The sequence below is a fragment of the Pseudophryne corroboree genome, unplaced genomic scaffold (genome assembly GCF_028390025.1).
Source record: "Pseudophryne corroboree isolate aPseCor3 unplaced genomic scaffold, aPseCor3.hap2 scaffold_1397, whole genome shotgun sequence".
In the NCBI taxonomy this organism is placed as follows: domain Eukaryota; kingdom Metazoa; phylum Chordata; class Amphibia; order Anura; family Myobatrachidae; genus Pseudophryne; species Pseudophryne corroboree.
This window is the reverse complement of record NW_026968023.1, coordinates 63,480-135,568: the sequence shown is the minus strand read 5'-3', so window position 1 is coordinate 135,568 and position 72,089 is coordinate 63,480. Positions and strand designations below refer to the sequence as shown.

The 72,089-nt window shown below is 41.3% G+C and overlaps 7 non-coding genes and 1 pseudogene across 7 annotated transcripts; 1 reads left to right on the top strand and 7 right to left on the bottom strand.

Annotated features, from left to right (window-relative positions):
* The first annotated feature begins 13,456 nt into the window (after positions 1-13,456).
* On the top strand, positions 13,457-13,619 carry LOC134995554 (U1 spliceosomal RNA). Its single transcript, XR_010198307.1, has one exon. It is a non-coding gene; the product is annotated as a U1 spliceosomal RNA (small nuclear RNA).
* A 3,252-nt stretch (positions 13,620-16,871) lies between these two features.
* On the bottom strand, positions 16,872-17,050 carry LOC134995558 (U1 spliceosomal RNA; annotated as a pseudogene).
* Positions 17,051-37,264: 20,214 nt separating this feature from the next.
* On the bottom strand, positions 37,265-37,427 carry LOC134995553 (U1 spliceosomal RNA). The gene has a single exon (XR_010198306.1). It is a non-coding gene; the product is annotated as a U1 spliceosomal RNA (small nuclear RNA).
* Positions 37,428-37,579: 152 nt separating this feature from the next.
* On the bottom strand, positions 37,580-37,743 carry LOC134995560 (U1 spliceosomal RNA). Its single transcript, XR_010198312.1, has one exon. It is a non-coding gene; the product is annotated as a U1 spliceosomal RNA (small nuclear RNA).
* A 10,883-nt stretch (positions 37,744-48,626) lies between these two features.
* Positions 48,627-48,790, bottom strand: LOC134995542 (U1 spliceosomal RNA). The gene has a single exon (XR_010198295.1). It is a non-coding gene; the product is annotated as a U1 spliceosomal RNA (small nuclear RNA).
* Positions 48,791-48,940: 150 nt separating this feature from the next.
* On the bottom strand, positions 48,941-49,104 carry LOC134995536 (U1 spliceosomal RNA). The gene has a single exon (XR_010198290.1). It is a non-coding gene; the product is annotated as a U1 spliceosomal RNA (small nuclear RNA).
* Positions 49,105-55,911: 6,807 nt separating this feature from the next.
* Positions 55,912-56,074, bottom strand: LOC134995552 (U1 spliceosomal RNA). The gene has a single exon (XR_010198305.1). It is a non-coding gene; the product is annotated as a U1 spliceosomal RNA (small nuclear RNA).
* Positions 56,075-56,226: 152 nt separating this feature from the next.
* LOC134995546 (U1 spliceosomal RNA) lies at positions 56,227-56,390 on the bottom strand. Its single transcript, XR_010198299.1, has one exon. It is a non-coding gene; the product is annotated as a U1 spliceosomal RNA (small nuclear RNA).
* Between the last annotated feature and the right edge of the window lie 15,699 nt (positions 56,391-72,089).

Genomic DNA, 72,089 nt, shown 5'->3' with positions numbered 1-72,089 from the left:
AGAGTACTGCAATGGAAGCATGCTGGGCCCATAACCCAGAGGTAGGCAGATTGAAACTATCCTTTGCTATATGCATTTTTTTTTTGTTCATTAAAGTAATCCAAAACTGGGATTGATATTTTAGCTTTTATTTTTACTTAAAGTACAATAACTTTTACCATTTTAATTTGTTTTAATAGTATATTGACAGTATTGTTTTCTTTCAAAAATCCACTTAATTTTCTTTACCCTATTATTAAAATGGTAATTGACAAAAACAAACTACATTGTCACCAGAAGAGCAATACAAAATGTACAAGTGATATATTAAAATCATCTTTCCAGCTTGAATTTCAATGATGCATTGGGGCAACGATTTTGTGAGAAACATCTTCACCCTTAAATAAAGATTTTCTTAATTCCTTACCTGTTTGCTAATTAGATATCACCTTGTTTTCACATTAAACAGACTTCCACATGAGAAAGCAGCAAGGATGCAGTGGCGTTAATGTTTCCTGGTGTCAACCTGTATTATTTCAGTAGATATTGAAATGAGGATGCATCTTGCTGCCTTTCCAATGAAGCAAGTTTAATTTAGTAATAGGTGAAAAACCATCCCTACAAAGGTGTTAATCAGAGACTTGGCTTTGTGGACACTTTTCAGAGAACAAATTTGTTAGCATAAAAATAAAGCCAGAAAATGAAGAGCTGTTTAATCACTCAATTGGATTTTTTTGATAGCATATTTCTTTTTCTCTGCAACCCACTGCTAAATTGTGCTTCCTAGCTGTTTTTATAAAATCACTGAATCAAATCTAACTCTGATTACATCAGAGAAGGCCAGGTACCCTACACCATAACAGGGGTTTTCGAAATTTTGACTTGTCTACTTAAAGATCAACAAAATCTGATAACAAGGTCAATAATGTCCCTGGGTGGGATTGAACCACCAACCTTTTGGTTAATAGCTGTACACACTAACTGATTGCGCCACAGCGACACTTTGCAAAAGTACATACTGACAAAGGCTAATAAGCATTCATCTAGAACGTTTCCTATAAAAACTTTAAATAGTCAATAATCTGGAGAGTTTTTGTAAGATGTTTCTTCCATCAACCAATGAAGAAACACATTGGTACTTTCCCATGATGAGTGAGTGCTTCAGGATCTCTTGCATTTACATGTGCAGCAGAGTACTGTTATGAAAGCATGCTGGGTCCATAACCCAGAGGTAGGCAGATTGAAACTATCCTCTGCTATATGCATTTTTTTTTTGTTAATTAAAGTAATCCAAAACTGGGATTGATATTTTTGCTCTTTTATTTTTACTTAAAGTACAATAACTTTTACCATTTTAATTTGTTTTAATAGTATATTGACAGTATTGTTTTCTTTCAAAAATCCAATTAATTTTCTTTACCCGATTATTAAAATGGTAATTGACAAAAACAAACTACATTGTCACCAGAAGAGCAATACAAAATGTACAAGTGATATATTAAAATCATCTTTCCAGCTTGAATTTCAATGATGCATTGGGGCAACGATTTTGTGAGAAACATCTTCACCCTTAAATAAAGATTTTCTTAATTCCTTACCTGTGTGCTAATTAGATATCACTTTGTTTTCACATTAAACAGACTTCCACATGAGAAAACAGCAAAGATGCAGTGGCGTTAATGTTTCCTGGTGTCAACCTGTATTATTTCCGTAGATATTGAAATGAGGATGCATCTTGCTGCCTTTCCAATGAAGCAAGTTTAATTTAGTAATAGGTGAAAAACCATCCCTACAAAGATGTTAATCAGATACTTGGCTTTGTGGACACTTTTCAGAGAACAAATTTGTTATCATAAAAATAAAGCCAGAAAATGAAGAGCTGTTTAATCACTCAATTGGATTTTTCTGCCAGCATTTTTCTTTTTCTCTGCAACCCACTGCTAAATTGTGCTTCCTAGCTGTTTTTTTTATAAAATCACTTAATCAAATCTAACTCTGATTACATCAGAGAAGGCCAGGTACCCTACACCATAAGAGGGGTTTTGCAATTTTGACTTGTCTACTTAAATATTACCAAAATCTGATCACAATGTCAATTACGTCCCTGGGTGGGATTGAACCACCAACCTTCTGATTAATAGCTGAACACACTAACCGATTGCGCCACAGAGACACTTTGCAAAAAGTACATACTGACAAAGACTAATAAGCATTCATCTAGAACGTTTCCTAGAAAAACTTTAAAAAGTCAATAATCTGGAGAGTTTTTGTAAGATGTTTCTTCCAGCAACCAATGAAGAAACACATTGGTACTTTCGCATGATGAGTGAGTGCTTCAGGATCTCTTGCACTTACATGTGCAGCAGAGTACTGCACTGGAAGCATGCTGGGCCCATAACCCAGAGGTAGGCAGATTGAAACTATCCTTTGCTATATGCATTTTTTTTTTTGTTCATTAAAGTAATCCAAAACTGGGATTGATATTTTAGCTTTTATTTTTACTTAAAGTACAATAACTTTTACCATTTTAATTTGTTTTAATAGTATATTGACAGTATTGTTTTCTTTCAAAAATCCAATTAATTTTCTTTACCCGATTTTTAAAATGGTAATTGACAAAAACAAACTACATTGTCACCAGAAGAGCAATACAAAATGTACAAGTGATATATTAAAATCATCTTTCCAGCTTGAATTTCAATGATGCATTGGGGCAACGATTTTGTGAGAAACATCTTCACCCTTAAATAAAGATTTTCTTAATTCCTTACCTGTGTGCTAATTAGATATCACCTTGTTTTCACATTAAACAGACTTCCACATGAGAAAACAGCAAAGATGCAGTGGCGTTAATGTTTCCTGGTGTCAACCTGTATTATTTCCGTAGATATTGAAATGAGGATGCATCTTGCTGCCTTTCCAATGAAGCAAGTTTAATTTAGTAATAGGTGAAAAACCATCCCTACAAAGATGTTAATCAGATACTTGGCTTTGTGGACACTTTTCAGAGAACAAATTTGTTATCATAAAAATAAAGCCAGAAAATGAAGAGCTGTTTAATCACTCAATTGGATTTTTCTGCCAGCATTTTTCTTTTTCTCTGCAACCCACTGCTAAATTGTGCTTCCTAGCTGTTTTTTTTATAAAATCACTTAATCAAATCTAACTCTGATTACATCAGAGAAGGCCAGGTACCCTACACCATAAGAGAGGGTTTGCAATTTTGACTTGTCTACTTAAATATCACCAAAATCTGATCACAAGGTCAATTACGTCCCTGGGTGGGATTGAACCACCAACCTTTTGATTAATAGCTGAACACACTAACAGATTGCGCCACAGAGACACTTTGCAAAAAGTCCATACTGACAAAGACTAATAAGCATTCATCTAGAACGTTTCCTAGAAAAACTTTAAAAAGTCAATAATCTGGAGAGTTTTTGTAAGATGTTTCTTCCAGCAACCAATGAAGAAACACATTGGTACTTTCGCATGATGAGTGAGTGCTTCAGGATCTCTTGCACTTAAATGTGCAGCAGAGTACTGCAATGGAAGCATGCTGGGCCCATAACCCAGAGGTAGGCAGATTGAAACTATCCTTTGCTATATGCATTTTTTTTTGTTCATTAAAGTAATCCAAAACTGGGATTGATATTTTAGCTTTTATTTTTACTTAAAGTACAATAACTTTTACCATTTTAATTTGTTTTAATAGTATATTGACAGTATTGTTTTCTTTCAAAAATCCACTTAATTTTCTTTACCCTATTATTAAAATGGTAATTGACAAAAACAAACTACATTGTCACCAGAAGAGCAATACAAAATGTACAAGTGATACATTAAAATCATCTTTCCAGCTTGAATTTCAATGATGCATTGGGGCAACGATTATGTGAGAAACATCTTCACCCTTAAATAAAGATTTTCTTAATTCCTTACCTGTGTGCTAATTAGATATCACCTTGTTTTCACATTAAACAGACTTCCACATGAGAAAGCAGCAAGGATGCAGTGGCGTTAATGTTTCCTGGTGTCAACCTGTATTATTTCAGTAGATATTGAAATGAGGATGCATCTTGCTGCCTTTCCAATGAAGCAAGTTTAATTTAGTAATAGGTGAAAAACCATCCCTACAAATATGTTAATCAGATACTTGGCTTTGTGGACACTTTTCAGAGAACAAATTAGTTAGCATAAAAATAAAGCCAGAAAATGAAGAGCTGTTTAATCACTCAATTGGATTTTTCTGCCAGCATATTTCTTTTTCTCTGCAACCCACTGCTAAATTGTGCTTCCTAGCTGTTTTTATAAAATCACTGAATCAAATCTAACTCTGATTACATCAGAGAAGGCCAGGTACCCTACACCAGGCCTGGCCAACCTGTGGCTCTCCAGCTGTTGTAAAACTACACTTCCCATCATGCCTTGCCACAGTTTTGCTATTAGGGAATGCTAAAACTGTGGCAGGGCATGCTGGGATGTGTAGTTTCACTACATCTGGAGAGCCACAGGTTGGCCAGGCCTGCCCTACACCATAACAGGGGGTTTGAAATTTTGACTTGTCTGCTTAAAGATCACCAAAATCTGATAACAAGGTCAATTAAGTCCCTGGGTGGGATTGAACCACCAACCTTTTGGTTAATAGCCTTACACACTAACTGATTGCGCCACAGCGACACTTTGCAAAAGTACTTACTGACAAAGGCTAATAAGCATTCATCTAGAACGATTCCTAGAAACATTTTAAAAAGTCAATAATGTGGAGAGTTTTTGTAAGATGTTTCTTCCATCAACCAATGAAGAAACACATTGGTACTTTCCCATGATGAGTGAGTGCTTCAGGATCTCTTGCACTTACATGTGCAGCAGAGTACTGTAATGGAAGCATGCTGGGTCCATAACCCAGAGGTAGGCAGATTGAAACTATCCTCTGCTATATGCATTTTTTTTTGTTCATTAAAGTAATCCAAAACTGGGATTGATATTTTAGCTTTTATTTTTACTTAAAGTACAATAACTTTTACCATTTTAATTTGTTTTAATAGTATATTGACAGTATTGTTTTCTTTCAAAAATCCAATTAATTTTCTTTACCCGATTATTAAAATGGTAACTGACAAAAACAAACTACATTGTCACCAGAAGAGCAATACAAAATGTACAAGTGATATATTAAAATCATCTTTCCAGCTTGAATTTCAATGATGCATTGGGGCAACGATTTTGTGAGAAACATCTTCACCCTTAAATAAAGATTTTCTTAATTCCTTACCTGTTTGCTAATTAGATATCACCTTGTTTTCACATTAAACAGACTTCCACATGAGAAAGCAGCAAGGATGCAGTGGCGTTAATGTTTCCTGGTGTCAACCTGTATTATTTCAGTAGATATTGAAATGAGGATGCATCTTGCTGCCTTTCCAATGAAGCAAGTTTAATTTAGTAATAGGTGAAAAACCATCCCTACAAAGGTGTTAATCAGAGACTTGGCTTTGTGGACACTTTTCAGAGAACAAATTTGTTAGCATAAAAATAAAGCCAGAAAATGAAGAGCTGTTTAATCACTCAATTGGATTTTTTTGATAGCATATTTCTTTTTCTCTGCAACCCACTGCTAAATTGTGCTTCCTAGCTGTTTTTATAAAATCACTGAATCAAATCTAACTCTGATTACATCAGAGAAGGCCAGGTACCCTACACCATAACAGGGGTTTTCGAAATTTTGACTTGTCTACTTAAAGATCAACAAAATCTGATAACAAGGTCAATAATGTCCCTGGGTGGGATTGAACCACCAACCTTTTGGTTAATAGCTGTACACACTAACTGATTGCGCCACAGCGACACTTTGCAAAAGTACATACTGACAAAGGCTAATAAGCATTCATCTAGAACGTTTCCTATAAAAACTTTAAATAGTCAATAATCTGGAGAGTTTTTGTAAGATGTTTCTTCCATCAACCAATGAAGAAACACATTGGTACTTTCCCATGATGAGTGAGTGCTTCAGGATCTCTTGCATTTACATGTGCAGCAGAGTACTGTTATGAAAGCATGCTGGGTCCATAACCCAGAGGTAGGCAGATTGAAACTATCCTCTGCTATATGCATTTTTTTTTTGTTAATTAAAGTAATCCAAAACTGGGATTGATATTTTTGCTCTTTTATTTTTACTTAAAGTACAATAACTTTTACCATTTTAATTTGTTTTAATAGTATATTGACAGTATTGTTTTCTTTCAAAAATCCAATTAATTTTCTTTACCCGATTATTAAAATGGTAATTGACAAAAACAAACTACATTGTCACCAGAAGAGCAATACAAAATGTACAAGTGATATATTAAAATCATCTTTCCAGCTTGAATTTCAATGATGCATTGGGGCAACGATTTTGTGAGAAACATCTTCACCCTTAAATAAAGATTTTCTTAATTCCTTACCTGTGTGCTAATTAGATATCACTTTGTTTTCACATTAAACAGACTTCCACATGAGAAAACAGCAAAGATGCAGTGGCGTTAATGTTTCCTGGTGTCAACCTGTATTATTTCCGTAGATATTGAAATGAGGATGCATCTTGCTGCCTTTCCAATGAAGCAAGTTTAATTTAGTAATAGGTGAAAAACCATCCCTACAAAGATGTTAATCAGATACTTGGCTTTGTGGACACTTTTCAGAGAACAAATTTGTTATCATAAAAATAAAGCCAGAAAATGAAGAGCTGTTTAATCACTCAATTGGATTTTTCTGCCAGCATTTTTCTTTTTCTCTGCAACCCACTGCTAAATTGTGCTTCCTAGCTGTTTTTTTTATAAAATCACTTAATCAAATCTAACTCTGATTACATCAGAGAAGGCCAGGTACCCTACACCATAAGAGGGGTTTTGCAATTTTGACTTGTCTACTTAAATATTACCAAAATCTGATCACAATGTCAATTACGTCCCTGGGTGGGATTGAACCACCAACCTTCTGATTAATAGCTGAACACACTAACCGATTGCGCCACAGAGACACTTTGCAAAAAGTACATACTGACAAAGACTAATAAGCATTCATCTAGAACGTTTCCTAGAAAAACTTTAAAAAGTCAATAATCTGGAGAGTTTTTGTAAGATGTTTCTTCCAGCAACCAATGAAGAAACACATTGGTACTTTCGCATGATGAGTGAGTGCTTCAGGATCTCTTGCACTTACATGTGCAGCAGAGTACTGCACTGGAAGCATGCTGGGCCCATAACCCAGAGGTAGGCAGATTGAAACTATCCTTTGCTATATGCATTTTTTTTTTGTTCATTAAAGTAATCCAAAACTGGGATTGATATTTTAGCTTTTATTTTTACTTAAAGTACAATAACTTTTACCATTTTAATTTGTTTTAATAGTATATTGACAGTATTGTTTTCTTTCAAAAATCCAATTAATTTTCTTTACCCGATTTTTAAAATGGTAATTGACAAAAACAAACTACATTGTCACCAGAAGAGCAATACAAAATGTACAAGTGATATATTAAAATCATCTTTCCAGCTTGAATTTCAATGATGCATTGGGGCAACGATTTTGTGAGAAACATCTTCACCCTTAAATAAAGATTTTCTTAATTCCTTACCTGTGTGCTAATTAGATATCACCTTGTTTTCACATTAAACAGACTTCCACATGAGAAAACAGCAAAGATGCAGTGGCGTTAATGTTTCCTGGTGTCAACCTGTATTATTTCCGTAGATATTGAAATGAGGATGCATCTTGCTGCCTTTCCAATGAAGCAAGTTTAATTTAGTAATAGGTGAAAAACCATCCCTACAAAGATGTTAATCAGATACTTGGCTTTGTGGACACTTTTCAGAGAACAAATTTGTTATCATAAAAATAAAGCCAGAAAATGAAGAGCTGTTTAATCACTCAATTGGATTTTTCTGCCAGCATTTTTCTTTTTCTCTGCAACCCACTGCTAAATTGTGCTTCCTAGCTGTTTTTTTTATAAAATCACTTAATCAAATCTAACTCTGATTACATCAGAGAAGGCCAGGTACCCTACACCATAAGAGAGGGTTTGCAATTTTGACTTGTCTACTTAAATATCACCAAAATCTGATCACAAGGTCAATTACGTCCCTGGGTGGGATTGAACCACCAACCTTTTGATTAATAGCTGAACACACTAACAGATTGCGCCACAGAGACACTTTGCAAAAAGTCCATACTGACAAAGACTAATAAGCATTCATCTAGAACGTTTCCTAGAAAAACTTTAAAAAGTCAATAATCTGGAGAGTTTTTGTAAGATGTTTCTTCCAGCAACCAATGAAGAAACACATTGGTACTTTCGCATGATGAGTGAGTGCTTCAGGATCTCTTGCACTTAAATGTGCAGCAGAGTACTGCAATGGAAGCATGCTGGGCCCATAACCCAGAGGTAGGCAGATTGAAACTATCCTTTGCTATATGCATTTTTTTTTGTTCATTAAAGTAATCCAAAACTGGGATTGATATTTTAGCTTTTATTTTTACTTAAAGTACAATAACTTTTACCATTTTAATTTGTTTTAATAGTATATTGACAGTATTGTTTTCTTTCAAAAATCCACTTAATTTTCTTTACCCTATTATTAAAATGGTAATTGACAAAAACAAACTACATTGTCACCAGAAGAGCAATACAAAATGTACAAGTGATACATTAAAATCATCTTTCCAGCTTGAATTTCAATGATGCATTGGGGCAACGATTATGTGAGAAACATCTTCACCCTTAAATAAAGATTTTCTTAATTCCTTACCTGTGTGCTAATTAGATATCACCTTGTTTTCACATTAAACAGACTTCCACATGAGAAAGCAGCAAGGATGCAGTGGCGTTAATGTTTCCTGGTGTCAACCTGTATTATTTCAGTAGATATTGAAATGAGGATGCATCTTGCTGCCTTTCCAATGAAGCAAGTTTAATTTAGTAATAGATGAAAAACCATCCCTACAAATATGTTAATCAGATACTTGGCTTTGTGGACACTTTTCAGAGAACAAATTAGTTAGCATAAAAATAAAGCCAGAAAATGAAGAGCTGTTTAATCACTCAATTGGATTTTTCTGCCAGCATATTTCTTTTTCTCTGCAACCCACTGCTAAATTGTGCTTCCTAGCTGTTTTTATAAAATCACTGAATCAAATCTAACTACATCAGAGAAGGCCAGGTAGCCTACACCATAACAGGGGGTTTGAAATTTTGACTTGTCTACTTAAAGATCACCAAAATCTGATAACAAGGTCAATTAAGTCCCTGGGTGGGATTGAACCACCAACCTTTTGGTTAATAGCCTTACACACTAACTGATTGCGCCACAGCGACACTTTGCAAAAGTACATACTGACAAAGGCTAATAAGCATTCATCTAGAACGATTCCTAGAAACATTTTAAAAAGTCAATAATGTGGAGAGTTTTTGTAAGATGTTTCTTCCATCAACCAATGAAGAAACACATTGGTACTTTCCCATGATGAGTGAGTGCTTCAGGATCTTCTGCACTTACATGTGCAGCAGAGTACTGTAATGGAAGCATGCTGGGTCCATAACCCAGAGGTAGGCAGATTGAAACTATCCTCTGCTATATGCATTTTTTTTTTGTTAATTAACGTAATCCAAAACTGGGATTGATATTTTTGCTCTTTTATTTTTACTTAAAGTACAATAACTTTTACCATTTTAATTTGTTTTAATAGTATATTGACAGTATTGTTTTCTTTCAAAAATCCACTTAATTTTCTTTACCCGATTATTAAAATGGTAATTGACAAAAACAAACTACATTGTCACCAGAAGAGCAATACAAAATGTACAAGTGATATATTAAAATCATCTTTCCAGCTTGAATTTCAATGATGCATTGGGGCAACGATTTTGTGAGAAACATCTTCACCCTTAAATAAAGATTTTCTTAATTCCTTACCTGTGTGCTAATTAGATATCACCTTGTTTTCACATTAAACAGACTTCCACATGAGAAAACAGTAAAGATGCAGTGGCGTTAATGTTTCCTGGTGTCAACCTGTATTATTTCCGTAGATATTGAAATGAGGATGCATCTTGCTGCCTTTCCAATGAAGCAAGTTTAATTTAGTAATAGGTGAAAAACCATCCCTACAAAGATGTTAATCAGATATTTGGCTTTGTGGACACTTTTCAGAGAACAAATTTGTTATCATAAAAATAAAGCCAGAATATGAAGAGCTGTTTAATCACTCAATTGGATTTTTCTGCCAGCATTATTCTTTTTCTCTGCAACCCACTGCTAAATTGTGCTTCCTAGCTGTTTTTTAATAAAATCACTTAATCAAATCTAACCCTGATTACATCAGAGAAGGCCAGGTACCCTACACCATAACAGGGGGTTTGCAATTTTGACTTGTCTACTTAAATATCACCAAAATCTGATCACAAGGTCAATTATGTCCCTGGGAGGGATTGAACCACCAACCTTTTGATTAATAGCTGAACACACTAACCGATTGCGCCACAGAGACACTTTGCAAACTTTCATACTGACAAAGGCTAATAAGCATTCATCTAGAACGATTCCTAGAAAAACTTTAAAAAGTCAATAATCTGGAGAGTTTTTGTAAGATGTTTCTTCCATCAACCAACGAAGAAACACATTGGTACTTTCCCATGATGAGTGAGTGCTTCAGGATCTCTTGCACTTACATGTGCAGCAGAGTACTGCATTGGAAACATGCTGGGCCCATAACCCAGAGGTAGGCAGATTGAAACTATCCTCTGCTATATGCATTTTTTATTGTTAATTAAAGTAATCCAAAACTGGGATTGATATTTTTGCTCTTTTATTTTTACTTTAAAGTACAATAACTTTTACCATTTTAATTTGTTTTAATAGTATATTGACAGTATTGTTTTCTTTCAAAAATCCACTTAATTTTCTTTACCCTATTTTTATAATGGTAATTGACAAAAACAAACTACATTGTCACCAGAAGAGCAATACAAAATGTACAAGTGATATATTAAAATCATCTTTCCAGCTTGAATTTCAATGATGCATTGGGGCAACGATTTTGTGAGAAACATCTTCACCCTTAAATAAAGATTTTCTTAATTCCTTACCTGTGTGCTAATTAGATATCACCTTGTTTTCACATTAAACAGACTTCCACATGCGAAAGCAGCAAGGATGCAGTGGCGTTAATGTTTCCTGGTGTCAACCTGTATTATTTCAGTAGACATTGAAATGAGGATGCATCTTGCTGCCTTTCCAATGAAGCAAGTTTAATTTAGTAATAGGTGAAAAACCATCCCTACAAAGGTGTTAATCAGAGACTTGGCTTTGTGGACACTTTTCAGAGAACAAATTTGTTAGCATAAAAATAAAGCCAGAAAATGAAGAGCTGTTTAATCACTCAATTGGATTTTTTTGCCAGCATATTTCTTTTTCTCTGCAACTCACTGCTAAATTGTGCTTCCTAGCTGTTTTTATAAAATCACTGAATCAAATCTAACTCTGATTACATCAGAGAAGGCCAGGTACCCTACACCATAAAAGGGGGTTTGAAATTTTGACTTGTCTACTTAAAGATCACCAAAATCTGATAACAAGGTCAATTACGTCCCTGGGTGGGATTGAACCACCAACCTTTTAGTTAATAACCATACACACAGACTGATTGCGCCACAGCGACACTTTGCAAAAGTACATACTGACAAATGCTAATAAGCATTCATCTAGAACGTTTCCTAGAAACATTTTAAAAAGTCAATAATGTGGAGAGTTTTTGTAAGATGTTTCTTCCATCAACCAATAAAGAAACACATTGGAACTTTCCCATGATAAGTGAGTGCTTCAGGACCTCTTGCACTTACATGTGCAGCAGAGTACTGTAATGGAAGCATGCTGGGTCCATAACCCAGAGGTAGGCAGATTGAAACTATCCTCTGCTATATGCATTTTTTTTTGTTAATTAAAGTAATCCAAAACTGGGATTGATATTTTTGCTCTTTTATTTTTACTTAAAGTACAATAACTTTTACCATTTTAATTTGTTTTAATAGTATATTGACAGTATTGTTTTCTTTCAAAAATCCAATTAATTTTCTTTACCCGATTATTAAAATGGTAATTGACAAAAACAAACTACATTGTCACCAGAAGAGCAATACAAAATGTACAAGTGATATATTAAAATCATCTTTCCAGCTTGAATTTCAATGATGCATTGGGGCAACGATTTTGTGAGAAACATCTTCACCCTTTAATAAAGATTTTCTTAATTCCTTACCTGTGTGCTAATTAGATATCACCTTGTTTTCACATTAAACAGACTTCCACATGAGAAAGCAGCAAGGATGCAGTGGCGTTAATGTTTCCTGGTGTCAACCTGTATTATTTCAGTAGATATTGAAATGAGGATGCATCTTGCTGCCTTTCCAATGAAGCAAGTTTAATTTAGTAATAGGTGAAAAACCATCCAAGAGCTGTTTAATCACTCAATTGGATTTTTTTTGCCAGCATATTTCTTTTTCTTTGCAACCCACTGCTAAATTGTGCTTCCTAGCTGTTTTTATAAAATCACTGAATCAAATCTAACTCTGATTACATCAGAGAAGTCTAAATACCTAACACCATAACAGGGGGTTTGAAATTTTGACTTGTCTACTTAAAGATCACCAAAATCTGATAACAAAGTCAATTACATCCCTGGGTGGGATTGAACCACCAACCTTTTGGTTAATAGCCATACACACTAACTGATTGCGCCACAGCGACACTTTGCAAAATTACATACTGACAAAGGCTAATAAACAATCATCTAGAACGTTTCCTAGAAAAACTTTAAAAAGTCAATAATCTGGAGTGTTTTTGTAAGATGTTTCTGCCATCAACCAATGAAGAAACACATTGGTACTTTCCCATGATGAGTGAGTGCTTCAGGATCTCTTGCACTTACATGTGCAGCAGAGTACTGCAATGGAAGCATGCTGGGCCCATAACCCAGAGGTAGAAAGATTGAAACTATCCTCTGCTATATGCATTTTTTTTGTTAATTAAAGTAATCCAAAACTGGGATTGATATTTTTGCTCTTTTATTTTTACTTAAAGTACAATAACTTTTACCATTTTAATTTGTTTTAATAGTATATTGACAGTATTGTTTTCTTTCAAAAATTCACTTAATTTTCTTTTCTGTGTGCTAATTAGATATCACCTTGTTTTCACATTAAATAGACTTCCACATGAGAAAGCAGCAAGGATGCAGTGGCGTTAATGTTTCCTGGTGGTAGTGGGGTACTGTGTTTGTGCTTTCCTCTGGTCAGCTCTGGTAAAAGTCAGATTTCTTTGTCTCAGATCTTCCTCTAGCCTTGTTCTTCTTTCGAGAGTTCCCTTGTGCTGCCTCAGTTGGATCTCCTTCACTTGACAGGGGGGTACCCGAGCAGCGACCCTCCCCAGCACTAGCCCAACTCCTACTTACCTGCCAGGTGAGATACTATGATCAGGAAGGTGCTTCTCCCAGGGAAAGGCTCACCCATTGCAATCTGGGTGTGCTGCTCCTGCGATTTCCCCAAATGTGGGAAACTTGACTGCATAATTTGTGTTTCCCCTGGTCGGCTCTCGTATAATTCAGATCTCTTTGTCTCAGGTCTCTCTCCAGCCTAGTTTGCTGTCTGTTTCCACTTCTCTTTTCTTAAACTGCTCCCTTCTATGCCCTTGTGCACCTTAATTAAATCTAACTCTGATTACGTCAGAGAAGGCCAGGTACCCTACACCATAAGAGGGGGTTTGAAATTTTGACTTGTCTACTTAAAGATCACCAAAATCTGATCACAAGGTCAATTACATCACTGGGTGGGAACCTTTTGGTTAATAGCCCATGTAAGTGCAAGAGATCCTGAAGCACTCACTCATCATGGGAATGTACCAATGTGTTTCTTACAAAAATTCTCCAGATTATTGACTTTTTAAAGTTTTTCTAGGAAACGTTCTAGATGAATGCTTATTAGCCTTTGTCAGTATGTACTTTTGCGAAGTGTCGCTGTGGCGCAATCAGTTAGTGTGTATGGCTATTAACCTAAAGGTTGGTGATTCAATCCCACCCAGGGACGTAATAGACCTTGTTATCAGATTTTGGTGATCTTTAAGTAGACAAGTCAAAATTTCAAACCCCCTCTTATGGTGTAGGGTACCCGGCCTTCTCTGATGTAATCAGAATTAGATTTGATTAAGTGATTTTATAAAAAACAGCTAGGAAGCACAATTTAGCAGTGGGTTGCAGAGAAAAAAAATTATGCTGGCAGAAAAGTCCAATTGAGTGATTAAACAGCTCTTCATTTTCTGATTTTATGTTTATGCTAACAAATTTGCTCTCTGAAAAGTGTCCACAAAGCCAAGTCTCTGATTAACACCTTTGTAGGAATGGTTTTTCACCTATTACTGAATTAAACTTGCTTCATTGGAAAGGCAGCAAGATGCATCCTCATTTCAATGTCTACTGAAATAATACAGGTTGACACCAGGAAACATAAACGTCACTGCATCCTTGCTGCTTCCTCATGGGGAAGTCTGTTTAATGTGAAAACAAGGTGATATCTAATCAGCACACAGGTAAGGAATTAAGAAAATCTTTCTTTATGGGTGAAGATGTTTCTCACAAAATTGTTGCACCAAGGCATCATTGAAATTCAAGCTGGAAAGATGATTTTAATATATCACTTGTACATTTTGTACTGCTCTTCTGGTGACAATGTAGATTGTTTTTGTCAATTACCATTTTAATAATCGGGTAAAGAAAATTAATTGGATTTTTGAAAGAAAACAATACTGTCAATATACTATTAAAACAAATTAAAATGGTAAAAGTTATTGTACTTTAAGTAAAAATAAAAGAGCAAAAATATCAATCCCAGTTTTGGATTACTTTAATTAATAAAAACAATGCATATAGCAGAGGATAGTTTCAATCTGCCTACCTCTGGGTTATGGACCCAGCATGCTTCCATTACAGTACTCTGCTGCACATGTAAGTGCAAGAGATCCTGAAGCACTCACATATCATAGGAAAGTACCAATGTGTTTCTTCATTGGTTGATGGAAGAAACATCTTACAAAAACTCTCCACATTATTGACTTTTTAAAATGTTTCTAGGAAACGTTCTAGATGAATGCTTATTAGCCTTTGTCAGTATGTACTTTTGAAAAGTGTCGCTGTGGCGCAATCAGTTAGTGTATAAGGCTATTAACCAAAAGGTTGGTGGTTCAATCCCACCCAGGGACGTAATTGACCTTGTTATCAGATTTCGGTGATCTTTAAGTAGACAAGTCAAAATTTCAAACCCCCTCTTATGGTGTAGGGTACCTGGCCTTCTCTGATGTAATCAGAGTTAGATTTGATTAAGTGATTTTATAAAAAAAACAGCTAGGAAGCACAATTTAGCAGTGGGTTGCAGAGAAAAAGAAAAATGCTGGCAGAAAAATCCAATTGAGTGATTAAACAGCTCTTCATTTTCTGGCTTTATTTTTATGCTAACAAATTTGTTCTCTGAAAAGTGTCCACAAAGCCAAGTCTCTGATTAACACCTTTGTAGGGATGGTTTTTAACCTATTACTAAATTAAACTTGCTTCATTGGAAAGGCAGCAAGATGCATCCTCATTTCAATGTCTACTGAAATAATACAGGTTGACACCAGGAAACATTAACGCCACTGCATCCTTGCTGCTTTCTCATGTGAAAGTCTGTTTAATGTGAAAACAAGGTGATATCTAATTAGCACACAGGTAGGGAATTAAGAAAATCTTTATTTAAGGGTGAAGATGTTTCTCACAAAATCGTTACCTCAATGCATCATTGAAATTCAAGCTGAAAAGATGATTTTAATATATCACTTGTACATTTTGTATTGCTCTTCTGGTGACAATGTAGTTTGTTTTTGTCAATTACCATTTTAATAATAGGGTAAAGAAAATTAAGTGGATTTTTGAAAGAAAACAATACTGTCAATATATTATTAAAACAAATTAAAACAGTAAAAGTTATTGTACTTTAAGTAAAAATAAAAGAGCCAAAATATCAATCCCAGTTTTGGATTACTTTAATTAACAAAAAAAATGCATATAGCAGAGGACAGTTGCAATCTGCCTACCTCTGGGTTATAGGCCCAGCATGCTTCCATTGTAGTCCTTTGCTACACATGTAAGTGCAAGAGATCCTGAAGCACTCACTCATCATGGGAAAGTACCAATGTGTTTCTTCATTGGTTGATGGAAGGAACATCTTACAAAAACTCTCCAGATTATTGACTTTTTAAAGTTTTTCTAGGAAACGTTCTAGATGAATGCTTATTAACCTTTGTCAGTATGTTCTTTTGCAAAGTGTCTCTGAGGCGCAAACAGTTAGCGTGTTCAGTTGTTAACCAAAAGGTTGGTGGTTCAATCCCACCTAGGGACGTAATTGACCTCGTTATCAGATTTTGGTGATCTTTAAGTAGACAAGTAAAAATTTCAAACCACCTCTTATGGTGTAGGGTACCTGGCCTTCTCTGATGTAATCAGAGTTAGATTTGATTAAGTGATTTTATAAAAAAAACAGCCACGAAGCACAATTTAGCAGTGGGTTGCAGAGAAAAAGAAATATGCTGGCAGAAAAATCCAATTGAGTGATTAAACAGCTCTTCATTATCTGGCTTTATTTTTATGCTAACAAATTTGTGCTCTGAAAAGTGTCCACAAAGCCAAGTATCTGATTAACACCTTTGTAGGGATGGTTTTTCACCTATTATTAAATTAAACTTGCTTCATTGGAAAGGCAGCAAGTGATGTCATCCAAGCAGTGGGTCAAAGTTGGCTTCAAACCTCGTCTGCTTATGAAAAGAGAAAAGGGGTATGCAGGGCATGGCGGCCTTTTGCGGTGCTTGGATGACCCCTAGTTCGCATTAGATAATGCAGTCGAGTTTCCCACATTTGGGGAAATCACAGGGGTCAGCATACCCAGAATGCAATGAATGAACCGCACCCTGGGAGAACAGTCTTCATGACCATGGTATCTCCTATGCAAAATAAGTATGATTTGGGATAGGGCTGGGGAGGGCCGCTGCTCAGGCACATCTCTGTCAAGTAAAGGAGATTCAACTGAGGCAGCACAAGGGAACTCTCATCTGGGGACAACAACTGCAGGGAGAACACATATTTTCAGATGAACATGGGAGGGCAGAAGGCTGCCTAATACTGAAGCACCCCCAAACAACAAACCAAATGCAACAACTAGTGCAAGCATTCCTGGGGGAAGGCCTGCAGCAGATGGATTTGCATATGGCGATGTCATCCAAGCAGTGGGTCAAAGTTGGCTTCAACCCTCGTCTGCATATGAAAAGAGAAAAGGGGCGTGCAGGGCATGGCGGCCTTTTGCGGCACTTGGATGACCCCTAGTTTGCATTAAACACCTCCACCCTCCGTCGGTGTGGGGCTCATGTTGGCTATGCCCCAGCCCCTGAAGCATTCAAGCTGATTTCTTGCAGCAGCTGGGCACTGTAACAGCTCCAGAGCTGCTCTGTAAGGCAAGTAAAAGGGTGTGGGCCCTGCAGCACTACCTGTAGTTCGCATTGTGCGAGACCCCTAGTTCGCATTAAACACCCCCACCCTCCTTCGGTGTGGGGCTCATGTTGGCCATGCCCCAGCCCCTGAAGCATTCACGCTGATTTCTTGCAGCAGCTGGGCACTGTAACAGCTCAAGAGCTGCTCTGTAAGGCAAGTAAAAGGGTGTGGCCCCTGCAGCACTACCTGTAGTTTGCATTGTGCATTGGAAGGCACAAAGTAAGCAGACGGGAGGAGAAGTCAGGATAGTGCACAAGGGTATAGACGGGAGGGGCTCAAGAAAAAAGAAGTGGAAACAGACAGCAAACTAGGCTTCCAATGCACAATGCAAACTACAGGTAGTGCTGCAGGGCCCACACCCTTTTACTTGCCTTACAGAGCAGCTCTGGAGCTGTTTAATCACTCAATTGGATTTTTCTGCCAGCATAATTTTTCTCTTACGTCCTAGAGGATGCTGGGGACTCCGTAAGGACCATGGGGGATAGACGGGCTCCGCAGGAGACATGGGCACTTAAAGAAAGACTTTAGATCTGGGTGTGCACTGGCTCCTCCCTCTATGCCCCTCCTCCAGACCTCAGTTTACTACTGTGCCCAGAGGAGACTGGGTGCTTTTCAGGGAGCTCTCCTGAGTTTCCTGACAGAAAGTATATTTGTTAGATTTTTTTATTTTCAGGGAGCCTGCTGGCAACAGACTCCCTGCATCGAGGGGCGGAGGGGAGAGATGCACACCTACTTCTGTGAGTTGATAGGCTCTGCTTCTTAGGCTACTGTACAGCATTAGCTCCAGAGGGATCGGTACGCAGGTCTCACCCTCGCCGTCCGTCCCAGAGCCGCGCCGCCGTCCCCCTCGCAGAGCCGGAAGATAGAAGCCGGGTGAGTATGAGAAGAAAAGAAGACTTCAGAGGCGGCGGAAGACTTCATGATCTTCACTGAGGTAACGCACAGCAGTAAAGCTGTGCTCCATTGCTCCCATACACCTCACACACGGCAGTCAGTGTAAGGGTGAAGGGCTCAGGGGGGACGCCCTGGGCAGCAATATAGACCTCTCTTTGGCAAAATAAATATATATGCAGCTAGGCACTGTATATATATATATAAGAGCCCCCGCCATTTTTTTACTATATTTGAGCGGGACAGAAGCCCGTTTCTGAGGGGGTGGTGCTTCTCCCTCAGCACTCACCAGCACCATTTTCTCCACAGCACCGCTGAGGGGAAGCTCCACGGACTCTCCCCTGCTTATACCACGGTAGAAAGAGGGTCTTAAAGAAGAGGGGGGCACATAATTAGGCGCATATATATATGGAAATACAGCGCTACTGGGTAAACATAAAATTATTGTGTTTTTTTCCTGGGTCATATAGCGCTGGGGTGTGTGCTGGCATACTCTCTCTCTCTGTCTCTCCAAAGGGCCTTGTTGGGGAACTGTCCTCAGATAAGAGGATTCCCTGAGTGTATGGTGTGTCGGTACACGTGTGTCGACATGTCTGAGGTAGAAGGCTCTCCTAGAGAGGAGCAGGAGCAAATTAATGTGGTGTCTCCATCGACAACGCCGACACCTGACTGAATGGATATGTGAAATGTTTTAAGTGCTAATGTAAACTTATTACACAAGAGATTAGACAAAGCTGAAGCTAGGGAACAGTCAGGGAGTCAACCCATGCCTGTCCCTATGTCGCAGGGACCTTCGGGGTCTCAAAAGCGCCCACTATCCCAAATAGTTGACACAGATACCGACACGGATTCTGACTCCAGTGTCGACTACGATGATGCAAAGTTACAGCCAAAATTGGCTAAATGTATTCGATATATGATTATTGCAATAAAAGATGTTTTGCACATCACAGAGTCCCCTGTCCCTGACACGAGGGTACACATCTATAAGGGAAAGAAACCTGAGATAACCTTTCCCCCCTCACATGAGTTGAACGAATTATGTGAAAAAGCTTGGGAATCTCCAGACAAAAAGCTGCAGATTCCCAAAAGGATTCTTATGGCGTATCCTTTCCCGCCAATGGACAGGATACGGTGGGAATCCTCCCCTAGAGTGGATAAAGCATTGACACGCTTATCCAAAAAGGTAGCGCTGCCATCCCAGGATACGGCTACCATCAGGGACCATGCTGACCGCAAGCAGGAGGTTACCCTAAAGTCCATTTACACACATTCTGGTACCTTACTCAGACCGGCAATTGCGTCGGCCGGGGTTGTAGCGCGGTGGCAGCATGGACAGATACCTTATCAGCAGAGATTGAGACCCTAGATAAGGATGCTATGTTATTGACCATAGGGCATATAAAAGATGCTGTCCTATATATAAGAGATGCTCAAAGTGACATTAGTCTACTGGGTTCTAGAATAAACGCTATGTCAATTTCTGCTAGACGAGTCCTATGGACCCGGCAATGGACAGGTGATGCCGACTCAAAAAGGTATATGGAGGTTTTACCTTACAGGGGTGAGGAATTGTTTGGGGAAGGTCTCTCGGACCTAGTCTCCACAGCTACAGCTGGTAAATCAAATTTTTTGCCTTATATTCCCTCACAGCCTAAGAAAGCACCACATTATCAAATGCAGTCCTTTCGATCACAGAGAAACAAGAAAGTACGAGGTGTGTCCTTTCTTGCCAGAGGTAAGGGCAGAGGGAAGAAGCTGCACAACACAGCTAGTTCCCAGGAACAGAAGTCCTCCCCGGCCTCTACAAAATCCACCGCATGACGCTGGGGCTCCGCTAAAGGAGTCCGCCCAGTTGGGGGCACGTCTTCGAGTTTTCAGCCACATCTGGGTTCATTCGCAGGTGGATCCCTAGGCAATAGAAATTGTTTCTCAGGGTTACAAGCTGAAATTCGAAGAGGTGCCTCCTCGCCGGTTTTTCAAATCGGCCCTACCATCTTCTCCCCAGGAAAGGGAGATAGTGTTAAATGCAATTCACAAATTGTATCTTCAACAGGTGGTGGTCAAGGTTCCCCTGCTTCAACAAGGAAATGGAAATTATTCGACCCTGTTTGTAGTCCCAAAACCGGACGGTTTGGTCAGACCCATATTAAATTTAAAATCCCTGAACCTATACTTGAAAAGGTTCAAGTTCAAGATGGAATCGCTAAGAGCGGTCATCGCCAGCCTAGAAGGGGGGGATTTTATGATATCTCTGGACATAAAGGATGCATACCTTCATGTACTCATTTATCCACCTCATCAGGCGTACCTAAGATTTGCGGTACAGTATTGTCATTACCAATTTCAGACGTTGCCGTTTGGTCTCTCCAGAATTTTCTCCGAGAATTTTCACCAAGGTAATGACGGAAATTATGGTGCTCCTGCGAAAGCAAGGTGTCACAATTATCCCGTACTTGAACGATCTCCTCATAAAAGCGAGATCAAGAGAGCAGTTGCTGAACAGCGTATAACTTTCACTGAAGGTGTTACAGCAACACGGCTGGATTCTCAATATCCCGAAGTCGCAGTTGGTTCCTACGACTCGTCTGACTTTGCTTGGGCATTATTCTGGATACGGACCAGAAAAGGGTTTATCTTCCGATAGAAAAGGCCCAGGAACTCATGACTCTGGTCAGGAACCTATTGAAACCAAAACAGGTGTCAGTGCATCACTGCACTCGAGTCCTGGGAATGATGGTGGCATCATACGAGGCCATTCCCTTCGGCAGGTTCCATGCGAGGATCTTGCAATGGGACCTACTGGACAAGTGGTCCGGGTCACATCTACAGATTCATCAGTTGATCACCCTGTCCCCCAGGGCCAGGGTATCTCTCCTGTGGTGGCTGCAGAGTGCTCACCTTCTAGAGGGCCGCAGGTTCGGCATTCAGGACTGGATCCTGGTGACCACGAACGCGAGCCTCCGAGGTTGGGGAGCAGCCACACAGGGAAGAAATTTCCAAGGTCTTTGGTCAAGTCAGGAGACTTGTCTTCACATCAACATCCTGGAGCTAAGGGCCATATACAACGCCCTATGTCAAGCGGAGACCTTACTTCGCGACCAACCAGTTCTGATCCAGTCAGACAACGTCACCGCACTAGTTCATGTAAACCGCCAAGGCGGCACAAGGAGCAGAGTGGCGATGGCGGAAGCCACCAGAATTCTTCGCTGGGCGGAGAATCATGTAAGCTGTCAAAGTCAGAAAAATATCACGATGCACACTGCCATATTTGCACCTCATATGTGTCCCTGCTGCGCATGCGTGCGCTCTCCCGTGCGTGCGCATACTCGCTGTTGCGGGCACCCGCAGGCGCACGGTATGCGCATTTACGGTAGAGATTGTGTGCGTCTAGCGGGCGACTCTTTCGTTACATATTTTCACCATATAATGCATTTTGTAGATTATGGTCCCTTTGATAGATTCTGAAAGTTTAGTTAATGTAGTATGTTCCTGGACAGAGAGATCCCTCATTGTTTGATACGAAGGGTCAGACAGGAGTAATACAGTGGTGTTTAGTATCCATCGGAAGAGTATTTAATTAGCAATATTCCGGTGTTGGTTTGAAGCGGATCAATCGCTCGTGCGAATAGTTATGGACATAAGAAGTTTATGAACATTTACTGTATTTGCACTTACTTATCCATGCGGCGGGAAACCCAGTTTCCCTCCCACCTGAGCTGTTGGAAATAGTCACAGCCCACCTGTATGAATCAACCTATGACCTTTTGTTATAATGCGAAGACGAATTCCTGTGTCCAATGAACAATGAGATTGTAGGGACCATTGAATTGTATTGTGTGTGGGGCATAAATAGACAGGCCGATCACATCCAGCACTCACTCTTCATCGGTTATCATTGCTGAAAATCGGGAGCTGGATGTCCAGAGGCGCATGCGATCGTTTCCTTTGTGCGTAAGTTTTCTCCGTAATCATATTGTCTTTTCTTGTTATTATGGGCCATATCTTTCTCTCTCTCTCTTCTCTTTCTCTCATTTTCTCTTAAACGTACTTGTATTGTATTTACTGTGTAGTTACCTGGTTAGTTAGTCTATGTTATATTGTAGTGTATGACTTGTATTGTATTAATTCTTTTGCAAGTATAACATTCATAATATATATATTAGGCGTTGGACCCTAAGCACGGTATTTGTGTATTTCTTATAGTGTTAAGTATTCTCAGAGCGTCGGTGACGCTCGAACAGCTTTTGAGTTAATAAGGTTATACAGTGTTGCATTTACACCCTATCTCTACACTAAGGTTTTACAGCAAATTACATTGTTTGTGGTTTAGACATAAAGGTTTAACATTGTGAGCGTCGGCGCCGCTCGTGATCTCCTCGTGGTCTCGAGCGTCCGCTACGCTGATAGCGTAGCATTACGGTAGTCGCTCACCTATAAGTGTGCCCGATACCAACAGCGTATTCTCGTGAGCGTCTGTATCGCTTGAGCAGCCCGCTCCCGATACAGCGTCCGTTACGCTATAGCGAACCATTACGTTAGTCAGCAGCCAATAGCGTGCCTGCCTGTGATCTCTTGGCCGTGAGCGAACGTGACGCTTGAGCGTCTCGACCACGGCTAAGCGATTGTTACGCAACGAGCGTACCCTTACGGTACTCCATACGCAAATAGCGTACAGTGTTCTTAGACCTCACAAAGGGTTTTAAATAAGATAAATATTTAGCTTTATCAATTGGCGGCTCGTCCTGTCCTTCACATATCTCTGCTAGGTAATTTCAGCAGACATTATCCATCAGCAAAGGGCGGGAGATCATATTCTTCGCAGTGCTGACGGGATAAGCGTCTGTTTCGCTTAGTAAAGGGTGCTGAAGGAATCCGGGAACCGGAGGTAAGAACAACACACTAGTGTCTTTTAAAACTGTTTATTTCTATCTTGCGTACGCACACACGCATATCTGCATTTCTTTTTCATTCATGTATTTTCATATATCACTCTCCTGTTTGCCATTTTATAATTGATAAAACGTGCTAAGAGAGATTTGTCGCTATTTCATAGTTAAAGTGTAAAAGTAATGCGTTAAGGGATAAAGTGTAAAGCACACACGCAGCTCTACCTAAAGGTAAAAGGAGAGATTGGTGTGTTGCACGGTAGACGACTGAGGATCATCTACATTGATAAAACGTGTTAGTTGTGTTACGGTGGACATTGGTTTTGTATACACGTGTCTCTAACAAAAGGCTGAGACTCGCGTACGCAAAGGCCGACGCACGCAGCGTAAATTATGCAACGGAGCGTCTGGGTACGCCCTCGTAACATAAATCACACGATAGTGTTGATTTTTAAATAGCACAATAAGCGATAAATAGCGCAATAAGCGATAAATATCGCAACAGGCGATAAATAGCGCAACAAGCGATAAATAGCGCAACAGGCGATAAATAGCGCAAATCTATTTTAAATCCGAAATTTAAATTAACAGATCCTTCTCCAAATTTACAACACATCTGGTCTAAAGAAAAATTTCTGCGCAGAAATAGAAATAGAAACAAAAGTGTGTATGTGGTGAGTGAGTGTTTGTTTTTACAATTTTGGGGATTGAACCACAGAAATCATCGAGTTCTCGTGAAGTACATACGTGTAAGTGACATACGTGGTGGCTAGGGAGGCATCTCTGGTTAAACATAAAATTTGAGCATTAGAGTGTAGCAGACCAGGAGGTCATACTGTAACAGACCAGGAGGTCAGACCAGGAGGTCGCATAACAGACCAGGAGGTCCAAGTACAGCAGACAAGGAAGTCCGCTATAGAGACAAGGCACAACACCAAGAAGGGTTGGTGCGACACCCATATAGGCCATAAAAAGCTCAGGCTGAAGGAATTCGCAGCTGCTGAATGTCGATTCCACTGGTCGCTCCGTACATAAGATTAGTTGCTTATGTGCTGAACGATTGTACCGCACGTAATTGTGTGCATTAAGTTAGTCTGACCAGTACCATTTGTGTACAAACCCGGTCATAAAACTATTTGTACATTCTGACGTTATTTGTGTAATTTTTTATTTTCTGAAGGGAAGTTCGCTGGTCACTCAGGAATTGTCCAACAACCAATAGTTACTGGAAAGAGTAAGTGTTCTTCGGATATCTCTCGCATGTTCCAGTAAATAGAGGTTCATAGGGGCCCTGGGTCGAGTACGCCAGCGCTATATCAGTGTGTGGGCGTATTGGTCGGCGTGGGCGAGTGAGTGAGGTGCTCGGTAAACTTCACCGTCAACCTATCTTTTAATATTTTGGTTTTTTGTAAGGGTTCGCAGAAGACCCTGAGATAAAGGTCAGAGGTAGAGCAAGCAACACCTGCAAATTATGGGGGCCAGTTGTTCAGGAAGGGGGCGATCAACCTCGGTTCGGGTTGATTCAGTAAACCGACCAGTCGGGTCGGCAAGGTATGTAATGTGTGAAAAATATGGTTTACATACAGAAATTTTATGTGATGAATGGGAGAGAATGACAGTACATGACGGGGAGAAATTCCCAAGAGTAGGTAGCTTCAGCCCAGAAGTGTTAATGAATTTAAGGAGGAGGATATGTCTCATTAAATCAACAAAGAGACGAATCCAACATTATGATTATTTGCAGCTATGGCAACAGGAGGGTGAAATACAGAGAGGATTGGCTCTGGCGGCGGGATCTGGCCCTATCAGGAAACTGATAGCCACGGCCCCGCCGCCACCATACATATCAGGAGAGAAATTGGTTGCGGAGAATGACGCATCAGGGGGTAACAAACAGGCACTTAGCAACTGTATAAATGTTAAGGATAATGTTAATAAGTTAACCAATGCAAGCATTAACCCGTGCAAGTTGTACCCTGTTTTGAACTTTCCCCAGGAGTGTGATCAAGAGGACGAATCGGCAACAATATCGGCGCTCTCTCTAGCAGCCACTATATCAGAAACGACAGTAGGCACGGCCCAACCCATAAGATTAGTAACAAAGCCCCCTAGCGGAGGGACAGGTGAGGTCGTATCAACGGGTAAGTACGGCACCTTACACTATGCTGAAACCATTTCACCACAGGCTGTAGAATCTACACAGAATGATGTTAGTAGACTTAATCCTGTTAGGGTAATAGCTGTTCCAAATGGGAAAACTGACACATCAGGAGTCACTCCTATCAGGAACATTGCCATGTATATCCCATTTTCCAGAATGGAATTAAGGACCATAGTGTCTGAATTCCCTGACCCCAGAAAATACTTAGTTGCTAGCCAAAAATACATCAGAGACCTAGGAAACACTTTAGAGCCCAATAACAAAGACTGGCAGATATTGCTGAGGGCATGTTTACCCTCCAATGTCGACTCAGCTCAATTTTTAGCTGACTGTGGATTGGATCTGGATGTACCTCTTACAGATGTGTACAACAAAGATAACGTAAAAAGAATAAATTTACAGTTAAAGGAGTATTTCCCAGCTGTAGCCAAATGGAATAGAATTTTTTCCATTAAACAAAAAGAGACAGAAACAGCTGCTGATTATTTTCACCGGGCATTATTAGAAATGGCAAAGTACACTGGCATAGAGGACATTAGGACCAATGCAAACCATCAAGAAGTAGCAGTATCTGTGCTAATGGATGGTTTAAAAGAAGCATTAAAGACAAGGGTACAGACCACGCAACCATGTTGGCGAGGTCTGTCAGTGGCTACTTTGAGAGAGGCTGCTATTGATCACGACCGGAATATCACCAGACACAGGGAGTCGCAAGGTGATAAGTTAATGTCAGTAAGTATACAGGCCCTGACCACAAAACAGCCTGTGTTTATATCACCAAACCCTGTGGGTAAGTCAAATGTGGTAACATGTTATTTTTGTCATAAACAGGGACACATAGCACGAGACTGTAGAGCGAAAAATTCGCAAAGATCTTACCAACCCCCTAGACAACGACACGACACACGACATTGGGAGCAAGGTCCGCAGAGACGGAGTTATGAGCCACATGCAGGAGAAACAAAAAGATACCCCCCGAACAGAGACTGGCAAACTCCTGGCAGTTCCCATTTAACCCCTTCACAAGTAGTTGCTGCCAGCGGGATTCAGGGAGGTCACCATACCCAATAGGGGTGTAGCCATACCTGTAATCTGCAGCCAGTAAAATTGATTGCAAGCCTTGGGAGTGAACCTGAAATTGCAATCAATGTAGCTGGTAAATCATTAAACTTTCTTGTAGACACAGGGGCGGCCAAATCAGTGATAAATTCGACAGTGGGCATGAGAACCACTGGTAAGACAATTCCAGCCATAGGGGTAACGGGAGTAGTCCAGCACTACCCTGTTAGCAAACCAGCCGAGATTACAGTAGGGCCTTTACATACCAAGCATTCCTTTTTGCTGGCTGCATCGGCACCGACTAATCTCCTGGGAAGAGACTTATTGTGTAAAATGGGGTGCGTCATTTATTGTACTCCTGAAGGTGTATTCTTGGACATACCTGAGAATCACGCTCAGGAAGTGCGAGACATGTTAGACTCCCCATCAAAATTAATGTCACATACCATTATGACAAATAGGACTCCATCCAAAGTAGAAGAAATGACATCCCAGATACCAGAGTCACTTTGGACTAAAGATGGACAGGACACTGGATTAATGGCAAACGTAGCTCCTGTAGTTGTACAAGTAAAAGATGGTAGGATAGCTCCAAAAATCCCACAGTACCCTCTGAAGCCAGAGGTGGAGTTAGGAGTGTATCCCGTAATAGAGCGCTTGCTACAACAGGGTATTCTGGTAAGAACGTCCAGCACTGCCAATAGTCCCATCTTCCCTGTGAAAAAGAGTGGGGGGAGGGGTTACCGGCTAGTGCAGGATCTAAGGGGGATCAACAAAATAGTTGAGAGTCAGTTCCCCGTAGTGCCAAATCCAGCTGTCATCCTTATGCAAATCCCTCCCACTGCGAAATTTTTCACTGTTATTGACCTCTGCTCCGCTTTCTTTTCGGTACCTCTGCACCCTGACAGCCAATATTTGTTTGCATTCACATACAGAGGAGTCCAATACACATGGACTCGATTACCACAAGGTTTCATAGACAGTCCAAGTATATTTTCCCAGGCTTTGCATGATTGTTTACAGTCTTTCCAACCAGAGAGTGGATCAGTATTAATACAGTACGTGGATGATCTACTACTGTGTTCTGATTCATTGGAAGCATCCCTGAAGGATACGAAACAGCTCCTGTTTCATCTTTCAGACACAGGACACAAGGTTTCCAAAGACAAGTTGCAATTATGCCAAACTAAGGTAAAATATTTGGGACACTGTCTAACACAAGGACTGAGACACCTGACCACTGATAGAATTCAAGCAATTAGAGACATGACTCTGCCAAAAACCCAGCAACAGATCAGAACATTTTTAGGAATGTGTGGGTATTGCCGTAACTGGATCCCAGGGTTTTCCATTCTAGCGTTACCTCTGCAGGAGATGGTCTCCTCAAACAAACCTGATCGGATTTCGCATACAGACGAGTCCGAGATGGCATTTGAGAGACTTAAACAGTGCCTAACGCAGGCACCAGCATTAGGTATGCCAGACTATGGGAAACCCTTTGAGCTGTACGGAACAGAAAGTGCTGGTTGCGCGGCAGGCGTCTTAACCCAAAAGCACGGTGATGCCAGCAGGCCAGTAGCATACTACAGCGCTCAGCTAGACACGGTAGCGCGATCCCTCCCCACATGCTTGCGAAGCGTCGCTGCGATAGCATTGCTAGTAACGAAAAGCGAAGATGTAGTGCTAGGTCACAACCTCACAATTCATACACCACATGCAGTGTCAGCCTTGCTAAATTCTGCCCAAACCAGGCACGTCTCATCAGCGCGGTTTACAAGATGGGAATTGGCACTAATGGCCCCCGTAAACATCACCATAAGGAGATGCAGTGCATTAAATCCTGCAACATATCTCCCAGGTGTGCCTGGACAGGCACAAAGGGTGGAGGATGAGAGTGGTGGGGAAGGAGAATTTAACACACAGGAGGACACACATGATTGTATGGAATATTTGACCCAAAATTTTACCGCAAGGCCTGACATCAGTGACAACCCGCTGGAAAATGTAGATCTAACTTTCTACACGGACGGTAGTTGTCACAGACAGTCAGACTCGGGAGACTTGTGTACTGGATACGCAGTCGTAGATGACCAAGGCACCATAGAAGCGGAACCGCTAGGCCCACCTCACTCAGCCCAGGTTGCTGAACTGGTCGCCCTAACCAGAGCATGTGAATTGGCTAAGGGCAAATCAGCCAATATCTACACCGACTCTAGATACGCATTCGGGGTAGTCCATGATTTCGGAGCCCTATGGCGCCTCAGAAATTTCATGACGGCAGCTGGTACACCGGTAGCGCATGCAGCTCACATCAAAAGGCTTCTAACAGCGATACAGGAACCCGACAGAGTGGCTGTTATCAAGTGTAAAGCACACACATATAGCCAGGACCCAGTATCACTTGGTAACAGCCGAGCAGACGAAGCAGCTAAGTTAGCAGCTGGTACCCCCAGACAGACAGACACCACACAACTGATGGTATTTAATACCATCAACACACAGAAGTTGTGTGAAATGCAAAATTTGTGTTCCACACAGGAAAAGGCAGTCTGGAAGGCGAAGGGATATGGCCAGGAGTCCTCAGGACTCTGGACGGATGGACAAGGTAAACCGGTGGCCCCCAGAGCATATCTTCCATGTTTAGCTGAGGCAGCTCACGGGCTGACTCATCTGGGCAAGGAAGGAATGTGCAAGTTGGTAAGAGCATATTGGTGCGCCCCAGGATTTTCATCTCATGCAAGTAAGAGAGCAATGTCATGCCTTACCTGTTTGAGAAAGAATATCGGAAAGGCAATACCAACAGAACCATCTCATATCCCACCTGCAGGCGGTCCTTTCCAGGCAATACAGATTGACTTCATTCAATTACCCCCTTGTCGAAATTTGAAATATGTACTTGTTTGTATAGATGTGTTCTCAAATTGGGTTGAAGCATTCCCGGCGGCCACAAATACCGCTATGTTTACTGCTAAGAAAATTGTGCAGGAATTTGTATGTAGATATGGTATCCCTAGAATTATCGAAAGTGATAGGGGTACCCATTTTACAGGTGATGTCTTTCAAGGAATGTGTAAATTGATGGGAATTGATAGCAAGCTGCACACTCCATACCGTCCACAGGCGAGTGCGAAGGTGGAAAGAGTGAATAGCACTATTAAAAATAATTTGAGCAAAGTTATGGCAGAAACAGGATTGACATGGCCAGAAGCTTTACCCATTGTACTGTACAGCATCAGAACCACTCCCAGGTCCCCTCTTAATCTGTCCCCTTTTGAAATCTTGTTTGGTCGACAACCGCATGTTATGATTAACCCTCAGGATGATTTGAAGTGTAACAATGAAGTGACTGTAAAGTACCTGGTTAATATGAGTAAACAGCTAAGGAATCAAAATAATAATTTGAAGTTGGTGATTCCTGATTTACCAGATAGTAATTGTCATGACATTGAACCTGGGGAGTATGTAATGATACGAAATTTTCTACGCTCAGGTTGCCTTATTGACAGATGGGAAGGACCATACCAAGTCTTATTGACTAGCACTACAGCATTGAAAGTTGCCGAGAGAGAGACTTGGGTTCATTCGTCCCATTGTAAGAAGGTTGCTGATCCAGAGAGGTCCCGTGATAAGGAACAGACGGTAGAGGACGTTGTATCACTGGAGTGTCTGTTCCAGAAGGACTGAGGCGGCACCTGAGCATTGAAAATCACAAGATCAAAAGCAGTTGTCGATTCCCTGTTCCCTTTTATTCTTTTTCTCCAACTTCCCATCCCCTCTCCCTCAAATTATTTTCCCCCCCTTCTCATTCTTCTTCGTTTCCTCCTATAAGATGGACTTGCCCCAAGAGACTGTGATCCGGATTTTCCTGTTGACCATGATGTTGACCAGAGCAGTCTGTTCCGGCGAGAGTACCATGGAGGTCGAGAGAGGTTCTGGAATGGGTTCTGATGACAGAGATGGAGGCGTAGTTTTCCGAGAACAACATAATCAACAAGCAAAGGCGAGTATCAGAAAACAATCCGATAGCATTGACAATAGAAGGAATTGTGAAGGATTGTTAGCTGAAGAAAACTGTATCTGTAGGCTCTGTGACAACGTAGTCGAGGATGGGTGCATTAAGAAATGCCAATCCAGTTTTAATATCCACATGGACCGGCATCCCTTGAGTGACTATCACTCCTTAGTGGGTAGCGTGTTAAATCAAACAGATTGTTGGGTATGCTCTCAAGTACCTCAAGGTCATAGCAAATCAGGACTAGTACCATTTCCTTTAACGATAGGGGAGGTACTTGAGCTAAGTGGTGGGAGACCGGTGGACAGGAGGTTTAATATCTCCAGTCCTCCTAGTTTGAAGCTCCACCAATATCATGTGGATAGATCCCTCATATGTTTTAACATTTCCAATCCCCGAAAGCCGGGAAATTGGGAAGTGTCATGGAGTAACCAAACCATGACCTTTTCATATAGAGCAGATAGAATGCCGACAGATACAGAGCTTATACGCCACATAGCCAGTAGAGGAAAATCTTTCCGGTATAGGTATACCCTAGGAAGTAGGATTACGAGAGTTGGAGAGGTATCACCAGGATACTGTGCACATATCGTACAAGCTGATACGTGTACTAGACAGATGGGAGAATTAGGGTTAGGAGATTTCACATGGAAAATGTGTAATATGGTTATGTCCTACTCCGTCCCATATGTTCTCCCCGATGATGCATATTTCATATGCGGGAGGAAGGCGTATAAGTGGCTTGCCCCAAACTCTGAAGGATTGTGTTATATTGGAAAAGTATTGCCTGAGGTAATGACTGTATCACATGCCAAAATGAAAGACATACACCGTGTTGCCCAAACTCCTTATACTCACACCCATTACGAGCACGTAGTTAAACGGCACCTGATAGAAAGAACAGAGCACCCGGCCTCTGACATGATCCATGAATCCACCGGGATTCAGTTTCTACTTGCGTTAGACCTCACTCGCACCGCCAGAGGAGTGTTGAATTATAAATACATATCTGCGCTCGCAAATTTGTTAGACAATATCACAGAAATGTATGATGACACGTTTAGGTATACTGGAAGAGAACTTCAAGCTTATAAAACAGAACTAGTTCAGCATAGAATGATTCTCAATTATCTCACAGCAGTAACAGGTGGATATTGTGTCACACTGGCAACGCAGTACGGCGTGAAATGCTGCACATATATAACGAATAGTACCGAGGACCCGGTCGAGGTCATAGACCAAAAGATGGACGATATTCTCCAATTGAAGTGGGAATTTCGCAGGAGACACAATCTCACCCTTGCTGCTGTGAGTAATGAGCTGACTAGTTGGGTGTCATGGTTGAACCCGCGAAATTGGTTCTCCGGTTTAGGAGAATGGGCTCAAGGAGTTATAATGGATGTAGGGAAGTTTCTCCTATGTATCTTAGGTGTTATCATAACGATTGGCTTGATATTTAGATGCGGTCAGGCTTTAACGAAGTGCAAACGAAGTACCAGGGTGATGAGTTTAAGGAGTGAGGAAATTGTAATGCGATTTCTACGGTCCGTTTCTTTCACCTGTTTTTCCGTTTTCCTCTGAGGTAAAAAGACCCACTTGGACGAGGAATTTGATGAGCCGATATACAGACAACAGATGGATTAAAGAAGAAGTTTTGACAACCTTATACACAGATTTTTGATGAACTATGCCATAGATCCCCAGTTTCCCTAGAAATTTTAAAATTACTCTAGCCCAACACTTTTGTAAATCTATGGACATTGACAAAGCTTTTTGCTCGCACCTTATGGGCAAAAGCACAAAGAAGACTGCATTCAACAGACACCAAACAAGACCTCAATCGACGAATGTTCATTAACCTGACATAGAATACCACTGCATTTACCGTAACTATGTATTTTCTTCATCTCTACAACCTTCAGGTAATTACACACATAGTATAGGGAATACAGGCACAGATATCAGCAATCACATATTCCCCCATTCATGTATCATCAACTAAAATGTGCTCCCCATTTTTGTTACAACCAAAATCCGAAAAAAGCTCGGTAAAGTTTGACAGCCCATCCACAGACCCGTACCACGGGATAAGAAGGAATTCAAATGTATACTTCGCAATACCTCAAAGCTTGATTTAAAACACGTACGGCATGATGATACATGACCCCCCAAACATGGATTCATACACACATGCTTCTGCTATCTCACTAGGTCATACCCTTTTCCTACCTTCTCCTCTCCTCCCCTACCCAACCATGTAAATGTATTAACCCCTGACATATATTTTTCTCTTTTTGAAATGTTTTAGGAAGTGGCAGTTATTGTTGACTGCCAAAGGGTGGACTGTCAAAGTCAGAAAAATATCACGATGCACACTGCCATATTTGCACCTCATATGTGTCCCTGCTGCGCATGCGTGCGCTCTACCGTGCGTGCGCATACTCGCTGTTGCGGGCACCCGCAGGCGCACGGTATGCACATTTACGGTAGAGATTGTGTGCGTCTAGCGGGCGACTCTTTCGTTACATATTTTCACCATATAATGCATTTTGTAGATTATGGTCCCTTTGATAGATTCTGAAAGTTTAGTTAATGTAGTATGTTCCTGGACAGAGAGATCCCTCATTGTTTGATACGAAGGGTCAGACAGGAGTAATACAGTGGTGTTTAGTATCCATCGGAAGAGTATTTAATTAGCAATATTCCGGTGTTGGTTTGAAGCGGATCAATCGCTCGTGCGAATAGTTATGGACATAAGAAGTTTATGAACATTTACTGTATTTGCACTTACTTATCCATGCGGCGGGAAACCCAGTTTCCCTCCCACCTGAGCTGTTGGAAATAGTCACAGCCCACCTGTATGAATCAACCTATGACCTTTTGTTATAATGCGAAGACAAATTCCTGTGTCCAATGAACAATGAGATTGTAGGGACCATTGAATTGTATTGTGTGTGGGGCATAAATAGACAGGCCGATCACATCCAGCACTCACTCTTCATCGGTTATCATTGCTGAAAATCGGGAGCTGGATGTCCAGAGGCGCATGCGATCGTTTCCTTTGTGCGTAAGTTTTCTCCGTAATCATATTGTCTTTTCTTGTTATTATGGGCCATATCTTTCTCTCTCTCTCTTCTCTTTCTCTCATTTTCTCTTAAACGTACTTGTATTGTATTTACTGTGTAGTTACCTGGTTAGTTAGTCTATGTTATATTGTAGTGTATGACTTGTATTGTATTAATTCTTTTGCAAGTATAACATTCATAATATATATATTAGGCGTTGGACCCTAAGCACGGTATTTGTGTATTTCTTATAGTGTTAAGTATTCTCAGAGCGTCGGTGACGCTCGAACAGCTTTTGAGTTAATAAGGTTATACAGTGTTGCATTTACACCCTATCTCTACACTAAGGTTTTACAGCAAATTACATTGTTTGTGGTTTAGACATAAAGGTTTAACATTGTGAGCGTCGGCGCCGCTCGTGATCTCCTCGTGGTCTCGAGCGTCCGCTACGCTGATAGCGTAGCATTACGGTAGTCGCTCACCTATAAGTGTGCCCGATACCAACAGCGTATTCTCGTGAGCGTCTGTATCGCTCGAGCAGCCCGCTCCCGATACAGCGTCCGTTACGCTATAGCGAACCATTACGTTAGTCAGCAGCCAATAGCGTGCCTGCCTGTGATCTCTTGGCCGTGAGCGAACGTGACGCTTGAGCGTCTCGACCACGGCTAAGCGATTGTTACGCAACGAGCGTACCCTTACGGTACTCCATACGCAAATAGCGTACTGTGTTCTTAGACCTCACAAAGGGTTTTAAATAAGATAAATATTTAGCTTTATCAAAGCGCACTGTCAGCAGTGTTCATTCCGGGAGTGGACAACTGGGATGCAGACTTCCTCAGCAGACACGACCTACATCCAGGAGAGTGGGGACTCCATCAGGAAGTCTTCGCACAGATTGCAAGTCGGTGGGGACTGTTCCAGATAGACATGATGGCGTCCCGCCTCAACAAAAAGCTACAGAGGTATTGCAACAGGTCAAGAGACCCTCGGGCAGTAGCTGTAGACGCCCTAGTGACACCGTGGGTGTTCCGGTCGGTCTATGTATTTCCTCCTTTACCTCTCATACCCAAGGTGTTGATAATAGTAAGAAAAAGAGGAGTAAGAACAATTCTCATTGTTCCAGATTGGCCGCGAAGGACCTGGTATCCAGATCTGCAGGAAATGCTCACAGAAGATCCGTGGCCACTTCCTCTAAGACAGGACCTGTTGCAACAGGGGCCCTGTCTGTTCCAAGACTTACCGCGGCTGCGTTTGACGGCATGGCGGTTGAACGCCGGATCCTAGCGGAAAAGGGTATTCCAGATGAGGTCATTCCTACGCTAATAAAGGCTAGGAAGGACGTGACATCTAAACATTATCACTGTATATGGCGAAAATATGTTTCTTTGTGTGAGGCCAGGAATGCTCATACGTAAGAATTCCACCTGGGCCACTTCCTTCACTTCCTACAAACTGGAGTGAATTTGGGCCTAAAATTAGGCTCTATTAGGGTTCAGATTTTGGCCTTATCCATTTTCTTTCAAAAGGAATTGGCCTCTCTTCCTGAAGTAAGTACAAACTTTTGTGAAGGGAGTACTGCATATTCAGCCTCCTTTTGTACCTCTGGTGGTCCCTTGGGACCTTAACGTGGTGTTAAGGTTATGGTTTGAACCACTTAAAATGGTGGAGTTTAAATATCTCACTTGGAAGGTGGTCATGTTATTAGCCTTGGCTTCCGCTAGGCGAGTGTCGGAATTAGCAGCTTTATCACATAAAATCCCCTATCTGGTTTTCCATATGGATAGAGCGGAATTGCAGACCCGTCCTCAATTCCTGCTAAAAGTGGACTCATCCTTTCATATGAACCAACCTATTGTGGTGCCTGTGGCTACGCGTGACTTGGAGGATTCCGAGTCCCTTGATGTGGTCAGGGCTTTGAAAATTTACGTGGCCAGAACGGCTAGAGTCAGAAAAACAGAAGCACTGTTTGTCCTGTATGCAGCCAACAAGATTGGCACCCCTGCTTCAAATCAGACTATTGCTCTCTGGATCTGTAACACGATTCAGCAGGCGCATTCTATGGCGGGATTGCCGTTGCCTAATTCAGTCAAGGCCCATTCCACTAGGAAGGTGGGCTCTTCTTGGGCAGCTGCCCGGGGGTCTCGGCACTACAGCTGTGCCGAGCTGCTACTTGGTCGGGTTCAAACACCTTTGCAAAGTTCTATAAGTTTGATACCCTGGCTGAGGAGGACCTCCTGTTTGCTCAATCGGTGCTGCAGAGTCATCCGCAGGAGCCCGTTTGGGAGCTTTGGTATAATCCCCATGGTCCTTACGGAGTCCCCAGCATCTTTTAGGACGTAAGAGAAAATAAGATTTTAAACCTACCGGTAAATCTTTTTCTCGTAGTCCGTAGAGGATGCTGGGTGCCCGTCCCAAGTGCGGACTACTTCTGCAAGACTTGTATATAGTTATTGCTTACATAAGGGTTATATGTTAGTTTTCATCGGTCTTGGACTGATGCTATGTTGTTTTCATACTGTTAACTGGGTAGTATATCACAAGTTATACGGTGTGATTGGTGTGGCTGGTATGAATCTTGACCTTGGATTAACAAAAATCCTTTCCTCGTACTGTCCGTCTCCTCTGGGCACAGTTTCTCTAACTGAGGTATGGAGGAGGGGCATAGAGGGAGGAGCCAGTGCACACCCAGATCTAAAGTCTTTCTTCAAGTGCCCATGTCTGCTGCGGAGCCCGTCTATCCCCCATGGTCCTTACGGAGTCCCCATCATCCTCTACGGACTACGAGAAAAAAAATTTACCGGTAGGTTTAAAATGTTATTTTTTTCTCTGCAACCCACTGCTAAATTGTGCTTCCTAGCTGTTTTTTATAAAATCACTTAATAAAATCTGGGAGAACAATCTTCATGACAATAGTATCTCCTATGCAAAATAAGTATGATTTGGGATAGGGCTGGGGAGGGCCGCTGCTCAGGCACATCTCTGTCAAGTAAAGGAGATTCAACTGAGGCAGCACAAGGGAACTCTCATCTGGGGACAACAACTGCAGGGAGAACACATATTTTCAGATGAACATGGGGTGGCAGAAGGCTGCCTAATACTGAAGCACCCCCAAACAACAAACCAAATGCAACAACTAGTGCAAGCATTCCTGGGGGATGGCCTGCAGCAGATGGATTTGAATATGGTGATGTCATCCAAGCAGTGGGTCAAAGTTGGCTTCAACCCTCGTCTGCATATGAAAAGAGAAAAGGAGCGTGCAGGGCATGGAAGCCTTTTGTGGTGCTTGGATGACCCCTAGTTCGCATTAAGCACCCCCACCCTCCTTCGGTGTGGGGCTCATGTTGGCCATTCCCCAGCCCCTGAAGCATTCAAGCTGATTTCTTGCAGCAGCTGGGCACTGTAACAGCTCCAGAGCTGCTCTGTAAAGCAAGTAAAAGGGTGTGGGCCCTGCAGCACTACCCGTAGTTTGCATTGTGCATTGGGAGGCACAAAGTAAGCAGACGGGAGGAGAAGTCAGGATAGTGCACAAGGGTATAGAAGGGAGGGGCTCAAGAAAAAAGAAGTGGAACCAGACAGCAAACTAGGCTGGAGAGAGACCTGAGACAAAGAGATCTGAATTACATGAGAGCCGACCAGGGAAAACTCAAATTATGCAGTCAAGTTTCCCACATTTGGGGAAATCGCAGGGGCAGCACACCCAGAGTGCAATGGGTGAGCCTTGCCCTGGGAGAAGCAACTTCATGATCATAGTATCTCACCTGGCAGGTAAGTAGGAGTTGGGCTAGAGCTGGGGAGGGTCGCTGCTCGGGCACCCCCCTGTCAAGTGAAGGAGATCCAACTGAGGCAGCACAAGGGAACTCTCGAAAGAAGAACAAGGCTAGAGGAAGATCTGAGACAAAGAAATCTGACTTTTACCAGAGCTGACCAGAGGAAAGCACAAACACAGTCCCCCACTACCACAAATAATGCAGTCGAGTTTCCCACATTTGGGGAAATCACAGGGGTCAGCATACCCAGAATGCAATGAATGAACCTAACCCTGGGAGAACAATCTTCATGACCATGGTATCTCCTATGCAAAATAAGTATGATTTGGGATAGGGCTGGGGAGGGCCGTTGCTCAGGCACATCTCTGTCAAGTAAGTTGCATTTGATTTGTTGTTTGGGGGTGCTTCAGTATTAGGCAGCCTTCTGCCCTACCATGTTCATCTGAAAATATGTGTTCTCCCTGCAGTTGTTGTCCCCAGATGAGAGTTCCCTTGTGCTGCCTCAGTTGAATCTCCTTTTGGAGAAGACCTCAATAAGATTGTAGCTGATCTGGCTACTGCTAAAACAGCTTGCCTACCTAGTATGACTCCTACCACGCAGAAGGCTAAAAGTACTTTTCTTGGCCCTTTCATCCTCCAGGTAAAGCGTACCCAAGGTCAGGCATACCCAAAGCAAGCTCATGTTTCCAGACCTGCCAAGCCCAGACTGAAGCAATCCTGGGCTGCCCATCAGCCTGCTTCCAAAACGGACAAGCCTGCCGCATGACGGTGCAGGCCTCCCTCTGGGGGATCCCAGGGTGGGGGGCCCGACTTCAAGGTTTGGCAAAGAAAGGTATAATTCTAAGCTTGAGAATTCTGTTTGGAGCTCACCTTGTACTTTGTGAAGAAATAATCAGCATTGTGGCTGAGCAGATACATGTAGTGTGTGGCTGCAAACTGCATGGATCTGCTGCGTTGTAATGCTGATTCTTTTTTTTTGCAAAGTACCAATAGCTTCATATAATGTTCACAATTTTTATGCAGGATCAAATAGCTCAATAGGTAGGGTGTTTGATTAGAATTCAACAGGTTATAGGTTTGAATCCTGGGTATGGTAGTTTGAGATGTGTTATTTAATAAAGTATGTTGTTCTGACTGCCGGCATCCTATCACCTGGGATATCATACTAAATAAATGGAGTTGATAAAAATTATTATTTTTTTTTTAACTAGGGACAATTTCCAGATACTTCTCTTTATAACTGAGATTGCCCCCTGGAACTTCACATCAGTTGACAACTATGCATGAGTGGGCAGTGCTTGCCCTGGATCTGTCCACCCATTTATGTGCCGCCATAAAATAAAGCATGACTAACAGTTATCCTGGGCGTACACTACACAATTATCTGTCAGGCTATCTATCCAGTCTGGATGGATGGAATGAAAATCTGGTAATGTATAGGAGCAAATGTCAATTAACCATTTGCTCCCAAACACTAGAAAAGTGGTCAAAAATGGTCATTACACAAATTGGTTAAACCCAAAATTTAACCAATTTGTTTAGGGGACCATTTTTGTCAATTTTTTAGTGTTTGAGAGTAAATCGTTGATGGTCATTTGCTCACATAGATAACCGGATTTCTATTCCAACCAGCCAGTGTTGGAGAGATGGTCTGCCAGATTACATAATGCATACCAGAGCCATAACTAGACTTTTTGGTGCCCTGTGACAGAGAATTATATGCCCTCCCCCCCATTTTTGCAATATGGACAAAAGGCGCATGCCTTGTGGGGAAGGGGCATAACAAGATTGGTCTCAGAGAAAGCACATGAGATATGAAGATATATCTAGTATACTTGACACTCAATGGTTTGTGGTATTGCAGGGGTGCCCTCCTTAAATGCATATACAGTCACACATGGCATGTTTGTGTAAATGGCATATCAGCAGTCAGCACTAACTGGTGACATGCCATTTGTACAAGTAAGCCATGTGTGACTAATATATAAACATACTTTATTAAATAACACCTCAAACTATCATACCCAGGATTCAAACCTATAACCTGTTAAATTCTAATCAAACACCCTACCCATTGAGCTACTTGATCCTGCATCTATTCTAACCTCCAAAAACAGATTCAGTTGCATTTTCCAGCGTGTTTTGTTTGCGCCTTTAAAGACACCTGATAATTGCTCTGTGGAGTCTTCTTTTGTGTCTACTTCTTATCTACATTTAATTCCCTACCTATAATCAAGGCATTTTTAAATGCTGGGTGCTGCCAGGACGTGAGGCCTACCTAGTCTTTAGATCTGAATTTGAATGTACTTGTGAACTAACTTAATTTCCTACTTCTAAACTCATTCCTAAATTCACTACTTACATTAATCCTGTAGTTGGGCATTTTGAGCCTTCAATTGTGGGCATTGTTTTGTGTCCAGACCAGCAGCTGGTGGTGTGCATTTGCTGGAAAGGCATCGAAGACCTCCGATATGCTGCATCTCCTGATGTGTGTCTGCCTCAAGTGGCTGTCAGCAAATGCATGCTAGACACCCCATTCCAAGCTGATTGTGACATCACGGAACATGCATCATAGAACAGGCATGCTAGAACATGGGTCTTCAACCTGCGACCCTCCAGCTGCTGTGGAACTACATATCCCAGCATGCCCTGCCTCAGTTTTAGCATACCTTAATAGCAAAACTGTGGCAGGGCATGCTGGGATGTGTAGTTTCACAGCAGCTGGAGGGCCACAGGATGAAGACCCATGTGCTAGAACCAAACCGCAGGTACATTGAATGCTAGCAAGCTGAATGTTTAAATCCTTTTTGTTCCGCAGCATTCCAATGCGGAAGATTCCATGGAACCAGAGATTATTCCATTGAGAAGGACATGCTGCCTGGATGACTGCACTGTGCAAATTAAATCACGGAGCCAGTTGGCTTGTGGGTGGCTCTGGTGACTGGGTGGTTGGGTGGGCGGTGTGTCGGAGGTGGAGCACATGCAAATGAATGTGTATCATCCAGCTAGTGAGAGAGAAAACTCATGCAGGAGTGTGCCTGCTTGTCAGTGAGTTATGCACCTTGCCAGACGTCAAATCTACATGGAGCAACTGGAGGGGACAAGAGCAGGTTTGGAAAATATACACAGAAGAGCATATATGCTGGCGCATTCTCCATGATTGTGTCAGCTTATGTTTTGGTGCACTGCACTTTCCTCCACTAAGTTTTAGCCATTTTGTTTAAACGCAAGTGTAGTTGCTTCTCGCTTTTTTGGCTGTGATATTGTATTGTGGTTGAAGAGTCTGCTGGAGGGATTGTTTCTTCATTGGCGAGAGACTGAAGATATTCCAGGATGGAAGGCTTGGGAACACTATCCGTTTTTCAGTTGTGGAAGAGTTGAAAGACCGGATTGGACTACATTCTATAGTAAAGGGTATCTTTGTATTTATTAATCCTCCCTTTATATGTGTCTGTCTTTCAATAAAGCTTTGGGCTTGTGATTCCGTCACCCTCTTACACTCCACACCCATAGCCTTATTAACTATTGTATTGTTTAAATGTATAGTGCAGTTCATGATTTATAGTGTAGGCTGACCTGTACTGTAGTTCTTGAACTGTACTATACCGACAGCATTTGTATTGTGTTTTGGCTGTGCTGCAACACAGTACTTATGTGTGTAATGTTTATGTATGTTTTTTTGCTTCTTTATGTCAATAAAGACTGCTTTTTCAATCCAATATCTGAAAACAATCAATGTTTATCTTTGATGGCAATAGAAGTGGTATGATATTTGCTGCTTTTGAAAGGCAATATCTGATATGTCCCCTATCTGGGAACCATATATTAAATGGCTTTTCAGAAAAGGGAGATGGGAGAAGAGCTTTCAGTACTTGTAGGACCGATGCACATTTCCTATTCTAGCCTCCAAAAACAGATTCAGTTGCATTTTCCAGCGTGTTTTGGATGCGCCTTTGCAAATGTCTTACATCGACAAACTTATTTAGTACTATTTTGCAAATAGGGTTACATTGTTGCAACATTGTGTTCCCTAATTGCTTGATTTTTTAAATGCAACAATTGATAAAAACACCTGATAACTGCTCTGCGGAGTCTTATTTTGTGTCTACTTCTTATCTACATTTAATTCCGTACCTCTAATCAAGGCATTTTTAAATGCTGGCGGCTGCCAGGACGTGAGGCCTACCTAGACTTTAGATCTGAATTTGAATGTACTTGTGAACTAACTTAATTTCCTACTTCTAAATTCATTCCTAAATTCACTACTTACATGAATCCTGTAGTTGGGCATTTTGGGACTTCGATTGTGGGCATTGTTTTGTGTCCAGACCAGCAGCAGGTGGTGTGCATTTGCTGGAAAGGCATCGAAGACCTCCGATATGCTGCATCTCCTGATGTGTGTCTCCCTCAAGTGGCTGTCAGCAAATGCCTGCTAGACACCCCATTCCAAGCTGATTGTGACATCACGGAACATGCATCATAGAACAGGCATGCTAAAACATGGGTCTTCAACCTGCGACCCTCCAGCTGCTGTGGAACTACACATCCCAGCATGCCCTGCCTCAGTTTTAGCATACCTTATAGCAAAACTGTGGCAGGGCGTGCTGGGATGTGTAGTTTCACAGCAGCTGGAGGGCCACAGGATGAAGACCCATGTGCTAGAGCCAAGCCGCAGGTACATTGAATGCTAGCAAGCTGAATATTTAAATCCTTTTTGTTCCGCAGCATTCCAATGCGGAAGATTCCATGGAACCAGAGATCCTTCCATTGAGAAGGACATGCTGCCTGGATGACTACACTGTGCAAATTAAATCACGGAGCCAGTTGGTTTGTGGGTGGCTCTGGTGACTGGGTGGTTGGGTGGGTGGTGTGTCGGAGGTGGAGCACATGCAAATGATTGTGTATCATCCAGCTAGTGAGAGTGAAAACTCATGCAGGAGTGTGCCTGCTTGTCAGTGGGTTATGCACCTTGCCAGACGTTAAATCTACATAGAGCAGCTGGAGGGGACAAGAGCATGTTTGCAAAATATAGATAGAAGAGCATATATGCTGGCGCATTCTCCATGATTGTGTCAGCTTATGTTTTGGTGCACTGCACTTTCCTCCACTAAGTTTTAGCCATTTTTGTTAAGCTCAAGTGTAGTTGCTTCTCGGCCTTTTGGCTGTGATCTTGTATTGTGGTTGAAGGGTCTGCTGGAGGGAGGGATTGCTTTCTTCATTGGCGAAAGACCAAAGATATTCCAGGATGGAAGGCTTGGGAACACTATCTGTTTTTCAGTTGTGGAAGAGCACAGAGGTCGGATTGGACTACATTCTATAGTAAAGGATGTCTTTCTATTTATTAAACCTCCCCTTATATGTGTCAGTCTTTCAATAAAGCTTCGGGCTTGTGATTCCCTCACCCTCTTACACTCCACACCCATAGCCTTATTAACTGTTGTATTATTGTACAGTTTAAATGTATAGTGCAGTTCATGATTTATAGTGTAGGCTGGCCTGTGCTGTAGTTCTTGAACTGTACTATACCATCAGCATTTCTATTGTGTTTTGGCTGTGCCGCAACGCGGTACTTATGTGTGTAATGTTTATGTATGTTTTTTTGCTTCTTTATGTGCATCGGTCCTACAAGTAATGAAAGCTCTTCTCCCATCTCCCTTTTCTGAAAAGCCATTTAATATATGGTTCCCAGATAGGGGACATATCAGATATTGGATTTCAAAAGCATCAAATATCATACCACTTTTATTGCCATCAAAGATAAACATTGATTGTTTTCAGATATTGGCTTGAAAAAGCAGTCTTTATTGACATTAAAAAAAAACATACATAAACATTGCACACATAAATACAGTGTTGCAGCACAGCCAAAACACAATACAAATGCTGACGGTATAGTACAGTTCAAGAACTACAGCACAGGCCAGTCTACACTATAAATCATGAACTGCACTATACATTTAAAGTATACAATAATACAACAGTTAATAAGGCTATGGGTGTGGAGTGTAAGAGGGTGAGGGATTCACAAAACCGAAGCTTTATTGTAACACAGACACATATAAGGGGAGGGTCAATAAATAGAAAGATATCCTTTACTATAGAATGTAGTCCAATCCGACCTCTGTGCTCTTCCACAACTGAAAAACAGATAGTGTTCCCAAGCCTTCCATCCTGGAATATCTTTGGTCTTTCGCCAATGAAGAAAACAATCCCTCCCTCCAGCAGACCCTTCAACCACGATACAAGATCACAGCCAAAAGGCCGAGAAGCAACTACACTTGAGCTTAACAAAAATGGCTAAAACTTAGTGGAGGAAAGTGCAGTGCACCAAAACATAAGCTGACACAATCATGGAGAATGCGCCAGCATATATGCTCTTCTATCTATATTTTGCAAACCTGCTCTTGTCCCCTCCAGCTGCTCTATGTAGATTTAACGTCTGGCAAGGTGCATAACCCACTGACAAGCAGGAACACTCCTGCATGAGTTTTCTCTCTCACTAGCTGGATGATACACAATCATTTGCATGCGCTCCACTTCCGACACACCACCCACCCAACCACCCAGTCACCAGAGCCACCCACAAGCCAACTGGCTCCGTGATTTAATTTGCACAGTGTAGTCATCCAGGCAGCATGTCCTTCTCAATGGAAGGATCTCTGGTTCCATGGAATCTTCCGCATTGGAATGCTGCGGAACAAAAAGGATTTAAATATTCAGCTTGCTAGCATTCAATGTACCTGCGGCTTGGCTCTAGCACATGGGTCTTCATCCTGTGGCCCTCCAGCTGCTGTGAAACTACACATCCCAGCATGCCCTGCCACAGTTTTGCTATTAAGGTATGCTAAAACTGAGGCAGGGCATGCTGGGATGTGTAGTTCCACAGCAGCTGGAGGGTCGCAGGTTGAAGACCCATGTTTTAGCATGCCTGTTCTATGATGCATGTTCCATGATGTCACAATCAGCTTGGAATGGGGTGTCTAGCAGGCATTTGCTGACAGCCACTTGAGGGAGACACACATCAGGAGATGCAGCATATCGGAGGTCTTCGATGCCTTTCCAGCAAATGCACACCACCTGCTGCTGGTCTGGACACAAAACAATGCCCACAATCGAAGTCCCAAAATGCCCAACTACAGGATTCATGTAAGTAGTGAATTTAGGAATGAATTTAGAAGTAGGAAATTAAGTTAGTTCACAAGTACATTCAAATTCAGATCTAAAGACTAAACACAAAACACAAAATAAGACTCCACAGAGCAATTATCAGGTGTCTTTATCAATTGTTGCATTTAAAAAATCAAGCAATTAGGGAACACAATGTTGCGACAATGTAACCCTATTTGCAAAATAGTACTAAATAAGTTTGTCGATGTAAGACATTTGCAAAGGCGCAAACAAAACACGCTGGAAAATGCAACTGAATCTGTTTTTGGAGGTTAGAAAAGATGCAGGATCAAGTAGCTCCATGGGTAGGGTGTTTGATTAGAATTCAACAGGTTATAGGTTTGAATCCTGGGTATGATAGTTTGAGGTGTTATTTAATAAAGTATGTTTATATATTAGTCACACATGGCTTACTTGTACAAATGGCATGTCACCAGTTAGTGCTGACTGCTGATATGCCATTTGCACTAAAACAAATTAAAATGGTAAAAGTTATTGTACTTTAAGTAAAAATAAAAGCTAAAATATCAATCCCAGTTTTGGATTACTTTAATGAACAAAAAAAAAATGCATATAGCAAAGGATAGTTTCAATCTGCCTACCTCTGGGTTATGGACCCAGCATGCTTCCATTACAGTACTCTGCTGCACATGTAAGTGCAAGAGATCCTGAAGCACTCACTCATCATGGGAAAGTACCAATGTGTTTCTTCATTGGTTGATGGAAGAAACATCTTACAAAAACTCTCCACATTATTGACTTTTTAAAATGTTTCTAGGAATCGTTCTAGATGAATGCTTATTAGCCTTTGTCAGTATGGACTTTCACAAAGTGTTGCTGTGGCGCAATCAGTTACTGTGTAAGGCTATTAACCAAAAGGTTGGTGGTTCAATCCCACCCAGGGACGTAATTGACCTTGTTATCAGATTTTGGTGATCTTTATGTAGACAAGTGAAAATTTCAAACCCCCTCTTATGGTGTAGGGTACCTGGCCTTCTCTGATGTAATCAGAGTTAGATTTGATTCAGTGATTTTATAAAAACAGCTAGGAAGCACAATTTAGCAGTGGGTTGCAGAGAAAAAGAAATATGCTGGCAAAAAAATCCAATTGAGTGATTAAACAGCTTTTCATTTTCTGGCTTTATTTTTATGCTAACAAATTTGTTCTCTGAAAAGTGTCCACAAAGCCAAGTTTCTGATTAACACATTTGTAGGGATGGTTTTTAACCTATTACTAAATTAAACTTGCTTCATTGGAAAGGCAGCAAGATGCATCCTCATTTCAATATCTACTGAAATAATACAGGTTGACACCAGGAAACATTAACGCCACTGCATCCTTTGTGCTTTCTCATGTGGAAGTCTGTTTAATGTGAAAACAAGGTGATATCTAATTAGCACACAGGTAAGGAATTAAGAAAATCTTTATTTAAGGGTGAAGATGTTTCTCACAAAATCGTTGCCCCAATGCATCATTGAAATTCAAGCTGGAAAGATGATTTTAATATATCACTTGTACATTTTGTATTGCTCTTCTGGTGACAATGTAGTTTGTTTTTGTCAATTACCATTTTAATAATCGGGTAAAGAAAATTAAGTGGATTTTTGAAAGAAAACAATACTGTCAATATACTATTAAAACAAATGAAAATGGTAAAAGTTATTGTACTTTAAGTAAAAATAAAAGAGCAAAAATATCAATCCCAGTTTTGGATTACTTTAATTAACAAAAAAAAAAACGCATATAGCAGAGGATAGTTTCAATCTGCCTACCTCTGGGCTATGGACCCAGCATGCTTCCATTACAGTACTCTGCTGCACATGTAATTGCAAGAGATCCTGAAGCACTCACTCATCATGGGAAAGTACCAATGTGTTTCTTCATTGGTTGATGGAAGAAACATCTTACAAAAACTCTCCAGATTATTGACTATTTAAAGTTTTTCTAGGAAACGTTCTAGATGAATGCTTATTAGCCTTTGTCAGTATGTACTTTTGCAAAGTGTCGCTGTGGCGCAATCAGTTAGTGTGTACAGCTATTAACCAAAAGGTTGGTGGTTCAATCCCACCCAGGGATGTAATTGACCTTGTTATCAGATTTTGGTGATCTTTAAGTAGACAAGTCAAAATTTCAAAAACCCCTGTTATGGTGTAGGGTACCTGGCCTTCTCTGATGTAATCAGAGTTAGATTTGATTCAGTGATTTTATAAAAACAGCTAGGAAGCACAATTTAGCAGTGGTTTGCAGAGAAAAAGAAATATGCTGGCAAAAAAATCAAATTGAGTGATTAAACAGCTCTTCATTTTCTGGCTTTATTTTTATGCTAACAAATTTGTTCTCTGAAAAGTGTCCACAAAGCCAAGTATCTGATTAACATCTTTGTAGGGATGGTTTTTCACCTATTACTAAATTAAACTTGCTTCATTGGAAAGGCAGCAAGATGCATCCTCATTTCAATATCTACTGAAATAATACAGGTTGACACCAGGAAACATTAACGCCACTGCATCCTTGCTGCTTTCTCATGTGGAAGTCTGTTTAATGTGAAAACAAGGTGATATCTAATTAGCACACAGGTAAGGAATTAAGAAAATCTTTATTTAAGGGTGAAGATGTTTCTCACAAAATCGTTGCCCCAATGCATCATTGAAATTCAAGCTGGAAAGATGATTTTAATATATCACTTGTACATTTTGTATTGCTCTTCTGGTGACAATGTAGTTTGTTTTTGTCAATTACCATTTTAAAAATAGGGTAAAGAAAATTAAGTGGATTTTTGAAAGAAAACAATACTGTCAATATACTATTAAAACAAATTAAAATGGTAAAAGTTATTGTACTTTAAGTAAAAATAAAAGAGCAAAAATATCAATCCCAGTTTTGGATTACTTTAATTAACAAAAAAAAATGCATATAGCAGAGGATAGTTTCAATCTGCCTACCTCTGGGTTAAGGGGCCCAGCATGCTTCCATTGCAGTACTCTGCTGCACATGTAAGTGCAAGAGATCCTGAAGCACTCACTCATCATGGGAAAGTACCAATGCGTTTCTTCATTGGTTGATGGAAGAAACATCTTACAAAAACTCTCCAGATTATTGACTTTTTAAAGTTTTTCTAGGAAATGTTCTAGATGAATGCTTATTAACCTTTGTCAGTATGTACTTTTGCAAAGTGTCTCGGTGGTGCAATCGGTTAGTGTGTTTGGTTATTAACCAAAGGGTTGGTGGTTCAATCCCACCCAGGGATGTTATTGACCTTGTCATCAGATTTTGGTGATCTTTAAGTAGACAAGTCAAAATTTCAAACCCCCTCTTATGGTGTAGGGTACCTGGCCTTCTCTGATGTAATCAGAGTTAGATTTGATTAAGTGATTTTATAAAAGAACAGCTAGGAAGCACAACTTAGCAGTGGGTTGCAGAGAAAAAGAAATACGCTTGCAGAAAAATCCAATTGAGTGATTAAACAGCTCTTCATTTTCTGGCTTTATTTTTATGCTAACTAATTTGTTCTCTGAAAAGTGTCCACAAAGCCAAGTATCTGATTAACACCTTTGTAGGGATGGTTTTTCACCTATTACTAAATTAAACTTGCTTCATTGGAAAGGCAGCAAGTGATGTCATCCAAGCAGTGGGTCAAAGTTGGCTTCAACCCTCGTCTGCTTATGAAAAGAGAAAAGGGATATGCAGGGCATGGCGGCCTTTTGCGACGCTTGGATGACCCCTAGTTCGCATTAAACACCCCCACCCTCCTTCGGTGTGGGGCTCATATTGGCCATGCCCCAGCCCCTGAAGCATTCAAGCTGATTTCTTGCAGCAGCTGGGTACTGTAACAGCTCCAGAGCTGCTCTGTAAGGCAAGTAAAAGGGTGTGGGCCCTGCAGCACTACCTGTAGTTTGCATTGTGCATTGGAAGGCACAAAGTAAGCAGACGGGAGGAGAAGTCAGGATAGTGCACAAGGTTATAGAAGGGAGGGGCTCAAGAAAAGAGAAGTGGAAACAGACAGCATACTAGGCTGGAGAGAGACCTGAGACAAAGAGATCTGAATTATACGAGAGCCGTCCAGGGGAAACACAAATTATGCAGTCAAGTTTCCCACATTTGGGGAAATCGCAAGGGGCAGCACACCCAGAGTGCAATGGGTGAGCCTTGCCCTGGGAGAAGCACCTTCATGATCATAGTATCTCACCTGGCAGGTTAGTAGGAGTTGGGCTAGAGCTGGGGAGGGTCGCTGCTCGGGCACTACCTTTCAAGTGAAGGAGATCCAACTGAGGCAGCACAAGGTAACTCTCAAAAGAAGAACAAGGCTAGAGGAAGATCTGAGACAAAGAAATCTGACTTTACCAGAGCTGACCAGAGGAAAGCACAAACACAGTCCACCACTACCACAAATAATGCAGTCGAGTTTCCCACATTTGGGGAAATCACAGGGGTCAGCATACCCAGAATGCAATGAATGAACCTCACCCTGGGAAAACAATCTTCATGACAATAGTATCTCCTATGCAAAATAAGTGTCAGATTGTGTTTGGTCTGTGTCCCCGGAGGGGGCGCTAGTGGGTCAGTGGAGGTAGGAGGAAAGAGACGAGGAGGTTGTAACACGTTCTTGCGCATGAGCGCAATGGTATTTATTCAGCAGATAATTATAACAGAAATGCAGCAGAAATAATAGCAGATGAAAAAGTCAATACTTGAAATGATAACAAAGTCTATGGCAATGGGTGATAGGTGAATTGAGAAATCATATCCAGAATTATAAACAACGGAATGAAAGTCAATGGAATGATTCTGGTGTGGGAACCAGAGCAGGGTTTAAAACGGAGAACTAAGACAGATGATAAGTATTGCAAACCTGAGCATTAGCAGGAGACCAACTCACAGTGCAGGTGATGGGGCACTGGCAGCAGCAAGCTGTGTCACAGGTGGAGGAAATGAACACACCTGGAGTTTAGTCTTCAACCGCAGGCTGAAGCACACATGGTGGTGATGAGTGTGAAGCCCAATGCAGGTTGCTGGTATTGCTGAGCCTTGAAGTTCCACGGGAGTAAGCAGAATCACCAGGAGTATAAGTTCTAGCAGGAACTCAGGAGAGACAGGAGCTGATCCTTTCATGCAGGTTGTCAGAATGACACAAAGTCCAGGATGCCTGTGAGGTGAAACTGTGCCTCCTATATACCCCATGGTGTGCAGGGATTGGATGGAGAAAAGGAAAGTGGGTGCGGCCACGCACCGGATTGGCCGCAGCATACTAGCTGTTTGGAGACTGTCATGGCGGCGCCCACGCCGCGGCCTAGCGGGGACGCGGAGCGCACACGCCCGCTGGTTCAGGAGTGCCCCCAGGATCCAGATGATGTCCCATGGCAGGGGCATAGGTGACAGGTGACCGCAGGGAGCCAGGACGGAGTCCGCAGCGGCGGACGGATGCCAGTCTGGTAAGACGATTCCTGACAGTACCCCCTCCTTTAGGGGTGGACACCGAACACCCACGTGGTTTGGAGGGATAAGTACTGTGGAAAACACGGACCAACCTAGGAGCATGGACATCAGATGAATTCACCCAGCTTCTCTCCTCTGGGCCATAACCGAACCAATCGACCAGGTACTGGAGACGTCCATACCGGCAACGAGAGTCCAGAATCTTGCTGATCTCAAATTCCACGCCCCGCTGAGTTCGAACCTTGGGACCTGCTGGAAGAGTATTCTGGAAGCGGTTTAGGACTAGAGGTCTGAGGAGAGAGATGTGAAAGGCATTAGGAATACGAAGTGTAGGTGGTAACTTTAACTTGTAAGCCACTGGGTTGATGACACTCTCAATAGGGTAAGGACCAATGAAGCGTGGTGCGAACTTCATGGATGGAACCCTGAGACGAAGGTTGCGGGTTGATAACCAAACCCTGTCCCCCGGTTTCAAATGGGGAACCGCACGTCTCTTACGGTCGGCATAGACCTTGTAACGACTGGAGGCTTTTTTGAGGGAAACGTGGATTCTTTTCCAAATGGAGGAAAACTGGGTCAGAGCAGTAGTGGCAGCAGGAACATCTACGTGAGGAAGTTCTTGAAACTCAGGTACTCGGGGATGTTGCCCATAGACTGCAAAGAAGGGTGTCGTGTCTGTAGCAGTGTGGTAACGAAAGTTATGGGCAAACTCGGCCCATGGGAGCAGATTAAACCAATCATCCTGGGAGGATGTCACATATAGCCGTAGGAAAGTCTCAAGTTCCTGATTGACTCTCTCTGTCTGCCCATTCGTCTGAGGATGGTATGAAGACGAGAATTTCAATTTTATCTGCATGGCAGAACAGAGGGCCCTCCAAAACCTAGCAACAAACTGTACCCCCCGATCAGATATTATTTCGGAGGGTAACCCGTGTAAACGGAAGATCTCCTGTAGGAAGATCTGGGCTAGTTTCGGGGCAGAAGGGAGACCTTGGAGAGGAACGAAATGAGCCATCTTGGAAAATCTGTCCACTACAACCCAAATAGTGTTATGTCCCTGAGAAGGTGGAAGATCAGTAATAAAGTCCATTGATAGATGAGACCAAGGACGACTGGGGACTGATAAGGGTTGTAACTGACCTGCTGGAGACTGACGAGGAGTCTTGTGCTGCACACATTTTGGACAGGATGCCACGAAATCCTGGATGTCCACTTTCATCTTTGGCCACCAATATGACGCAGAAAGGAACTTGAATGTCTTCAGGACACCAGGATGACCAGTAAACTTGGATTGGTGGGCCCAAGCTAGCAACTTGGGACGGAGTTCTGGGGAAACAAAAGTCTTACCCGGAGGTGGAGCTGGAGAGACTTGAGAGGTAGCGAAAACCACGGGACTCAGGATGGAATGTGGCACAGAGTCAGATGTTCCCTCTTCTGATTCCATGGACCGGGATAATGCATCGGCTTTCACATTCTGTGAACCTGGGCGGAAATGAAGCCTGAAATTAAAACGTGAGAAAAACATAGCCCACCTGGACTGGCGGGGGTTAAGGCACTGAGCTGCTTTTAGGTATAGCAGGTTCTTATGATCCGTGAAGATGTTAAACGGATGTTTGGCCCCTTCTAGGAGATATCTCCATTCCTCGAGAGCCAGTTTGATTGCCAATAACTCTTGATCTCCCACGGAGTAGTTAGCTTCTGCAGGTAGAAACTTGCGAGAATAGAATCCACAAGGGTGGACTTTCCCATCAGATCCCTTCTGGGAGAGAACAGCTCCAACCCCAACATTAGAGGCATCTACCTCCAACTCGAACGGCCTGTTGACATCTGGCTGTGACAGCACTGGAGCAGACATAAAGGCTAGCTTGATCTTCCGGAAGGCTGCCAAGGCTTCTTCTGACCAGTTGGAATGATCTGCCCCTTTCCGAGTCAGGTTGGTAATAGGAGCGATGAGAGTGGAGAATCCTCGAATAAATTTTCTATAATAGTTGGCAAAACCCAGGAATCGCTGGATAGACTTGAGGGAGTTTGGAATGGACCAATTGGCAATGGCTTCCAATTTTGCCGGGTCCATCTGAAGATCCGATCCGGAAATTATATACCCCAGGAAGGGTATAGAGGGAACTTCGAAGGTGCATTTGGATAACTTCCCGTAGAGACGGTTCTCACGAAGACGTCGGAGAACTTCACAGACTTGTAGGCGATGAGATGGAAGGTCTTGAGAAAAGATAAGAATATCATCTAAGTAAACAACGAGGTACTTATACAGGACATCACGAAAAATCTCGTTCACGAAGTGTTGGAATACCGCTGGAGCATTACTCAACCCAAATGGCATTACCAGGTATTCATAATGGCCATCTCGAGTGTTGAAGGCTGTCTTCCACTCGTCACCACTCCGGATTCTGATGAGGTTATAGGCACCGCGGAGATCTAACTTGGTGAAGATGCGAGCCCCCTTAACTCTATCAAACAGTTCGGTAATGAGTGGTAAGGGATAACTATTCTTGACAGTAATGTCGTTGAGACCCCGATAATCAATGCATGGACGCAGTCCTCCATCCTTCTTTTTGACAAAGAAGAAACCTGCGCCAGCGGGTGACGATGACGGACGGATGAATCCTTTCTGAAGATTCTCTTTAATGTAGTTACTCATCGCCTCTGTTTCAGGAACAGACAAAGGATAGGTGCGCCCCCTGGGTGGCTTCTTGCCAGGAAGGAGATCAATGGGACAATCCCATTCCCTATGGGGCGGCAGGATATCAGCAGCTTTTTCGCAGAAGACGTCTGCGAAGTCTTGATAGACTGCTGGGAGACTTGGCTGTGACTTCACTTCGGTGGACTTAAGAGGACACACTTGGGCTAAGCAGGATTGATGACAGTGTGAACCCCATGAGGTAAGCTGCAACGTTGTCCAGTCGAACTGTGGGTTATGTAGCTGGAGCCAAGGCATACCCAAGACAATCTCCTGGGTGGCTTGAGGAATGACCAGGAACTTGATAATTTCTGAATGGAGAAATCCAACTCCCAGAACCACTGGGGTAGTTTGATGTGAAATGTTCCCTTTGGTGATTCTACTACCATCCACAGCAGTAATGTAAACAGGACAAGAAAGTTCACAGGTAGACAAGCAGAATTTGTTTACCGCAGCTTGGGAGATAAAATTTCCTGCAGCACCGCAGTCCACTAATGCTGACGCAGACTGGAGCCCAGCAGAAGTTTCTAGCGTCACTGGAAGAATGAGATCCTGTTGAGAAGGAGCTTGACAGAATGATCCCAACTTGACTCCTTCCATACAAGTCAGGACCTGGCGTTTCCCGAACGCATTGTGCAGGAGTTAATTTGATGACCCGCAGCAGCACAGTATAGGCAGAGCCTCTCTCGTATTCTTCTTGCCCGTTCCTCAGGGGTTAGGCGGGACCTATTTACCTGCATAGGCTCGTCAGAAGAAGAGGGAGGCTGAAACTGTACAGGAGGTATGAACCTTACTCTGCGAGACTCACTCCGAGCGCGTTCATTATTGCGTTCGCGGATGCGAGAGTCCAGCTTTATACACAGGGAGATCAAGTCAGACAGTTGAACAGGAATGTCACGGGTTGCCAGTTCGTCCTTGATCCGATCCGAAAGTCCGTGCCAGAAGGTTGCTACCAGAGCTTGGTTGTTCCATTGGACCTCTGCAGCCAACGTCTGGAACTGGATGACATATTGTCCCATGCTTCGATTACCTTGACGAATTTGGATTAGGTCTGCCGAAGCTGATGTTGCACGACCGGGCTCGTCAAAGATCCGTCTAAAGGTTGACACGAAGTCAGAGTAGTTACTGATCAGGGGATCAGCACGTTCCCACAGGGGAGACACCCAATTCAGAGCAGATCCAGAGAGTAAGGAAATGATGTAGGCAACCTTGGACCTTGGTGTAGGAAAGTTATGTGGCAATAACTCAAACTGTATTTCGCACTGGTTTAGGAACCCGCGACATGATTTAGGACTGCCATCATATTTGCTCGGCACGGGCAGGTGCAGACGTGACACTGGAGCTGATGCAGCCGACACAGAAGAACTTACAGCACTGGCAGGTGCTGGGGTAACAGTAGGTGAGAGTACACTTGGCAGAGACTGCTGCAGTGTATCCAATCGGGAGGACATCCCTTGTAGAAAGTGAAGCATCTGCTGCTGCGCAACCTCTTGACCATCCAGACGGGAGACCAGATTTTGCAAGGCCTCTGACCCCACACTCCGTCCACCATCCGAGTCCATCGATCCTGGACTTACTGTCAGATTGTGTTTGGTCTGTGTCCCCGGAGGGGGCGCTAGTGGGTCAGTGGAGGTAGGAGGAAAGAGACGAGGAGGTTGTAACACGTTCTTGCGCATGAGCGCAATGGTATTTATTCAGCAGATAATTATAACAGAAATGCAGCAGAAATAATAGCAGATGAAAAAGTCAATACTTGAAATGATAACAAAGTCTATGGCAATGGGTGATAGGTGAATTGAGAAATCATATCCAGAATTATAAACAACGGAATGAAAGTCAATGGAATGATTCTGGTGTGGGAACCAGAGCAGGGTTTAAAACGGAGAACTAAGACAGATGATAAGTATTGCAAACCTGAGCATTAGCAGGAGACCAACTCACAGTGCAGGTGATGGGGCACTGGCAGCAGCAAGCTGTGTCACAGGTGGAGGAAATGAACACACCTGGAGTTTAGTCTTCAACCGCAGGCTGAAGCACACAAGGTGGTGATGAGTGTGAAGCCCAATGCAGGTTGCTGGTATTGCTGAGCCTTGAAGTTCCACGGGAGTAAGCAGAATCACCAGGAGTATAAGTTCTAGCAGGAACTCAGGAGAGACAGGAGCTGATCCTTTCATGCAGGTTGTCAGAATGACACAAAGTCCAGGATGCCTGTGAGGTGAAACTGTGCCTCCTATATACCCCATGGTGTGCAGGGATTGGATGGAGAAAAGGAAAGTGGGTGCGGCCACGCACCGGATTGGCCGCAGCATACTAGCTGTTTGGAGACTGTCATGGCGGCGCCCACGCCGCGGCCTAGCGGGGACGCGGAGCGCACACGCCCGCTGGTTCAGGAGTGCCCCCAGGATCCAGATGATGTCCCATGGCAGGGGCATAGGTGACAGGTGACCGCAGGGAGCCAGGACGGAGTCCGCAGCGGCGGACGGATGCCAGTCTGGTAAGACGATTCCTGACAATAAGTATGATTTGGGATAGGGCTGGGGAGGGCCGCTGCTCAGGCACATCTCTGTCAAGTAAAGGAGATTCAACTGAGGCAGCACAAGGGAACTCTCATCTGGGGACAACAACTGCAGGGAGAACACATATTTTCAGATGAACATGGGGTGGCAGAAGGCTGCCTAATACTGAAGCACACCCAAACAACAAACCAAATGCAACAACTAGTGCAAGCATTCCTGGGGGATGGCCTGCAGCAGATGGATTTGAATATGGTGATGTCATCCAAGCAGTGGGTCAAAGGTGGCTTCAACCCTTGTCTGCATATGAAAAGAGAAAAGGAGCGTGCAGGGCATGGAGGCCTTTTGTGGTGCTTGGATGACCCCTAGTTGGCATTAAGCACCCCCACCTTCCTTCGGTGTGGGGCTCATGTTGGCCATTCCCCAGCCCCTGAAGCATTCAAGCTGATTTCTTGCAGCAGCTGGGCACTGTAACAGCTCCAGAGCTGCTCTGTAAAGCAAGTAAAAGGGTGTGGGCCCTGCAGCACTACCCGTAGTTTGCATTGTGCATTGGGAGGCACAAAGTAAGCAGACGGGAGGAGAAGTCAGGATAGTGCACAAGGGTATAGAAGGGAGGGGCTCAAGAAAAAAGAAGTGGAACCAGACAGCAAACTAGGCTGGAGAGAGACCTGAGACAAAGAGATCTGAATTACATGAGAGCCGACCAGGGAAAACTCAAATTATGCAGTCAAGTTTCCCACATTTGGGGAAATCGCAGGGGCAGCACACCCAGAGTGCAATGGGTGAGCCTTGCCCTGGGAGAAGCAACTTCATGATCATAGTATCTCACCTGGCAGGTAAGTAGGAGTTGGGCTAGAGCTGGGGAGGGTCGCTGCTCGGGCACCCCCCTGTCAAGTGAAGGAGATCCAACTGAGGCAGCACAAGGGAACTCTCGAAAGAAGAACAAGGCTAGAGGAAGATCTGAGACAAAGAAATCTGAATTTTACCAGAGCTGACCAGAGGAAAGCACAAATACAGTCCCCCACTACCACAAATAATGCAGTCGAGTTTCCCACATTTGGGGAAATCACAGGGGTCAGCATACCCAGAATGCAATGAATGAACCTAACCCTGGGAGAACAATCTTCATGACCATGGTATCTCCTATGCAAAATAAGTATGATTTGGGATAGGGCTGGGGAGGGCCGTTGCTCAGGCACATCTCTGTCAAGTAAGTTGCATTTGATTTGTTGTTTGGGGGTGCTTCAGTATTAGGCAGCCTTCTGCCCTACCATGTTCATCTGAAAATATGTGTTCTCCCTGCAGTTGTTGTCCCCAGATGAGAGTTCCCTTGTGCTGCCTCAGTTGAATCTCCTTTTGGAGAAGACCTCAATAAGATTGTAGCTGATCTGGCTACTGCTAAAACAGCTTGCCTACCTAGTATGACTCCTACCACGCAGAAGGCTAAAAGTACTTTTCTTGGCCCTTTCATCCTCCAGGTAAAGCGTACCCAAGGTCAGGCATACCCAAAGCAAGCTCATGTTTCCAGACCTGCCAAGCCCAGACTGAAGCAATCCTGGGCTGCCCATCAGCCTGCTTCCAAAACGGACAAGCCTGCCGCATGACGGTGCAGGCCTCCCTCTGGGGGATCCCAGGGTGGGGGGCCCGACTTCTAGGTTTGGCAAAGAAAGGTATAATTCTAAGCTAGAGAATTCTGTTTGGAGCTCACCTTGTACTTTGTGAAGAAATAATCAGCATTGTGGCTGAGCAGATACATGTAGTGTGTGGCTGCAAACTGCATGGATCTGCTGCGTTGTAATGCTGATTCTTTTTTTTTGCAAAGTACCAATAGCTTCATATAATGTTCACAATTTTTATGCAGGATCAAATAGCTCAATAGGTAGGGTGTTTGATTAGAATTCAACAGGTTATAGGTTTGAATCCTGGGTATGGTAGTTTGAGATGTGTTATTTAGTAAAGTATGTTGTTCTGACTGCCGGCATCCTATCACCTGGGATATCATACTAAATAAATGGAGTTGATCAAATTTTTTTTTTTTTTTTTAACTAGGGACAATTTCCAGATACTTCCCTTTATAACTGAGATTGCCCCCTGGAACTTCACATCAGTTGACAACTATGCATGAGTGGGCAGTGCTTGCCCTGGATCTGTCCACCCATTTATGTGCCGCCATAAAATAAAGCATGACTAACAGTTATCCTGGGCGTACACTACACAATTATCTGTCAGGCTATCTATCCAGTCTGGATGGTTGGAATGAAAATCTGGTAATGTATAGGAGCAAATGTCAATTAACCATTTGCTCCCAAACACTAGAAAAGTGGTCAAAAATGGTCATTACACAAATTGGTTAAACCCAAAATTTAACCAATTTGTTTAGGGGACCATTTTTGTCCATTTTTTAGTGTTTGAGAGTAAATCGTTGATGGTCATTTGCTCACATAGATAACCGGATTTCTATTCCAACCAGCCAGTGTTGGAGAGATGGTCTGCCAGATTACATAATGCATACCAGAGCCATAACTAGACTTTTTGGTGCCCTGTGACAGAGAATTATATGCCCTCCCCCCCATTTTTGCAATATGGACAAAAGGCGCATGCCTTGTGGGGAAGGGGCATAACAAGATTGGTCTCAGAGAAAGCACATGAGATATGAAGATATATCTAGTATACTTGACACTCAATGGTTTGTGGTATTGCAGGGGTGCCCTCCTTAAATGCATATACAGTCACACATGGCATGTTTGTGTAAATGGCATATCAGCAGTCAGCACTAACTGGTGACATGCCATTTGTACAAGTAAGCCATGTGTGACTAATATATAAACATGCTTTATTAAATAACACCTCAAACTATCATACCCAGGATTCAAACCTAAAACCTGTTAAATTCTAATCAAACACCCTACCCATTGAGCTACTTGATCCTGCATCTATTCTAACCTCCAAAAACAGATTCAGTTGCATTTTCCAGCGTGTTTTGTTTGCGCCTTTGCAAATGTCTTACATCGACAAACTTATTTAGTACTATTTTGCAAATAGGGTTACATTGTCGCAACATTGTGTTCCCTAATTGCTTGATTTTTTAAATGCAAAAATTGATAAAGACACCTGATAATTGCTCTGTGGAGTCTTCTTTTGTGTCTACTTCTTATCTACATTTAATTCCCTACCTATAATCAAGGCATTTTTAAATGCTGGGTGCTGCCAGGACGTGAGGCCTACCTAGTCTTTAGATCTGAATTTGAATGTACTTGTGAACTAACTTAATTTCCTACTTCTAAATTCATTCCTAAATTCACTACTTACATTAATCCTGTAGTTGGGCATTTTGAGCCTTCAATTGTGGGCATTGTTTTGTGTCCAGACCAGCAGCTGGTGGTGTGCATTTGCTGGAAAGGCATCGAAGACCTCCGATATGCTGCATCTCCTGATGTGTGTCTGCCTCAAGTGGCTGTCAGCAAATGCATGCTAGACACCCCATTCCAAGCTGATTGTGACATCACGGAACATGCATCATAGAACAGGCATGCTAGAACATGGGTCTTCAACCTGCGACCCTCCAGCTGCTGTGGAACTACATATCCCAGCATGCCCTGCCTCAGTTTTAGCATACCTTAAAAGCAAAACTGTGGCAGGGCATGCTGGGATGTGTAGTTTCACAGCAGCTGGAGGGCCACAGGATGAAGACCCATGTGCTAGAACCAAACCGCAGGTACATTGAATGCTAGCAAGCTGAATGTTTAAATCCTTTTTGTTCCGCAGCATTCCAATGCGGAAGATTCCATGGAACCAGAGATTATTCCATTGAGAAGGACATGCTGCCTGGATGACTGCACTGTGCAAATTAAATCACGGAGCCAGTTGGCTTGTGGGTGGCTCTGGTGACTGGGTGGTTGGGTGGGCGGTGTGTCGGAGGTGGAGCACATGCAAATGAATGTGTATCATCCAGCTAGTGAGAGAGAAAACTCATGTAGGAGTGTGCCTGCTTGTCAGTGAGTTATGCACCTTGCCAGACGTCAAATCTACATGGAGCAACTGGAGGGGACAAGAGCAGGTTTGGAAAATATAGACAGAAGAGCATATATGCTGGTGCATTCTCCATGATTGTGTCAGCTTATGTTTTGGTGCACTGCACTTTCCTCCACTAAGTTTTAGCCATTTTGTTTAAACGCAAGTGTAGTTGCTTCTCGCTCTTTTGGCTGTGATATTGTATTGTGGTTGAAGAGTCTGCTGGAGGGATTGTTTTCTTCATTGGCGAGAGACTGAAGATATTCCAGGATGGAAGGCTTGGGAACACTATCCGTTTTTCAGTTATGGAAGAGTTGAAAGACCGGATTGGACTACATTCTATAGTAAAGGGTATCTTTGTATTTATTAATCCTCCCTTTATATGTGTCTGTCTTTCAATAAAGCTTTGGGCTTGTGATTCCGTCACCCTCTTACACTCCACACCCATAGCCTTATTAACTATTGTATTGTTTAAATGTATAGTGCAGTTCATGATTTATAGTGTAGGCTGACCTGTGCTGTAGTTCTTGAACTGTACTATACCGACAGCATTTGTATTGTGTTTTGGCTGTGCTGCAACACAGTACTTATGTGTGTAATGTTTATGTATGTTTTTTTGCTTCTTTATGTCAATAAAGACTGCTTTTTCAATCCAATATCTGAAAACAATCAATGTTTATCTTTGATGGCAATAGAAGTGGTATGATATTTGCTGCTTTTGAAAGGCAATATCTGATATGTCCCCTATCTGGGAACCATATATTAAATGGCTTTTCAGAAAAGGGAGATGGGAGAAGAGCTTTCAGTACTTGTAGGACCGATGCACATTTCCTATTCTAGCCTCCAAAAACAGATTCAGTTGCATTTTCCAGCGTGTTTTGGATGCGCCTTTGCAAATGTCTTACATCGACAAACTTATTTAGTACTATTTTGCAAATAGGGTTACATTGTTGCAACCTAATTGCTTGATTTTTTAAATGCAACAATTGATAAAAACACCTGATAACTGCTCTGCGGAGTCTTATTTTGTGTCTACTTCTTATCTACATTTAATTCCGTACCTCTAATCAAGGCATTTTTAAATGCTGGCGGCTGCCAGGACGTGAGGCCTACCTAGACTTTAGATCTGAATTTGAATGTACTTGTGAACTAACTTAATTTCCTACTTCTAAATTCATTCCTAAATTCACTACTTACATGAATCCTGTAGTTGGGCATTTTGGGACTTCGATTGTGGGCATTGTTTTGTGTCCAGACCAGCAGCAGGTGGTGTGCATTTGCTGGAAAGGCATCGAAGACCTCCGATATGCTGCATCTCCTGATGTGTGTCTCCCTCAAGTGGCTGTCAGCAAATGCCTGCTAGACACCCCATTCCAAGCTGATTGTGACATCACGGAACATGCATCATAGAACAGGCATGCTAAAACATGGGTCTTCAACCTGCGACCCTCCAGCTGCTGTGGAACTACACATCCCAGCATGCCCTGCCTCAGTTTTAGCATACCTTATAGCAAAACTGTGGCAGGGCATGCTGGGATGTGTAGTTTCACAGCAGCTGGAGGGCCACAGGATGAAGACCCATGTGCTAGAGCCAAGCCGCAGGTACATTGAATGCTAGCAAGCTGAATATTTAAATCCTTTTTGTTCCGCAGCATTCCAATGCGGAAGATTCCATGGAACCAGAGATCCTTCCATTGAGAAGGACATGCTGCCTGGATGACTACACTGTGCAAATTAAATCACGGAGCCAGTTGGTTTGTGGGTGGCTCTGGTGACTGGGTGGTTGGGTGGGTGGTGTGTCGGAGGTGGAGCACATGCAAATGATTGTGTATCATCCAGCTAGTGAGAGTGAAAACTCATGCAGGAGTGTGCCTGCTTGTCAGTGGGTTATGCACCTTGCCAGACGTTAAATCTACATAGAGCAGCTGGAGGGGACAAGAGCAGGTTTGCAAAATATAGATAGAAGAGCATATATGCTGGCGCATTCTCCATGATTGTGTCAGCTTATGTTTTGGTGCACTGCACTTTCCTCCACTAAGTTTTAGCCATTTTTGTTAAGCTCAAGTGTAGTTGCTTCTCGGCCTTTTGGCTGTGATCTTGTATTGTGGTTGAAGGGTCTGCTGGAGGGAGGGATTGCTTTCTTCATTGGCGAAAGACCAAAGATATTCCAGGATGGAAGGCTTGGGAACACTATCCGTTTTTCAATTGTGGAAGAGTTGAAAGACCGGATTGGACTACATTCTATAGTAAAGGATGTCTTTCTATTTATTAATCCTCCCCTTATATGTGTCAGTCTTTCAATAAAGCTTCGGGCTTGTGATTCCCTCACCCTCTTACACTCCACACCCATAGCCTTATTAACTGTTGTATTATTGTACAGTTTAAATGTATAGTGCAGTTCATGATTTATAGTGTAGGCTGGCCTGTGCTGTAGTTCTTGAACTGTACTATACCGTCAGCATTTCTATTGTGTTTTGGCATTGCCGCAACGCGGTACTTATGTGTGTAATGTTTATGTATGTTTTTTTGCTTCTTTATGTGCATCGGTCCTACAAGTACTGAAAGCTCTTCTCCCATCTCCCTTTTCTGAAAAGCCATTTAATATATGGTTCCCAGATAGGGGACATATCAGATATTGCCTTTCAAAAGCATCAAATATCATACCACTTTTATTGCCATCAAAGATAAACATTGATTGTTTTCAGATATTGGCTTGAAAAAGCAGTTTTTATTGACATTAAAAAAACATACATAAACATTACACACATAAGTACAGTGTTGCAGCACAGCCAAAACACAATACAAATGCTGACGGTATAGTACAGTTCCAGAACTACAGCACAGGCCAGCCTACACTATAAATCATGAACTGCACTATACATTTAAACTATACAATAATACAACAGTTAATAAGGCTATGGGTGTGGAGTGTAAGAGGGTGAGGGATTCACAAAACCGAAGCTTTATTGTAACACAGACACATATAAGGGGAGGGTCAATAAATAGAAAGATATCCTTTACTATAGAATGTAGTCCAATCCGACCTCTGTGCTCTTCCACAACTGAAAAACAGATAGTGTTCCCAAGCCTTCCATCCTGGAATATCTTTGGTCTTTCGCCAATGAAGAAAACAATCCCTCCCTCCAGCAGACCCTTCAACCACGATACAAGATCACAGCCAAAAGGCCGAGAAGCAACTACACTTGAGCTTAACAAAAATGGCTAAAACTTAGTGGAGGAAAGTGCAGTGCACCAAAACATAAGCTGACACAATCATGGAGAATGCGCCAGCATATATGCTCTTCTATCTATATTTTGCAAACCTGCTCTTGTCCCCTCCAGCTGCTCTATGTAGATTTAACGTCTGGCAAGGTGCAGAACCCACTGACAAGCAGGCACACTCCTGCATGAGTTTTCTCTCTCACTAGCTGGATGATACACAATCATTTGCATGCGCTCCACTTCCGACACACCACCCACCCAACCACCCAGTCACCAGAGCCACCCACAAGCCAACTGGCTCCGTGATTTAATTTGCACAGTGTAGTCATCCAGGCAGCATGTCCTTCTCAATGGAAGGATCTCTGGTTCCATGGAATCTTCCGCATTGGAATGCTGCGGAACAAAAAGGATTTAAATATTCAGCTTGCTAGCATTCAATGTACCTGCGGCTTGGCTCTATCACATGGGTCTTCATCCTGTGGCCCTCCAGCTGCTGTGAAACTACACATCCCAGCATGCCCTGCCACAGTTTTGCTATTAAGGTATGCTAAAACTGAGGCAGGGCATGCTGGGATGTGTAGTTCCACAGCAGCTGGAGGGTCGCAGGTTGAAGACCCATGTTTTAGCATGCCTGTTCTATGATGCATGTTCCATGATGTCACAATCAGCTTGGAATGGGGTGTCTAGCAGGCATTTGCTGACAGCCACTTGAGGGAGACACACATCAGGAGATGCAGCATATCGGAGGTCTTCGATGCCTTTCCAGCAAATGCACACCACCTGCTGCTGGTCTGGACACAAAACAATGCCCACAATCGAAGTCCCAAAATGCCCAACTACAGGATTCATGTAAGTAGTGAATTTAGGAATGAATTTAGAAGTAGGAAATTAAGTTAGTTCACAAGTACATTCAAATTCAGATCTAAAGACTAAACACAAAACACAAAATAAGACTCCACAGAGCAATTATCAGGTGTCTTTTTCAATTGTTGCATTTAAAAAATCAAGCAATTAGGGAACACAATGTTGCGACAATGTAACCCTATTTGCAAAATAGTACTAAATAAGTTTGTCGATGTAAGACATTTGCAAAGGCGCAAACAAAACACGCTGGAAAATGCAACTGAATCTGTTTTTGGAGGTTAGAAAAGATGCAGGATCAAGTAGCTCCATGGGTAGGGTGTTTGATTAGAATTCAACAGGTTATAGGTTTGAATCCAGGGTATGATAGTTTGAGGTGTTATTTAATAAAGTATGTTTATATATTAGTCACACATGGCTTACTTGTACAAATGGCATGTCACCAGTTAGTGCTGACTGCTGATATGCCTTTTGCACTAAAACAAATTAAAATGGTAAAAGTTATTGTACTTTAAGTAAAAATAAAAGCTAAAATATCAATCCCAGTTTTGGATTACTTTAATGAACAAAAAAAAAATGCATATAGCAAAGGATAGTTTCAATCTGCCTACCTCTGGGTTATGGGCCCAGCATGCTTCCATTGCAGTACTCTGCTGCACATGTAAGTGCAAGAGATCCTGAAGCACTCACTCATCATGCGAAAGTACCAATGTGTTTCTTCATTGGTTGCTGGAAGAAACATCTTACAAAAACTCTCCAGATTATTGACTTTTTAAAGTTTTTCTAGGAAACGTTCTAGATGAATGCTTATTAATCTTTGTCAGTATGTACTTTTTGCAAAGTGTCAATGTGGCGCAATCGGTTAGTGTGTTCAGCTATTAATCAAAAGGTTGGTGGTTCAATCCCACCCAGGGACGTAATTGACATTGTAATCAGATTTTGGTGATATTTAAGTAGACAAGTCAAAATTGCAAACCCCCTCTTATGGTGTAGGGTACCTGGCCTTCTCTGATGTAATCAGAGTTAGATTTGATTAAGTGATTTTATAAAAAAAACAGCTAGGAAGCACAATTTAGCAGTGGGTTGCAGAGAAAAAGAAAAATGCTGGCAGAAAAATCCAATTGAGTGATTAAACAGCTCTTCATTTTCTGGGTTTATTTTTATGATAACAAATTTGTTCTCTGAAAAGTGTCCACAAAGCCAAGTATCTGATTAACATCTTTGTAGGGATGTTTTTTCACCTATTACTAAATTAAACTTGCTTCATTGGAAAGGCAGCAAGATGCATCCTCATTTCAATATCTACGGAAATAATACAGGTTGACACCAGGAAACATTAATGCCACTGCATCTTTGCTGTTTTCTCATGTGGAAGTCTGTTTAATGTGAAAACAAGGTGATATCTAATTAGCACACAGGTAAGGAATTAAGAAAATCTTTATTTAAGGGTGAAGATGTTTCTCACAAAATCGTTGCCCCAATGCATCATTGAAATTCAAGCTGGAAAGATGATTTTAATATATCACTTGTACATTTTGTATTGCTCTTCTGGTGACAATGTAGTTTGTTTTTGTCAATTACCATTTTAATAATCTGGTAAAGAAAATTAATTGGATTTTTGAAAGAAAACAATACTGTCAATATACTATTAAAACAAATTAAAATGGTAAAAGTTATTGTACTTTAAGTAAAAATAAAAGAGCAAAAATATCAATCCCAGTTTTGGATTAATTTAATTAACAAAAAAAAATGCATATAGCAGAGGATAGTTTCAATCTGCCTACCTCTGGGTTATGGACCCAGCATGCTTCCATTACAGTACTCTGCTGCACATGTAAGTGCAAGAGATCCTGAAGCACTCACTCGTCATGGGAAAGTACCAATGTGTTTCTTCATTGGTTGATGGAAGAAACATCTTACAAAAACTCTCCACATTATTGACTTTTTAAAATGTTTCTAGGAATCGTTCTAGATGAATGCTTATTAGCCTTTGTCAGTATGTACTTTTGCAAAGTGTCGCTGTGGCGCAATCAGTTAGTGTGTAAGGCTATTAACCAAAAGGTTGGTGGTTCAATCCCACCCAGGGACTTAATTGACCTTGTTATCAGATTTTGGTGATCTTTAAGTAGACAAGTCAAAATTTCAAACCCCCTGTTATGGTGTAGGGTACCTGGCCTTCTCTGATGTAATCAGAGTTAGATTTGATTCAGTGATTTTATAAAAACAGCTAGGAAGCACAATTTAGCAGTGGGTTGCAGAGAAAAAGAAATATGCTGGCAGAAAAATCCAATTGAGTGATTAAACAGCTCTTCATTTTCTGGCTTTATTTTTATGCTAACTAATTTGTTCTCTGAAAAGTGTCCACAAAGCCAAGTATCTGATTAACATATTTGTAGGGATGGTTTTTCACCTATTACTAAATTAAACTTGCTTCATTGGAAAGGCAGCAAGATGCATCCTCATTTCAATATCTACTGAAATAATACAGGTTGACACCAGGAAACATTAACGCCACTGCATCCTTGCTGCTTTCTCATGTGGAAGTCTGTTTAATGTGAAAACAAGGTGATATCTAATTAGCACACAGGTAAGGAATTAAGAAAATCTTTATTTAAGGGTGAAGATGTTTCTCACAAAATCGTTGCCCCAATGCATCATTGAAATTCAAGCTGGAAAGATGATTTTAATATATCACTTGTACATTTTGTATTGCTCTTCTGGTGACAATGTAGTTTGTTTTTGTCAATTACCATTTTAATAATAGGGTAAAGAAAATTAAGTGGATTTTTGAAAGAAAACAATACTGTCAATATACTATTAAAACAAATTAAAATGGTAAAAGTTATTGTACTTTAAGTAAAAATAAAAGCTAAAATATCAATCCCAGTTTTGGATTACTTTAATGAACAAAAAAAAATGCATATAGCAAAGGATAGTTTCAATCTGCCTACCTCTGGGTTATGGGCCCAGCATGCTTCCATTGCAGTACTCTGCTGCACATGTAAGTGCAAGAGATCCTGAAGCACTCACTCATCATGCGAAAGTACCAATGTGTTTCTTCATTGGTTGCTGGAAGAAACATCTTACAAAAACTCTCCAGATTATTGACTTTTTAAAGTTTTTCTAGGAAACGTTCTAGATGAATGCTTATTAGTCTTTGTCAGTATGGACTTTTTGCAAAGTGTCTCTGTGGCGCAATCGGTTAGTGTGTTCAGCTATTAGTCAAAAGGTTGGTGGTTCAATCCCACCCAGGGACGTAATTGACCTTGTGATCAGATTTTGGTGATATTTAAGTAGACAAGTCAAAATTGCAAACCCCCTCTTATGGTGTAGGGTACCTGGCCTTCTCTGATGTAATCAGAGTTAGATTTGATTAAGTGATTTTATAAAAAATCAGCTAGGAAGCACAATTTAGCAGTGGGTTGCAGAGAAAAAGAAAAATGCTGGCAGAAAAATCCAATTGAGTGATTAAACAGCTCTTCATTTTCTGGCTTTATTTTTATGATAACAAATTTGTTCTCTGAAAAGTGTCCACAAAGCCAAGTATCTGATTAACATCTTTGTAGGGATGGTTTTTCACCTATTACTAAATTAAACTTGCTTCATTGGAAAGGCAGCAAGATGCATCCTCATTTCAATATCTATGGAAATAATACAGGTTGACACCAGGAAACATTAACGCCACTGCATCTTTGCTGTTTTCTCATGTGGAAGTCTGTTTAATGTGAAAACAAGCTGATATCTAATTAGCACACAGGTAAGGAATTAAGAAAATCTTTATTTAAGGGTGAAGATGTTTCTCACAAAATCGTTGCCCCAATGCATCATTGAAATTCAAGCTGGAAAGATGATTTTAATATATCACTTGTACATTTTGTATTGCTCTTCTGGTGACAATGTAGTTTGTTTTTGTCAATTACCATTTTAATAATCGGGTAAAGAAAATTAATTGGATTTTTGAAAGAAAACAATACTGTCAATATACTATTAAAACAAATTAAAATGGTAAAAGTTATTGTACTTTAAGTAAAAATAAAAGCTAAAATATCAATCCCAGTTTTGGATTACTTTAATGAACAAAAAAAAAATGCATATAGCAAAGGATAGTTTCAATCTGCCTACCTCTGGGTTATGGGCCCAGCATGCTTCCAGTGCAGTACTCTGCTGCACATGTAAGTGCAAGAGATCCTGAAGCACTCACTCATCATGCGAAAGTACCAATGTGTTTCTTCATTGGTTGCTGGAAGAAACATCTTACAAAAACTCTCCAGATTATTGACTTTTTAAAGTTTTTCTAGGAAACGTTCTAGATGAATGCTTATTAGTCTTTGTCAGTATGTACTTTTTGCAAAGTGTCTCTGTGGCGCAATCGGTTAGTGTGTTCAGCTATTAATCAAAAGGTTGGTGGTTCAATCCCACCCAGGGACGTAATTGACCTTGTGATCAGATTTTGGTGATATTTAAGTAGACAAGTCAAAATTTCGAAAACCCCTGTTATGGTGTAGGGTACCTGGCCTTCTCTGATGTAATCAGAGTTAGATTTGATTCAGTGATTTTATAAAAACAGCTAGGAAGCACAATTTAGCAGTGGGTTGCAGAGAAAAAGAAATATGCTGGCAAAAAAATCCAATTGACTGATTAAACAGCTCTTCATTTTCTGGCTTTATTTTTATGCTAACAAATTTGTTCTCTGAAAAGTGTCCACAAAGCCAAGTATCTGATTAACATCTTTGTAGGGATGGTTTTTCACCTATTACTAAATTAAACTTGCTTCATTGGAAAGGCAGCAAGATGCATCCTCATTTCAATATCTACTGAAATAATACAGGTTGACACCAGGAAACATTAACGCCACTGCATCCTTGCTGCTTTCTCATGTGGAAGTCTGTTTAATGTGAAAACAAGGTGATATCTAATTAGCACACAGGTAAGGAATTAAGAAAATCTTTATTTAAGGGTGAAGATGTTTCTCACAAAATCGTTGCCCCAATGCATCATTGAAATTCAAGCTGGAAAGATGATTTTAATATATCACTTGTACATTTTGTATTGCTCTTCTGGTGACAATGTAGTTTGCTTTTGTCAATTACCATTTTAATAATCGGGTAAAGAAAATTAATTGGATTTTTGAAAGAAAACAATACTGTCAATATACTATTAAAACAAATTAAAATGGTAAAAGTTATTGTACTTTAAGTAAAAATAAAAGAGCAAAAATATCAATCCCAGTTTTGGATTACTTTAATTAATAAAAAAAAATGCATATAGCAGAGGATAGTTTCAATCTGCCTACCTCTGGGTTATGGACCCAGCATGCTTCCATTACAGTACTCTGCTGCACATGTAAGTGCAAGAGATCCTGAAGCACTCACTCATCATGGGAAAGTACCAATGTGTTTCTTCATTGGTTGATGGAAGAAACATCATACAAAAACTCTCCACATTATTGACTTTTTAAAATGTTTCTAGGAATCGTTCTAGATGAATGCTTATTAGCCTTTGTCAGTATGTACTTTTGCAAAGTGTCGCGGTGGCGCAATCAGTTAGTGTGTAAGGCTATTAACCAAAAGGTTGGTGGTTCAATCCCACCCAGGGACTTAATTGACCTTGTTATCAGATTTTGGTGATCTTTAAGTAGACAAGTCAAAATTTCAAACCCCCTGTTATGGTGTAGGATACCTGGCCTTCTCTGATGTAATCAGAGTTAGATTTGATTCAGTGATTTTATAAAAACAGCTAGGAAGCACAATTTAGCAGTGGGTTGCAGAGAAAAAGAAAAATGCTGGCAGAAAAATCCAATTGAGTGATTAAACAGCTCTTCATTTTCTGGCTTTATTTTTATGCTAACTAATTTGTTCTCTGAAAAGTGTCCACAAAGCCAAGTATCTGATTAACATATTTGTAGGGATGGTTTTTCACCTATTACTAAATTAAACTTGCTTCATTGGAAAGGCAGCAAGATGCATCCTCATTTCAATATCTACTGAAATAATACAGGTTGACACCAGGAAACATTAACGCCACTGCATCCTTGCTGCTTTCTCATGTGGAAGTCTGTTTAATGTGAAAACAAGGTGATATCTAATTAGCACACAGGTAAGGAATTAAGAAAATCTTTATTTAAGGGTGAAGATGTTTCTCACAAAATCGTTGCCCCAATGCATCATTGAAATTCAAGCTGGAAAGATGATTTTAATATATCACTTGTACATTTTGTATTGCTCTTCTGGTGACAATGTAGTTTGTTTTTGTCAATTACCATTTTAATAATAGGGTAAAGAAAATTAAGTGGATTTTTGAAAGAAAACAATACTGTCAATATACTATTAAAACAAATTAAAATGGTAAAAGTTATTGTACTTTAAGTAAAAATAAAAGCTAAAATATCAATCCCAGTTTTGGATTACTTTAATGAACAAAAAAAAAATGCATATAGCAAAGGATAGTTTCAATCTGCCTACCTCTGGGTTATGGGCCCAGCATGCTTCCAGTGCAGTACTCTGCTGCACATGTAAGTGCAAGAGATCCTGAAGCACTCACTCATCATGCGAAAGTACCAATGTGTTTCTTCATTGGTTGCTGGAAGAAACATCTTACAAAAACTCTCCAGATTATTGACTTTTTAAAGTTTTTCTAGGAAACGTTCTAGATGAATGCTTATTAGTCTTTGTCAGTATGTACTTTTTGCAAAGTGTCTCTGTGGCGCAATCGGTTAGTGTGTTCAGCTATTAATCAAAAGGTTGGTGGTTCAATCCCACCCAGGGACGTAATTGACCTTGTGATCAGATTTTGGTGATATTTAAGTAGACAAGTCAAAATTGCAAACCCCCTCTTATGGTGTAGGGTACCTGGCCTTCTCTGATGTAATCAGAGTTAGATTTGATTCAGTGATTTTATAAAAACAGCTAGGAAGCACAATTTAGCAGTGGGTTGCAGAGAAAAAGAAATATGCTGGCAGAAAAATCCAATTGAGTGATTAAACAGCTCTTCATTTTCTGGCTTTATTTTTATGCTAACTAATTTGTTCTCTGAAAAGTGTCCACAAAGCCAAGTATCTGATTAACATATTTGTAGTGATGGTTTTTCACCTATTACTAAATTAAACTTGCTTCATTGGAAAGGCAGCAAGATGCATCCTCATTTCAATATCTACTGAAATAATACAGGTTGACACCAGGAAACATTAACGCCACTGCATCCTTGCTGCTTTCTCGTGTGGAAGTCTGTTTAATGTGAAAACAAGGTGATATCTAATTAGCACACAGGTAAGGAATTAAGAAAATCTTTATTTAAGGGTGAAGATGTTTCTCACAAAATCGTTGCCCCAATGCATCATTGAAATTCAAGCTGGAAAGATGATTTTAATATATCACTTGTACATTTTGTATTGCTCTTCTGGTGACAATGTAGTTTGTTTTTGTCAATTACCATTTTAATAATCGGGTAAAGAAAATTAATTGGATTTTTGAAAGAAAACAATACTGTCAATATACTATTAAAAAAAATTAAAATGGTAAAAGTTATTGTACTTTAAGTAAAAATAAAAGCTAAAATATCAATCCCAGTTTTGGATTACTTTAATGAACAAAAAAAAATGCATATAGCAAAGGATAGTTTCAATCTGCCTACCTCTGGGTTATGGGCCCAGCATGCTTCCAGTGCAGTACTCTGCTGCACATGTAAGTGCAAGAGATCCTGAAGCACTCACTCATCATGCGAAAGTACCAATGTGTTTCTTCATTGGTTGATGGAAGAAACATCATACAAAAACTCTCCACATTATTGACTTTTTAAAATGTTTCTAGGAATCGTTCTAGATGAATGCTTATTAGCCTTTGTCAGTATGTACTTTTGCAAAGTGTCGCGGTGGCGCAATCAGTTAGTGTGTAAGGCTATTAACCAAAAGGTTGGTGGTTCAATCCCACCCAGGGACTTAATTGACCTTGTTATCAGATTTTGGTGATCTTTAAGTAGACAAGTCAAAATTTCAAACCCCCTGTTATGGTGTAGGATACCTGGCCTTCTCTGATGTAATCAGAGTTAGATTTGATTCAGTGATTTTATAAAAACAGCTAGGAAGCACAATTTAGCAGTGGGTTGCAGAGAAAAAGAAAAATGCTGGCAGAAAAATCCAATTGAGTGATTAAACAGCTCTTCATTTTCTGGCTTTATTTTTATGCTAACTAATTTGTTCTCTGAAAAGTGTCCACAAAGCCAAGTATCTGATTAACATATTTGTAGGGATGGTTTTTCACCTATTACTAAATTAAACTTGCTTCATTGGAAAGGCAGCAAGATGCATCCTCATTTCAATATCTACTGAAATAATACAGGTTGACACCAGGAAACATTAACGCCACTGCATCCTTGCTGCTTTCTCATGTGGAAGTCTGTTTAATGTGAAAACAAGGTGATATCTAATTAGCACACAGGTAAGGAATTAAGAAAATCTTTATTTAAGGGTGAAGATGTTTCTCACAAAATCGTTGCCCCAATGCATCATTGAAATTCAAGCTGGAAAGATGATTTTAATATATCACTTGTACATTTTGTATTGCTCTTCTGGTGACAATGTAGTTTGTTTTTGTCAATTACCATTTTAATAATAGGGTAAAGAAAATTAAGTGGATTTTTGAAAGAAAACAATACTGTCAATATACTATTAAAACAAATTAAAATGGTAACAGTTATTGTACTTTAAGTAAAAATAAAAGCTAAAATATCAATCCCAGTTTTGGATTACTTTAATGAACAAAAAAAAAATG